Genomic DNA, 72089 nt, shown 5'->3' on the forward strand with positions numbered 1-72089 from the left:
TGTTCCACCTGTGTTCGCGACTGTTACCCCAGTTTCTATACGGCCTGTCCCGATTATTGTTCCGTTCGCGTCGCGACGACCAGTCACGCCGTTGATTAGTACGACTGCGATCGCGCTGCTGTGCCCCGTAATAACTTTGTGCCTGATTAGGCTGGCATTCTGCTGTATTATATTCCAACTCTTGGAGAAGTGTCTTAAATGTTTCCACGTCCTCTTTGCATCGTCCCGCAAGAATGACGTGGCGCAAGTGCATCGGCAATTTGGTGATCCATATCCTAATTAGTTCCGCAGGCCCGTATGGGTCTTATAGAAATTGACTTGCCTGCAGCATGTGATCGAATAGGCGTGCTGAACTGCCAAAACCAGACTGGTTCAAATTTGGCAGCATAATTATGCCATGTTTGACCCTATCTTGTGCCGCTTCCGACCAATAGGCGGACAGAAATGCTTGTCGAAACTCCCGAGTGGAGTTGCAGTGATGCGCTGCCGACCTCATGCGACTCGCCGGTTCGCCTTCCAAATAGCCACACATATATTCTATCTTATGTGAACTTGCCTAGTCGGGAGGAAGACAGAACTCAAATTGCTCGAGCCATGCTCGTGGATGTATTCCTTTTTGCGAATTTCGGAATATCTCAAACTTTCTCACCGTAAGGAAATGTTTGAAATCAAATCCCTGCATTTCCTCCTGGCGAGGCCCTTGTATGTTTCTATTCGTCTCATGTCTGCCCCTCAAAATACATTCTTCCCTGTCGTCAAAATCTCCCTCGTGGCCGGAGTCCCTCTCTGCACTGTTCATACGGCTATTTTTAGTGCTATTGGCGAGTTCGGAATCACACGCCATGCGGTTTTCCAGATGCGCCACGCGTTCTTTTAATTCGCCTGTTACAGCTTTGTTTTGCGTGTTCACTTCGAACTGTCCCTTCTGAAATTTAAGAAGCGAACGCACTTCTTCGGTCTCTTCGGCCGCTACCGGTGTAGTATTGTTCTCGCTTTCCGTCAGCTTCATCGTGCCTACAATGTCTGCTAATGCCGCAATCTTATCATCTACTTGTCTCTTGTCCTCCGCCCCAGTCTGCTTCAATTGTTCCATTTGCTGTTCCAACGCGTGGATCGCTAAACTGTTGTCCGCTATTGTGTTGCTAACGGACGTGGGACAATGCGTTTCCGCCTCTTGGACCCTCGAGAGTACCTGCTGGTGTTCCCTTTGGCATTCTTCTCTCAGCGCTTGGAAATTCCTAAGTAGCTGTTCTTCGCTCTCTTTAGCCTCGGCATCACCACTCCGCTGGCCCTGTTCTAGGGCTTGCAGACGGTCATCGATTTGTTCAAATGTACGGCCTAATTCTTTCATAATATCACTTTTTATTTCACTTGCCAGATTGTTTATTCTTTGTGAGATATCATCGGACACTCTCTGCATCGACTTGTCGACTTTATTTGTCTGCTGGATTAGTTTTTTGTCTATTTGTTCGCCTAGCTCGCGGATCGATTTTTCGGATGATTCTCTTTGTTCTCGGAACGATTTTTCTGATTTCTGCGTCATTTGTTCACCTAGCTCACGGATCGATTTTTCGGATGATTCTTTTTGTTCTCGGAACGATTTTTCTGATTTCTGTGTCATTTGTTCGCCTAGCTCGCGGATCGATTTTTCGGATGATTCTTTTTGTTCTCGGAACGATTTTTCTGATTTCTGCGTCATTTGTTCGCCTAGCTCGCGGATCGATTTTTCATATTTCTCTGCGTTTTCTTTATTTTGTTGCAATAAGGCTTTCATGAATTCTGCCAAATCAATTTGGTTAGTAGGAGGCAAACTAATTTCTGGCTCTGCTGTGAGCCCGTTCGTCCTGTTTTGCATTTCGTCTGAAGTATTCCCCATTGCATTTTCGGAACCGCCCGACGCGTTAATATTGGAAATCAAATTATCCCCTTGGTCCATGTTGCTTAAGTTGTCGGACCGCTTACTTTTAGCTTGGTTACGTGTCTGCATTAGTGCAATTTACACCCAGTACGCAACACACTAATCTCAATAAATGTGTCCCCCAAAAATTACGACAGTCACACGAAAGATACCCAACCTAGTACGCACTTTTTCACACGCAAAACAAATTTTTATCTTTGATTGAAACAGTGGAATTTACAAGCGAGAAAAAAAACACACATATAAAACACACACATATAGAACACACAAATATAGAAAACAAAACAAGACAAACAACACAACGCCGCTCAACAACGCCGTGAATCATTTGAAAGTCTGCTTAGAAACAACGCAGAAGTTGTTTGAGCGCTGTAGGGAAAAAAATTAAGATTATAACACGCTCGCAATCTAACGTTTCAGAGATTCCAGAGTCTAGCGGAATCACAGAACAGGGTCGCTATGTGTAACGTTTTCCCGTAATATATATATAAAAAGGAGAATTTAAATAAAAAGAAAGAAATCAGTTTATATTTGGAAATTTATTTTTAAGATTGGTCATTGAAATTTCAGCATATTAAATTCTATTCGTAACAAGCTGGTGCCTTATTTAGGATGGTGAAAATCTTACGGAACACATCAAATATGGAGCCAAGATTGGGAGTCTGCATACAACACTGCATTCATAAAACAACATACAAAAAACACTGAAACGCATGCAAGAGAAAGTTAACCACTACAAACAGATTCAAATTTTTTACCCAAAGAAATTACGTTCGTAGCACAATCCTGTCCGTCATGTAATTACCACACACTGGTATACTAAATTCATATTAACTCTTTGTGAAATCTTCGCGAAAAGAATAGCTGAGGGCTACTTTGATGATTACACCACATGCTTCACGTGGTCAACTTGGTTTACACAAAGCGTATAACTCCACAATAATTTTGATAATTAAAATAAATTAGATCGAAAAGCAAATTATAAAAGAAAAACCTCGAACTGGTTACTAACGTCTTACTGTTAACCTGACGGGTCAAACAGTTATATAAGCACGTGGTACTGGTCTCGCAAAGTATGCCCCACGTGTGTTGAACATAAAGAAAAGTTGCTATATTGCAATATATTGTCAAGACGAGACGTTATAATCACACAAGCATTTGCATTTAAGATTGATCTTAGTTAGAGTTACTGATCAACACGTCGTTCCACTTTACTCACAAAGTAGTAACAAAGCAACTCCCGGAAAATAATATGAACTTCACACGAGAATTATACTGCGCTGCAATTTAAGATAACCTTAGATATCTTAGAGCTAACCCGAAATAAAGGTGATTAAATTCTCAGTTAGGCTGAACTTAACAAATCCATTGTCCTACGGACTTAGCAGACACGCGCTTAGCTGGAGGAGATCTTACCATTTCAGACGCTCGCCACCGCCAGACTGCAACTGCCTACTGCCGAGCGTGCTTCCTGAGGGTGGCTCACAAAGACAAACGGAAGGGGCCAGAGGGGCAGCTTCCTATACCAACATGACAACGGACGGCCAAGACCATACTAAGAATAGAAACCTCTCTGCTTTAAGAAAGCGTAGCTACCTGTTCCGACGTTGGTCCTACTGTTCTCTAGCAGACAGCCTTGTCTGCTACCCTCAAGCATGCAACTACAAACACATTTGATCATTCATCCTCTCACACAGAAGGGAAGGGGGATGACAGTATCTTATCATATACAGTATATAAAAGAAAGCGGATGTATGTTCCGTATGAGACTGTGTGACATGAATTACATATAAACTGTGTTTTAAAGTGTAGTAGTGTGACAGATCGTTCTTGTTTACGTGTAAAAGTAACACGTTCCACTACTCAGTCTCCTCCCAGATAGTCAGAAACGCCACAGTAAATTTAGAAGAGGAATTTATTCCATAAATGACAACAGATTTAAGAAATCAAACATGAAAGGAATCCAACAGAGACCTTTCAAGCTACTATCCTGAACTAACGACAATTTCCAAACTCCTGCTTCTCGTCTTACACCTCCTGAGGATATATTCACCTCGGTATTAAGCAAGGTTTTGGAACATATCCTCTTCCGACACTTCTTCCAACACCCGAACCAACATCACCTTCTTCTTTCAAAACTGGCCTTCTTTTAAGATTTCTGAACTTCCAATGTAAGCTCACTGCATTCTTCCTCTCTAATCACCTATACAATACCAGTACCAATACCCACACCTTCCATCGCATTGCAGGCGTTCCCTAAGGCTCCGCCTTGTCTCCACCCGTTTGTTTCCTATACACTGCCAAAATTCTAAAATCACATCCACCATCCATCCTACTTTCGTTGTCCTCTACCCTACCCTCCAGAAACATCGACGATCACTCCAAATTCTGCTTAGTCGTTTACCTCCTGGCATAACCATCAAGATCAATCTCTCCTAAATCGCAGTTACACGAATAGTTATAGGGCGAACTACCTGTAGCTTCCGCCTCCATGATTTCTGTCTCACCATATACCACTGTCATACCAGCCATCTAATACACTAAAATATTTTGTACTAGCCTTCTAACGACACAAGAGATATTCCACAAAAGATTAAAACTATTGCAGCTACTAAAGTGTCATACACGGAGAATACATCCATCCACTATTCTCCACACCTGCAGAATCTTGATCTTGATCCGATCCATCATCTCCTCTGCAAATTTTCCGTGGGTATCTGTTCACTTATGATCTATTAGTCCCTCCATATCCTTCAATGTGATGTATTCCACCACACAGTTCACATTCCGTTTACCTTCCCGATATTGAACCTTTACCATCTCGTAATCTTTGGACCACCAACACCATCCATAAACTCGACTCCAATAATACTATTCTCTATACTTTAGCTACCTAACACGCTGCAGATCCTTTATCGACACATTCCACTACTCTGTATAAGCACACTCACCACATTTATTTATTTATTTTCTGCCAAATTATAGACCTTTCACCTGATGTTTTAAAATAGGTCGTACATCTAATTTTCGTTTTTCATGTTTTTGCAGTTATATTTTCTTTCGCTTTATCTACAACATTTACAAAGAATAATAATTTTCAAAATTACAGTAATTTAAGGTTGAAATATAAATAAAATTTTACTGTTTTTAAGAAGAATATAAGAAGATGATACGATAGAGGAGTGGTTGTTAGTACCATCAGCGAATGTGACTTACGGTGAATACCTCGGAATGGTATCTCCGAGCCGTTGACCGCCAGTCGCCCACATACACAAATGGTTATTAGTAGAGAAATAGTATTGCTTGTCGTATTTACTACTAATCCTAAGTATTAACTTCAGGTGCACATCCGTGTACAGCATTTTGTGATTTCTTGGCTAGATCGACAGCACCTTATGCTTATTTACTGCCACATCTCGCCTTCTTCCTCCTGTTCCTCCTCATTTTAACTGTTTTCGCTGTCACTGTAGGTATCGCTGTCCATCCTCTGGAGATTGCTGTTACGCTGCACATAGGCATGTCCGTTACGTCGTGTCCGCATTTACTCTTCATGTTTTGTTTTTGAAATATTGTTTGTCAGTATGTTTAATTGTGCCCTTTATTATTTGTCTCTTATTGTTGTGTATATATTTATGTCTGTTCCAGTGTAGTCTAAGTGTAGTGTTTACTGCTCGTGTATTTCCCGCAGAAAAAGACAATGTTCTGGTGAACCTTCTTCCCCGCATGCGCATGTAGGTGTCTGCCTCAGATTCACACGGTTGAAGAGCGTGGGATAAGGTCCGTGTCGGGTTAAGAAATGGACCATACCGCGGCTGGGATCGATATGTTTCATTCTCAACCGCTTCCTTATGTCAGGGATGAAGTCGTGCAGTCTACGTTCCTTATCACTTACATCCCACTCACCTTGCCATGTATCAAAACACCAACTTTTAAGGTCACACACCAATTATTATGTGTATCTTATCGAATCTCCTCATCTTTAATCAGTTCCTTGCAGCTCTGTGTTTGATCGTGATATCTATGGGGCATATTCCAAGCACCACATAAGTGCATCTGCTGAGGTGGTGCCTAAGGCTCCAGATAGCCTAAGTAGGACACTTCTCTTCCCTCGTCTGACCGATGTATTGTTGGTGACCAGTTTCAGTCTGTGTGATCACGTGCTAGCTGCAAAGCTGAGTACTGATTCGAAGAGCGCACAGTGGTATACCCGCATGACTGGTAGAGGTAATCTGTACTGTATTGAATTTAGCGTCACCAGTTTGTGTAGTATTTTTTCTGCTTTGTCTGTTGTTAGCCTTATGTGTTCGGGGAAATTCTATTTTTCATCTATGTGTACCCCAAGATAGCGCATAACGTGTGCTTGTTTGGTATTTGTGTCCCCAATTTTGACGTAAGGATTCCTTTGGAGTGATCCTTTCAGTAATGTTTTGTTTTCAGCTAACCTGAGTTTATTGTTGTGACACCATTGTGTAATTCTTTGTAGTGTTCCACTGGATTTCTCTTCTAACTCGGCTCTGTTGCTTGCAGTGACTAATAGGTCATCTGCCTAGGTGACAATTCCCTCTGACCTGTCATCCCCATACAGAAGTTGTAGGAGGGGTTCGATTGTTATGTCTCAGAGGATGGAGCCGCAAATCGAATGTTGAGGACAGCCTTTGGTAATTCTTTTAATTACTTTCCGGCTGTCCATTTGCCATTCGAGTATTCGGTCTTTACAGTAGTCTGGAAAACTGTTCTACATTGCGAGCCACCAGTGATTATCGAATGTTCCGGCAATGTCAATCATTATTGCCATGGCGTATTTCTGTCTTGTAGTATTAACTGTGTGTAGAGCCTGGTTGATTGCATCATCTATTTATCTGCCAGCTTTGAAGCCGAATTGGTGTTGGCTCATACCCCTGAGAGCTCTGTGTGATTGCAAGCGTTTACACAGTAACTTCTCCTGAATCTTTGCTAGGGTGTTTATTAGGCATATTGGCCTGTAAGTCTTTGGATCTGAAGGATCCTTATCCGCTGATTTCTTAATAACGACCTCTTTGGAGGTTTTCTATACTGTAGGTACCCTATCCAGCAGTAGGGCATCGTTCAGTAACGTTGTTAGGAACGGGGTGATCTGCAGCAGTGCTAGTTTTTTCAGTGTGTCCGGACAGAGCGAGGTGGCGCAGTGGTTAGACACTGGACTCGCATTCGGGAGGACGACGGTTCAATCCCGCGTCCTGCCATCCTGATTTAGGTTTTCCGTGATTTCCCTAATTTAGCTCCAGGCAAATGCCGGAATGGTTCCTATCAAAGGGCACGGACGACTTCCTTCCCCGTCCTTCCCTAATTCGATGAGACCGATGACCTCGCTGTCTGGTCTCCTTCCCCAAAACATCCAATCAGTGTGTCCGGGTGGATACCATCTGGTCCAGGTGCTTTCTTGTTGGCGCTTGTTGTTGGCGCAAACTCTTCTTGCGCAAAAGAACAGGTGACAAATGCAGTGTTGTATGGTGTGTGCAGGTTTTCTCCTAGTGTTGTATGATATTGTGTGTCTGTATCAATAACGTCGTCAGGGAGCAGTTTATACAGCAGAAAGTCCGCTGTATTTCTCCATCCCCTCGACATCGTGCCGTCATCCTGCCTTAGCGTTCCCAAAACTAGTGGGTTTTTTATCTTCTCTGTCAGTATTTTGTATGGTTCCCTCCCTACATTTTGCTCTGTTTGAGTTGTTATAAATAGCTCCCATTTTGGTCTACACGTGATGCAGGGGTCTGTCTCTGTAAGTCTTGTGAATGCCTATATGCTTCAAGTCTTATGCGTCTTTAAGTATCTGCTATAGCATTTTGGCCTTTTTAGTCTGGTCCCTTCAACGCCCACGAACCAACCAATCTATAGCATTTTGATATAATTTTCGTTTGTGTTAGGCATCACGCTTGAGTGTCGTGATGTCGTTGGTCCACGGTAATGGTGAGCGTTTTGTGTTCTTTGCTGTGGGTATTGTTGTGTTTTGTACATGTTGTATTACCTATGTTAACTTGTGTGTTCCATAATCGATACCTCCATTGATGTTTTCTAGATCATGCTGTTGGATACTTTCCGTTAATTTCTTCCAGTCAGCTTTGTGAAACAATAAGTGTCTGGTGTGTGATTTGATTGTCGTCTTCTGAGTTTGAGTTAGTGTGTATGTTATGACATTTCGATCACTACTGGTTATGTTGTAGTGTACAGTCCAGTTTGTTACGTGTGGCATCGCTGCATTATTTGCTAGCGAAAAGTCGATATTACTGCAGGTACCATCGAACCCTGCATATGTTGGTATAGGTCCCTCCGTGGTCATTACATGAAATTGTGTTTCTCGTATTAGGTCGGTGATTACGCGTCCTGTGTCATCTGTTCTGTCTGAATTTCAGAGGGTCGATCTCCAATTAATGTCAGCACTTATCACTTAATTTTTTGCCTCTGACATACATTACTAAGTCTCTAATGTAGTCTGCGCACGGCTGTATATGATGGCTGTATTGGGCGGACATGGATGCAATCACTCATGTAACGTTCCCATAAGTAATCTCTATTGTAATTAAGTGTTAATTGCATAACTGTGTTACCTTAATTATTTATAAGTCCTACTTCAAATTACTATTGCAGCCTTACAGTCATTGCTACCTGTTATTGTGGCAGCATTTTTGGTAGACATATTAGTTGTACATTTCTATTGTAAGGTACTTGTTAGCACATGATGTCTGTCTGCAAGTTTTGTGATATTTTAGGGATTTCCGCGCTGACTGTGGTACTGTTTTTTGTATCATGTTGTAAGATATTGATTTTTTGTCTATGTGTTCTGGGTGTTTTACGTGTACTAAACATTTACTGCCTGTCTGTGAGTAATCGAAATATATTCATCCGTGTGATCTTGCGTGATCTATATATACACTCCTGGAAATTGAAATAAGAACACCGTGAATTCATTGTCCCAGGATAGGGAAACTTTATTGACACATTCCTGGGGTCAGATACATCACATGATCACACTGACAGAACCACAGGCACATAGACACAGGCAACAGAGAATGCACTATGTCGGCACTAGTACAGTGTATATCCACCTTTCGCAGCAATGCAGGCTGCTATTCTCCCATGGAGACGATCGTAGAGATGCTGGATGTAGTCCTGTGGAACGGCTTGCCATGCCATTTCCACCTGGCGCCTCAGTTGGACCAGCGTTCGTGCTGGACGTGCAGACCGCGTGAGACGACGCTTCATCCAGTCCCAAACATGCTCAATGGGGGACAGATCCGGAGATCTTGCTGGCCAGGGTAGTTGACTTACACCTTCTAGAGCACGTTGGGTGGCACGGGATACATGCGGACGTGCATTGTCCTGTTGGAACAGCAAGTTCCCTTGCCGGTCTAGGAATGGTAGAACGATGGGTTCGATGACGGTTTGGATGTACCGTGCACTATTCAGTGTCCCCTCGACGATCACCAGTGGTGTACGGCCAGTGTAGGAGATCGCTCCCCACACCATGATGCCGGGTGTTGGCCCTGTGTGCCTCGGTCGTATGCAGTCCTGATTGTGGCGCTCACCTGCACGGCGCCAAACACGCATACGACCATCATTGGCACCAAGGCAGAAGCGACTCTCATCGCTGAAGACGACACGTCTCCATTCGTCCCTCCATTCACGCCTGTCGCGACACCACTGGAGGCGGGCTGCACGATGTTGGGGCGTGAGCGGAAGACGGCCTAACGGTGTGCGGGACCGTAGCCCAGCTTCATGGAGACGGTTGCGAATGGTCCTCGCCGATACCCCAGGAGCAACAGTGTCCCTAATTTGCTGGGAAGTGGCGGTGCGGTCCCCTACGGCACTGCGTAGGATCCTACGGTCTAGGCGTGCATCCGTGCGTCGCTGCAGTCCGGTCCCAGGTCGACGGGCACGTGCACCTTCCGCCGTCCACTGGCGACAACATCGATGTACTGTGGAGACCTCACGCCCCACGTGTTGAGCAATTCGGCGGTACGTCCACCCGGCCTCCCGCATGCCCACTATACGCCTTCGCTCAAAGTCCGTCAACTGCACATACGGTTCACGTCCACGCTGTCGCGGCATGCTACCAGTGTTAAAGACTGCGATGGAGCTCCGCATGCCACGGCAAACTGGCTGACACTGACGGCGGCGGTGCACAAATGCTGTGCAGCTAGCGCCATTCGACGGCCAACACCACGGGTCCTGGTGTGTCCGCTGTGCCGTGCGTGTGATCATTGCTTGTACAGCCCTCTCGCAGTGTCCGGAGCAAGTATGGTGGGTCTGACACACCGGTGTCAATGTGTTCTTTTTCCATTTCCAGGAGTGTATTTTCCAAGTAGAACGATTCTGACCTGCGCAGGCAGATCTAGCGCATGAGGTCGAGCAGCGGCTCTGCTGATGTAGGAATACTTTCTGTCCTTAGGATAATTCTGTCCGTCTACTCAGTTGCTGGAAAACCGAGAGAGTCTCGTCTCGGATGGCACAATCTAAGTAGCATCCTCTGTGCTGTCTGCAATATCTCTTTTTTCTCTAGCCAACTTAAAAGTAAGTTAAATTCCAAATTATCATAATTGGGTGGGTGTAGCTGGCTTTCTGTTGGTGCTGTTTTCTGTTGCGGTTTCTGGAGTGGTACTAGATGGATTTTGGCTTGGTGTTGGTCGCTGATTGGGGGACATTTTAAGATCTCTTTGGGATGTCACACGGCCATACTTCATTTTCTCACACGGTTCTTCAATGCTTTTTGCCTTCCTCCTTGTTTTACTGATGTTGGTGGTTCTTGCTGATGTCGTGTCAGCGATGATGAGGATTTGTGTCGGACTGATTATATGTGTTATGTTGCCTTTGTTGGTGTTTGGAGTGGTGGTTGTTTCTAGACGCACGTTGACGTAATTGCAAGTGTCACATGTGTCTCCCTCAGATTTGTCCTCATCTAATTGGTCCACTTTCATAAGTCTAAGTTCGGTAGTTCTGTTTTTGTATTGGTTTGTGGCCTGATTATTTCGGAGTGTATTGATTCAGACTCTGAGTATCTGTCTATTCCTTGTTCCTTTTGCCCGGCATGAAGAGTGCCTCCCGTGACAAATGTGACTGGTTTGATGTACTGTTCGCATTTACGTCTGTCGTAGGGTTTTCCATACGATGATTATTCCGGTTCGTGTTCATCTTGTTTATGTGTGATGTGATGAACTTCGGTTGGGAGAAATTGTGAATGAGTACATCGGTTTTGTTTGTACATTTTCTTGTGCGTAGAATATAAAAGCTCATCTTCCAACTCATCTATCCTCTGCGTTGATGTTATTCGGAATTTTATCCAGTGATGTAATTGTCTTTTAATTTGTCTTTCCAGCTGGTGGTGGATGGAACCACCGATTGTCATGTCATCTATATGTTCTGTCGTATTAATACAGCTATCGTGTAACGTCGTTGAGTGTGTTTGGGGCGGGATGAGTTCATTATCATCGTAATTCTTCGGCAGAAGATTCATTTGCCTTCTCCAGAAAATTTATCTTTCGTAGATTCTCTGTATCGTTGACGGTGATATGTATATATGTGTTTTACGTGATTGGCTTTGGGTGTTCCTGCTTCTTGTGTGTGTGTGTGTGTGTGTGTGTGTTGATTTTAGCTGCCGTAGTCTGTACTGTCCAGGAGCCGGTTATGCAATTCTTTTTAGGTCTGACAATCACCTCATTTTGATTTATTGCAAACACGGTCTCTGTATTTGCAGGGGATGCAGACGCGAACTTCGGACGTGCACTCAGTGCGCTTGTGTACTTGATTGCCGCACTTGGCGCACGTAACGTCGGCCTTTCTGCAGGTTTTAGTCATATGTCCTAGGTCTCAACACTTAAACTGGTTTACAACTGTATAGTCTTCCACAGAGAGTGTTTCGTGTAGACTCGCTGTCTTCGTGTAAGGACTCTGCACAGGTGTGGGCTGACCTCCAGTATCTGGTGACTAAAACGCCTTCCCTTAGGCCCCGCTTTAAACCTACGTTTGACTTCTCTCTCGAAGTTTTATTTCGTGGTGTCATCGCTTAGAGTCTGCTCGTAAAGGCTTTCTAGAAACTCGACGTCCGTAAGTGTATCTGGCACGTGATATACTGCCACGAGCGGCTTGCGTCTTCGCGGTCCTTCACAGACAATGGTGTGCAGGTCTTCAGTCTTTTCTATTATTTTTCGGCAGTCCAATGTTCAAATGTGTGTGAAATCCTATGGGACTTAACTGCTAAGGTTATCAGTCCCTGAGCTTACACACTACTTAACCTAAATTATCCTAAGGACAAACACACACACCCATGCCCGAGGGAGGACTCGAACCTCCGCCGGGACCAGCCCCACAGTCCCTGACTGCAGCGCCTGAGACCGCTCGGCTAATCCCGCGCGGCTTTCTACAATCCTCCTGTGTTTCCGTTTCTACTATAACTGCAGTCTGGGTGGTTCTGATAGATTTTATAAGTATATTCTCTTTCCTGGGAATTATGTTCTTGGTGATTGTCTGTCTATCAGCTTTGGCGTCTTGATTTGCTGTCGATTTGATATGTAGCGTTGTGGCCTGTTTTGTCTTGGCCTGTTCTGTTCTTTGGTTTTGGTCTCTATTGTTAAGGCGGCAGCACAAGTCAGTATTTGTGCTTGTGTTTGCGCTTGTTGTGTGACTTTATTAGTCAGTTCTCTTATTTGTTGTTGCAAGTCTTGGTTCGCTACACTCAAGTCCCTATTTTCGTCCTCTAATTTCTCAGCCGTCTCTTGCAAAGTTCGTATTTGTAAGTCTTTGACTGGATTCGAGGATCTCTGTAGTTCAAGTCTTAGTCGCCTGGTTTCATCGTTTAGGCAGGACAGTTTAGCTTCAAGGCTAGTTATTTGGAAAGCTAAGGGAAACACTTTGTCTCTAATGACGGTTAACAGAGCAGACGAAACATGCTTAGCTTTTAACTCTGCTCCTATTTCGCTCAGTATTTTGTCTATGGCTGCTATCTTTTGACAGTGTGACACAGGCACAAGTCCTTCCTCCGTGTGTTCCATTCTGGGTGTGGCGTTGATGGCTCGAGCTAGGGTCTTTCCCCATGCTTCTTCCGTCGGCGTCTGGCGTGGTGGTGTTGCAGCTTCGTAGGCTGAAATCCGGGGCCGAGCGGAGGCAGGCGGTTGTTTATCGAGAGCACGGGGCCCAGCCGGTGGCCTCTACTGCTGACGTGTACCGGTGAGCGTGTGGCAAGGGTGGTGGGGGGCCGGTGAGGGGGGGGTGGCAGATGGTGGCCGCTGCCTACTCGTCGGATTCCGCTGCGGCTTGGTGAGGTGTCACAGCGCGCGGCGCGGAGTGCTGACACGCGAGAACCGACGCGCTGACTGGCGAAACCGACACGCGCTCCGTCAGCGGGAGGGCGACGGCCTCTCCGCTGACGCGTTGCACACGACGAACACACTAGAAGTACTATAATCACTCTCTCTGTTTTATTTACAGTTCCTAATGAGTAAACGAGAACGGACTATGTGAGGTAACACTCCCGGTGCCCGAGAATTAAATATCACTGTCCACAATCAAATTTTTATCGAGAAAAACTGCATCTGAATGCTGGGCCACATCACACCGTCAACTACTACTCCTTTCCGTCTCCCCAACATCAACTCCTTCCCCTTACTAACAGGCGTCAATCGTCCACAATTTACCCACTCATTCCTGCTGTAGAGAACGCCTTTTTTCTTCTCCAGATTTGGTTTCGTTTTTTACGACAGCAATTTTCCACATCGAGTTTTAAGTTCTTTGAACGTATTGTACAGAAGTGAAGTTTGTTTTATGGAAGATTTTTATTAAATTAAATTCAACTATATTTCCAATCGCTTGTAAATATCTCATATTTAAAAACTGCCTTTGTTCTATCGCCGTCTTTGTGTGTACTACATACACATTGACGGCAGAGAGGGTAGATGGTACAGCTGAGAGAACCTTCACCCACCACCACCAACCCATCGCTCATATCTGTTAAGTGGTATTGAAAGGTGGCTACACTGAGCCACAGCGCCAGAGATTGCGCCGAAGAGTTTTATTCCACCGCCTCCACTGGCAGTTCCTGTCGAGAAGTCGTGGTGGAGAGTGCTTATCGAGATGTGTTAGAAGTGAGTCGGTGTTGAGATGTTGCAGTAGGGAGTGCTTGTTCCATGTTTTATGCAGTTGTTTGATCGGCTAGACAGCAGATGTTGTTCGAATGCAGATATTGTAATGATCAGAGTGCTTTTCGTCAATATATATAAAGGTAAAAAAATTCCATTTTCTTTTTATTATTTCAATGTCTTAAATAACGCGTCATTACAGGTTCAGTCAACAAAGCATCTGGCTCGTGTTCTTGTATTAGAGTGTAATTCTGGTTTCCTTACGCAATTACAGTACACTCCTGGAAATGGAAAAAAGAACACATTGACACCGGTGTGTCAGACCCACCATACTTGCTCCGGACACTGCGAGAGGGCTCTACAAGCAATGATCACACGCACGGCACAGCGGACACACCAGGAACCGCGGTGTTGGCCGTCGAATGGCGCTAGCTGCGCAGCATTTGTGCACCGCCGCCGTCAGTGTCAGCCAGTTTGCCATGGCATACGGAGCTCCATCGCAGTCTTTAACACTGGTAGCATGCCGCGACAGCGTGGACGTGAACCGTATGTGCAGTTGACGGACTTTGAGCGAGGGCGTATAGTGGGCATGCGGGAGGCCGGGTGGACGTACCGCCGAATTGCTCAACACTTGGGGCGTGAGGTCTCCACAGTACATCGATGTTGTCGCCAGTGGTCGGCGGAAGGTGCACGTGCCCGTCGACCTGGGACCGGACCGCAGCGACGCACGGATGCACGCCAAGACCGTAGGATCCTACGCAGTGCCGTAGGGGACCGCACCGCCACTTCCCAGCAAATTAGGGACACTTGCTCCTGGGGTATCGGCGAGGACCATTCGCAACCGTCTCCATGAAGCTGGGCTACGGTCCCGCACACCGTTAGGCCGTCTTCCGCTCACGCCCCAACATCGTGCAGCCCGCCTCCAGTGGTGTCGCGACAGGCGTGAATGGAGGGACGAATGGAGACGTGTCGTCTTCAGCGATGAGAGTCGCTTCTGCCTTGGTGCCAATGATGGTCGTATGCGTGTTTGGCGCCGTGCAGGTGAGCGCCACAATCAGGACTGCATACGACCGAGGCACACTGGGCCAACACCCGGCATCATGGTGTGGGGAGCGATCTCCTACACTGGCCGTACACCACTGGTGATCGTCGAGGGGACACTGAATAGTGCACGGTACATCCAAACCGTCATCGAACCCATCGTTCTACTATTCCTAGACCGGCAAGGGAACTTGCTGTTCCAACAGGACAATGCACGTCCGCATGTATCCCGTGCCACCCAACGTGCTCTAGAAGGTGTAAGTCAACTACCCTGGCCAGCAAGATCTCCGGATCTGTCCCCCATTGAGCATGTTTGGGACTGGATGAAGCGTCGTCTCACGCGGTCTGCACGTCCAGCACGAACGCTGGTCCAACTGAGGCGCCAGGTGGAAATGGCATGGCAAGCCGTTCCACAGGACTACATCCAGCATCTCTATGATCGTCTCCATGGGAGAATAGCAGCCTGCATTGCTGCGAAAGGTAGATATACACTGTACTAGTGCCGACATTGTGCATGCTCTGTTGCCAGTGTCTATGTGCCTGTGGTTCTGTCAGTGTGATCATGTGATGTATCTGACCCCAGGAATGTGTCAATAAACTTTCCCCTTCCTTCTGACAATGAATTCACGGTGTTCTTATTTCAATTTCCAGGAGTGTTTTTCTATTTTTTTTAATTACTTCAGTATAAATGGTATTTAAAATTTCTTGTCTTATTGAAGAAGAACCGTGCCAGATGTGTACGTTGAATCACACTTCCAAACACAGAACAGTTACACTTGTGTTTTGGTTTCGTAGGTTTTATAGTTGCTGGGGACTTAATTAATTAATTGTGTTAACGGAAATTTTCTTTCATTCTTTGTTGTTGTTCTATGCAGTCAGATTGCGTAATAATACTAGTCAGGGCCAACCGTTTACGAGACTGCGTAACCGGACAGACAGCTACTAAATCAAAAAATTAAAATTATTTGCATATTTATATAATTAAGTCCCCATGCACGTGGCGACCGCTGCTTCGGATCGTCCCTTGGAATTCTTCTGATTGTAAAGATAGTAGACAGTAGTATTGTTGTAGTAATTCGTAGTTTAGTAATTGTAGTCTATATTGCATGTGTAGATTTGGTAATTGTCATTCTTCCAATGGTATTTTTGCAAAAATTAATTTTTGATGTCTTGTATACGCGTGTGACAAATTTGTGCAATTATGAAGATTTCAATTGTTCGTTAATCGTGTTTGAGGGAAGCATTTCGTGTGAATAATATTGTTGGAGATAAAGTCTCATTGTGTGTAATTTTCGTATAGTGACGAGTTTTGTATGTTTTGTAAATGATTACGCGATCAATGAAAAAGGCGAAAATGATGGATAGTCAGAATGACGAAATTGTTAACATGGCGAACTCGCCAACACAGGAGAACAGTGTGATGAATAATGAAGTTGAAAACAATTTAATAAGTCGGGAAAATAGTCCGGAACCATTTCAAAATTTTTCACAATCAAAAAGTTTTCAGAATACGAGATTAATGACAGAAGATTCTGGAATAGTATCGAACACAGATAGCTTTACAGCTATGACGAAGGAAACTGGTTTTGCGGGAAATGTTAGGGGCGAAAAGAATTTCGAACTAGTCAATGTGGAGCAGTTGATGAGTGCAATATTAAATTTGGGATCTGAATTAAAAACAGAGATAGGAACAATTAAAACTGAGATGGGAACAATGGAAACACGGTTACTCTCACGAATAGGGACATGTTTCAAAAATATGAAAGATGAATTAAAGAAAGAAATCAGAGAAGAAGTACAACCGATTTTGAATTCTCACAATAATGGATTAATTGCAATAGAAATTAGACAAAAGGAACAGGATAGAGAACAGGAAGAAAGAGATCGCGTGATAGTACAAAAATTTTCAGAGTTAAATTTACAACATGCACACGATAAGGAAGAAATATTTGAGAGAATCGAGGAATCCGTACCAAATGACAGATTAAATAACCTAACACAACAGTATGAACAGTTAACTACTAAATGTGTTAATACTGAAACCCGAGTCGCGACACTTACGGAAGACGTAAATAAACAGAAAGAAAATATAGGTGACTTATCGGAAAGAGTGGAGGAGATTTCAGATAAGTTGACAAGTCTTAGCTTAAATGGGGACAGAGATTCGGATGATACAGCTCCATTACCATTTGCAGAAACTGAAGAGTATCAGAACATAAATAAACATGTTGAAAATCAGGGAAAATTTAATGAACGCGTTAAAAGGGAAGTTGAGGCACTACGAAAACAAGTCAAACAAATTGAAGGCGAAATCGTAGGAAAAGACAGCAGAAGAAATTTAGAATCACAGATAGCAGAGGGCTTTGAAGAAAATAATTTATTTCATTTACGGGATGCAATAAGAGAGCGCCAGGCGCGCGAACTTGACAATAATAGACATTCGGACTGGGACAGACGCGGTAGGTCTTTGTTGCCACGAGGGAAAACTTTGACTATAAACACTTTTTGACTGTTCGGAAATTTAAGATCTTTCTTAATTCTAAAAATGACATACATCCATGTTCATGGCTAGATCAGTTTATGTACGCACTTCCACCAAATTGGCCACTAAGTCACAAACTGGAATTTATGTGTGGATATTTAGAAAACGAACCGGCGACGCGCATGCGTGCACTTATTAGAGATTGTAATTGTGGTGTCACCGCCAGGCACCACACTTGCTAGGTGGTAGCTTAAATCGGCCGCGGTCCATTAGTACAATTCGGACCCGCGTGTCGCCACTGTCAGGATCGCAGACCGAGCGCCACCACAAGGCAGGTCTCGAGAGACTTACTAGCACTCGCCCCAGTTGTACGGACGACATTGCTAGAGACTACACGTACGAAGCCTTTCTCTCAATTGCCGAGAGACAGTTAGAATAGTCTTCAGCTAAGTCCATGGCTACGACCTAGCAAGGCGCCATTAACCATATCTGGAGAGAGTCTCACTTGTATTATCAAGAGATATGTACCACAAGGAAATTAAAGTTAAGTAAACCTAAGCTCCGTTCTTTTCTTTATTGCATTCATAAGTATCCTGTTTCAGACCTTACGCAAGACGGCGTGAGTTGACGCGTGCCCTTTCGGCTACTTCAGTGTGGCGTAGCTAGCTTGTTACGCCACAACAGTAATAATCTAAATGATTTTTATCATGCATTTCTATCGGCATATTGGTCCGAAAACACGCAAGACAGAGTCAAACATAGTCTGATTATGCAGCGTAATTTTAAACAGTCTTGAGTTCCGCACGCCGGCAGAATACTTTGAAGACATGATTCGAAAGAATCAGTTCCTGTCCAACCCTTATAGCCCGACTGAATTAATTCGCATTTGTTTAACTAAGCTGCCACAATCCATAAGACAAATTGCTTTAGCTGGAAGATGTAAAGACGACATTGAGACTTTTAAGACTTTGCTACAAGAACTTGAGTATGACAACGACGACGGGACTTCTTGTAATTTTTCCAGTAACGGTAATCACAGTAGATTTTCAGAGAGAAGGGATAATGATCGGAACGGACGTTATATGGGTAATTTTGAGAATGACAGACGAAACAGACAGGACAATAGATACCAGCCTTATGACAATAACAGACGTTCTAACAGAAATTACACAGACAGTTATAATAACGGAAACTCCTACCGGAATGATCAATCATACGGAAACAGTAATCGGTATCATCAAGACAGAAATTATTCATACGGTAATAGAAATTCTTACTACAGAAATAACCAGGGTAGTAGATACAACAATAATTTCAGAAGTGACAGTCGAAATTACACAAGAAGTAGTCATGCAGACAGACAGGAAAATAGAAATTTTAATAACAGACACAACCAAGAATTTGCATCTAACAGACAGGAAGGACCTAATTGGCATCCTGCACGTGACAGAACTTCAGAGAGACAAGTGCAAATCGTAGAAATTGATCCGCGAAATGACGCGAATAATCAAAGACGTGACGCAGGCATTCGACAATGACTTGTAGCTTCGGCTTCTGGCAGCAATATGGACGGTTGAGAAAGTAATGACACTACCACTTTACACTACGTACGCCTGGAAGACATGAGAGACATTTTGCTAGACGAAAAGGAAAATAATGTAGACGCATTTTTACATCCTCTTATTGAAGTATGTGTAGGTAAGAATAAGTTCACTGCAGTTTTAGATTCTGGGAGTCCATTGAATGTCATTAGTGAATCAGTTTTTCGTATATGTGTAAGAACTATTGCTTGTCCTGTGTTACCTGTTTCTAAAACTACAATTCGAGGTGCTATTTCTGGAAAAAGCGTGAAAGTCAAACAACAGACCAACTTAAATTTCATTTGTCAAGGATACGAATTTTCTGCTAATTTTATTATTGTTCCATTACTCAGTACACAAATTATATTAGGTATGGAGTTTCTTAACACACATAAGGCAATTTTGAACTTTAAAGAAGGAAGTGTGAATTTGACTGTTGCCGGAATGCCGAAATGTTTGAAATTTTTCGAGTGTTTAGCAAGATTTGAATCAGATACAAAATGCTTAAGGTTTCTTACTTCTGATGTTTTCGTTGAGCATTATGACGACAATGTGTTCATTCATGACAACGACAATAGATACAGAGACGCGATGGATGATATAATTAATAGCGAAGAATTAATTAATGAAAAGGTTAAGGCAGCTGAAGCGCCAGATGATGTTGCAAGAGAAGAACTGCACCAAATTTTGACTTCACATGCTACAGTATTTAGTCATCACACAGGAACTATACAAGGCTTACAATGTTTGTTTAAAGTAAAAGAACACACACCATTTCGGGGGAAAACGTACGCTGTTCCTTTGGCTTACAGAGACAAGGTTAAGAGTGAACTTCAATACATGTTAGATCAAGGCATTATTGAGCCAGCAGTCAGTCCTTATACCAGCCCATTACACGTCGTTCTTAAAAAGGACGGGTCAATTCGTTTGATTCTGGATTCCAGACAGATAAATAATATCATCATTCCTGAAACTGACCGTCCACAAAATTTAGATGAACTTCTTCAACATTTCCATGGAATTAAAGTTTTATCCACGTTTGATATGCGCGCAAGTTTTTGGCAAATAGAACTCCACCCTGATTGTAGAAAATACACTGCCTTTTTAGCCTTTGGTAACTATTACCAGTTTCGGAAATTACCGTTTGGACTTACTATATCTTAAGCAGCATTCATTCGTAGTTTAAACGAAATTTTACCTGTTTATCTTCGTGACAATATTACTTCATATGTTGACGATATTCTTATTGCTAAAAGTTCTTGGAATGAGCACAACAAAATTTTGGACTCATTATTACGTATTTTTGCACGAGTTGGCATTACAGTGAACTTGGAAAAATCTGAATTTGGTCGTTCTCAGGTGAAATTTCTTGGTCACATTATTTCTACAGAAGGTATTCTTCCTGATCCAGAGAAACTAGACGCTATTCGTAATTATGCTGTTCCTACCACAAAACGTGATGTTCGTAGTTTCCTTGGTGTCTGTAATTTTCTTAGACGCTTTGTTAGATTGGACGATTTGGCCACACCTCGTTTATGTGAACTATCTGGAAAGAATTGTAATTGGTGTTGGGATGAGGAAGCTCAGTCAGAATTTGAACAACTTCGTGATGCCTTAGTTGCTGCTCCATTTCTTTCACACCCGGATTTATCTAAAGATTTTTGTTTGGCGACGGACTCATCATACAAAGGCCTAGGTGCTCATTTATTTCAAGAGATAGAAGAAGACGGCGTTGTAGTACAGAAGACTATTGCATTTGGAAGTCGTGTTCTCTCTAAATCAGAAAAGAATTATTCGATTACGGTACTTGAAGCCTTGGCTGTTGTTTGGGCTTTCACAAAATTTCGCACATTTTTGTTTGGCAGACATACTAAGGTTTACACCGATCATCGAACTCTGGAATTTCTTATGTCAACAAAATTAACTCATGGTAGATTGTCACGATGGGCGCTGTACCTACAGGAATTTGATTTTAGTATTGTTTACATACAGGGATCTTCAAATATTGTTTCTGATGCTTTATCACGTGCACCTATGGGTTTGAAACAAAGAGCTGAAGAGGACTGCAAGGGAAACCATTATTCTTTGATGTATATTCAAGGTGTTGCGTTTGAGAATTTTATTTCGTCTTCGCTCCAGGACATCGCTAAGGAGCAAAATAAGGATCCAATCTGGAAGGACATTAAGGAGAAGTGGAGGAGAAAGGAAAGCGTAGTGATTAGACAGCATTATTTAGTTCGCAATGATATTTTTTTAAACGAAAATCGGTCAACAACTCTGTTTGGTTAGTTTGTAATCCTGATGAGTGGGTCAATAAATTGATTTGGTATACGCATTTCAGTTATGCACACTTTGGTCCCAGAAAATGCTTTCATAAATTACGAGAAAATTGCTACTTCAGTAATATGGAAAAACGTATTCGATCTGTTCTTGCCAAATGCAAATTATGTCAAAAGGCTAAGCCGCCAACGATTTCTCACAGAGCACCGTTGTTTCCTATCATTCCAGCGAAATTAAAGGAGATGGCTGCAGTCGATTTGTTCGGTCCAGTGGTTCGTTCTACTAATGGTTTTGCGTACATTTTCGTAGCAGTGGAATTGACATCAAAATATGTGTGTTTTACACCTTTACGCAAAGCAACAGCTCGTTCAGTATCTAATGCTTTCATCAAACATTTTCTTAAAGAAGTGGGTCATGTTGATAAGGTTATATCAGATAATGGATCACAGTTTCGCTCTAAAATTTGGCTTCGTACTCTACGGCGTCGTAAGATTAAACCAATTTTCATTTCACTTTTTCACCCTCAATCTAACGCTTCAGAGAGATGGATGAAGGAAATCAATAAATTGTGTCGACTTTATTGTCATCAGAATCACAGAACGTGGGATCAGTATCTTCATATTTTTCAAAACATTCTGAATGAACTCCCTAATGATTCAACTTCTTTACCGCCTATATTGATATTAAAAAATAAAGCACAGACTAATCGCATTTCTGAAATCGTTCCTTTTCCGCCTTCACGAAAACTGCGGCATTCTGAAGTTGTGAACCTGGCTCTACAAAATATTGCGTCTGCGGCTGCTAGAAGAGAGAAATCAGCGAAACGTCCTGGTCGTTTAAAAATCTTGTCAGTTGGTCAGAAGGTGTTAATTAAGTCTCATCGTTTGTCTCACAAAGGAAAGGGCTTGTGTCGCAAATTTTTTCTGCTTTATAACGGTCCATATAGAATTCGCAAAATTATTCATGATAACACTATTAAAGTAGAAACTCTTAAATCTCGGTGCTCTAAGGGAATATATCATATATCTAACGTTAAAATTTTTGTAGGATGACATACTTTTGAGACATCAACAGTTACATGTAAACACGCAGAGAATACAAAGATACCGCGCCGTGATCTGGCGGCGGCACGTACTCAAAGCAACAGTCAAGTCTGCGCGCCGCACAAGGCAGTCGTTGACCGCAAACAATTACTTCCTACGTCACGCGTACCTACAGCTGATCGAGCGCTCGGTGCGAATGCACTGACAGCCGTAAACAAATACACAGTCTAATTTCTCCGATTAAATTCAGTATAAAGCTATGGTGATTGATAAATTACGTTATTAACGTTCAGTATTTTTCAGGATACGGTTGCATAAAATATTTAAGAACTTCAGGTAAATTCTGTGTGTCCGACATTAAAAGGACTTGCTATCGAGAAAATTTCAGGAAGAATGTAATTTCGAAGAAGAAACTAATAGACTAAAAAGGTAACTATTAATTGAGTTTATTTTTTAGGAAACATATTTCCACTTAGGTACGTACTTTAGACGTAATTTGCTGCTCGCGATTACGTGATTCATACTTTGTGCTAAATTTCATGTTCTATGAATTTACTTGTGAAGCGACGTGCTTGCGCACATTAACTGATTTTGACAATGATTGATTAATGAACAGGGTTGTTACTTGTGTGTATTATGCATCGCTTGGCTGCACTGCTTTTTCACTGACGTCATTTTTTTTATTATGTGCCTGCTGTGTTTATTTATTTAAATTATAATTGTCACCTAATTAGTTGTGCTGATATGGTTATGTATGTAGGTTATACTTTGTGATGTATTTGCTTGCGCCTTCATGTTTACTTATTAAGATTACATATGAACATTTATTTGCTTATGCTGATATGATGATTATGACCTGTTTATTATGTAAGATACCTATTTGCTGCTTTTCGTATGGATTGCATATTAACACATTTCTGTTTTTTTTTTGTTATAACTACTCTTTAATTTGGTATATAGAAATGCTGATATACTGTGTACGAACATAGAGTTTAGTTTACACTGTGGTATTAATTATAGATTGTTCGCTTGGCAGAGCCTCGTTGTAGGAATTGTGCTGCATCCACTTGTTGCCATTCTGTTCTCTACTGGTATATTTACTCGCTGTTGCATGTTTTGCTTATGCTCAGTGCTTTATATTTTTACCGAGCGAGGTAGCGCAGTGGTTCGACACTGGACTCGCATTCGGGAGGACGACGGTTCAATCCCGCGTCCGGCCATCCTGATTTAGGTTTTCCGTGATTTCCCTAAATCGCTCCAGGCAAATGCCGGGATGGTTCCTTTGAAAGGGCACGGCCGATTTCCATCCCCGTCCTTCCCTAATCCAATGAGACCGATGACCTCGCTGTCTGGTCTCCTTCCCCAAAAACAACAACAACAACCTTATATTTTTAAGATAAGAAAATGAACTGCTATAATTCGACAAACGACATTAGTATAAGAAACTTCATAGAAGTCACATGAGCTGGAGGTTTTATGGAAGCTGTATAAATTTATGCTAATAGGAAGGAAGCTAACGACATGACACACCAACACTAGGTTTAGACCATTGACAGTTATTACACTGCATTCTTCGTGAGCAATTGAAATAGTAAGTGACACTTGACACAAGAAATACTCCAGATGTTTGCTTCTGTTTTGCCATGATTCTTGAAGTGCCGTACACCCTGTGAAATATTACGATCATTAACTCTCCGTACTCGTACTTACTTACTGAGAGTTATTCAAACTAAAGGCTGTTAGAGATCAAGTATGCATTTCTTTTATTTAATGATGGACAAGGTAACCAAAATGTACTTTATAATTCATAATGAGTAGAGGATTTGGCTCAGATGGATTACACAGAGGTTGTGTGTTGACGTTGTTTCTTCGGATTGTATGGGATGATGAAGTTTGCATTAGGATTTTATCTGTACTTGTTCGAGGAGACTGACTAGAGGAAAGAGTTGTTATTGAAGTGAAATGATATTGGTGATAAGGTTTATATGTGTCGATGTATTGAAGAGATATTATTGAGGTATTGAGATTATGTGAAGTTGATGATTATTGGAGTTTTGGTGGACAAGAGGTAAGGTAAATGATATTGATGATAAGGCTTATATGTATCGACGTAAGAGGTATTATTGAAGTATTAAGATTATGTGATGCTGATGGTTATTGGAGTTTTTATGGATAAGAGGCAAAGTAAGTGAGGAGCATATTTTTTTTTGTTGGTTTATATGGAACAAGGAGGATGAAGATGGCGGACTAGAACACTAAGTGGAAGGAAGATTGTCTACACACACTTTGTTAAATCAATAAGCAGTACATATATTTTTTTTTGGAGAGAGGAAGTATTTGCATATCTTGGCTCACTGACAGTTGTTCAGCAACCGTACATTTGATTTGCCTTGGCAAACATTGGTCTTGACATGATGACTATGACGTTGACTAACTATTATTGACTGTTATACATTGCTACCACTACTACTTGATACACATGATGAACATCAAATTTTGACAGAATTGCATTTACACAGTTAACACTATTCAATTACACAGTAGCACTAATGTGGACGAAAGATGAGTGAGTGTGTTTTGTGTGTTTTCCCTTCCTAATCCCAGATAATTGGTACCGACCTATCTCCTAAATATTATTTTACTTGTTTGTTGTGGCTTGCACTGATACCCATAAATATTATAGGTTTACTGATATTTGTGTATTTGTAATATTTAATATGACAATTATCTGATATCATTTGTGTGTTTATTATAATTTGTATGTTTAGTGTAAGAGCATTGAGAATAATTTTGTAAAAGCAATTGTGTGGGCATTCAAACTGTTGTTCATACCTGCACCTGTTCAACATTGATGTGTGACACTTAGAAATGTTTAATTTCTGCTGATGAACTGTGTGATTAGTGATAGTGAATATTATGGACTGTTACTTGCACCTTTTCTACATGATTGGTGCCACTAGGACATGTTTAATTTCTGCTGATAAACTCTGATGAACAGTGTGATTAGTGATAGTGAATATTATGGACTGCTGTCTGCACCTGCTCAACATTACTGGGTGCCACTAATGGAACTGCTTCTACTGAGATAATGTCACTTGTTGGTGTCTGCACCTGTTCAACATTACTGGGTGCCACTAATGGACTGCTTCTACTGAGATAATGTCACTTGTTGGTGTCTGCACCTGTTCAACAGTACTGGGTGCCGCTGATGGACTGCATCTATTGAAATAATGTCACTTGTTGGTGTCTGCACCTGTTCAACATTGCTGGGTGCCACTAATGGAACTGCTTCTGCTGAATAATGTCACTTGTTGGTGTCTGCACCTGTTCAACATTGCTGGGTGCCACTGATGGAACTGCTTCTACTGAAAAGATGTCACTTGTTGGTGTCTGCACCTGATCAACATTGCTGGGTGCCACTAATGGAACTGCTTCTACTGAAATGAAGTCACTTGTTGGTGTCTGCACCTGTTCAACATTGCTGGGTGCAACTGATGGAACTGATTCTACTGAAATGATGTCACTTCTTGCTGTCTGCACCTGCTCAACATTGCTGGGTGCCACTGATGGACTGCTTCTACTGAAATAATGTCACGTGTTGGTGTCTGCACCTGTTCAACATTGCTGGGTGCCACTGATGGAACTGCTTCTACTGAAATGATGTCACGTGTTGGTGTTTGCACCTGTTGACCATTGCTGGGTGCTACTGCTGGAATTGTCAGCTACTTGTTTCTTGAACTATGGAAAGCATTTATGTGAATATTTGTATAAACTGATTTTTTGTGTATTACTGTTTGTGAAATGTTATGAGACTCTTACCTGCACATATTCGTCATTGCTGACGCTATTGATTGAATTGTTTAACCACATAATACTTGTGTAAACAATTATGTAAAGTCACATGTATGAAAGAATTTGTATTGCTTACTGTATTTTATATATTAGGTTATTGAAAGGTCAGTGCAAAGCCAAAATTTTATCTAGTTATGTGATATTTACGTATTAATATTATCTTTTATTTTTGTCTGTATTTTTGTGGACGAATTTGGTGGTATTTTCACCACCAATGCTGGCAAAAATACCATGAAATTCTGGCCCATGGAGGAAGGGCATATGAAAGGTGGCTACACTGAGCCACAGCGCCAGAGATTGCGCCAAAGAGTTTAATTCCGCCGCCTCCACTGGCAGTTCTTGTCGAGAAGTCGTGGTGGAGAGTGCTTATCGAGATGTGGTAGAAGTGAGTCGGTGTTGAGATGTTGCAGTAGGGAGTGCTTGTTCCATGTTTTATGCAGTTGTTTGATGGGCTAGACAGCAGATGTTGTTCGAATGGAGATGTTGTAATGATCAGAGTGCTTTTCGTCAATATATATAAAGGTAAAAAAATTCCCTTTTCTTTTTATTATTTCAATGTCTTAAATAATGCGTCATTACAGGTTCAGTCAACAAAGCATCTGGCTCGTGTTCTTGTATTAGAGTGTAATTCTGGTTTCCTTACGCAATTATAGTATTTCTATTTTTTTTAATTACTTCAGTATAAATGGTATTTAAAATTTCTTGTCTTATTGAAGAAGAACCGTGCCAGATGTGTACGTTGAATCACACTTCCACACACAGAATAGTTACACTTGTGTTTTGGTTTCGTAGGTTTTGTAGTTGCTGGGGACTTAATTATTTAATTGTGTTAACGGAAATTTTCTTTAATTCTTTGTTGTTGTTCTATGCAGTCAGATTGCGTAATAATACTAGTCAGGGCCAACCGTTTACGAGACTGCGTAACCGGACAGACAGCTACTAAATCAAGAAATTAAAATTATTTGCATATTTATATAATCAAGCCCCCATGCAGTATGAAGTAACAAGTAAGGAAGAAAGTAATTAACATAGGACGTTAAGTACCTAAGTTGGTCCATATTTCTTAATACTGACTTTACTATATCACGATGTGTTTTGAGTGTACCTATTTATCTTTTTTATGAGTTAGTTCCTTATCTTATCATTTTTTCTTTAAAGATTTAGATTGTGCGTTAGTTGAATTTGGTTTCCCTTCCTTCTGATAGTCCAGAAAATGGGCACTATCAACCGAAATCGACAGCTTGGCGAAAATATTTTGTGATCACAGATTATAATTAAATATCAGATTCTGCGTAATTATTTAGTTATGAAATAGAACGAACACACCTCGTGGAAATCTGAAGAATTCACAACGTGTTCTCTTGAACGGAGACACGAAAAAAATTACTGTCCCAAATCCGTTTTTGTGATGTTGGGAGTAGCACAAGACGTGCACCAGCTGAAATCGCTGTGCCGCGCCACTGAGAGTCCCATGTTTGCGCCTGACCCCGCTGCTGTTCTAATTACCTGATTATGGCCGCGAGCTACGCGATATTTACTGCCACCAACGACCGACAACCATAAAATACACGCGCACTGCTTGTCACTGCGATAATTAAATGATATTTCCGCCAACTTTATTTGCTCCCCTGTGTTATTAAATGGTTCCGAGCCTCCGAAGGCACAGTAGGTCTTCGCTAATGTAATTAGGTTGCTGCACGTGTCCCACCGGTTGACTCAGGCTCTCATGGAACTTCAGAGTGAAGGCCACTACCCAGGCTAATACATGTTAAAGGCGACGTTGCAAGATCTCTAAGAGAGATACGTTGTTGCACTGACTAACATTTTGGCCAAATACATTATAATTAATGACTTGTCGCCAAAACAAAAAAAATGTACATAGATATGTACCGGATAATGTAGCTCGCCAGTTATGGGACATAAACTAACCTTTTATTCTTTCTATTCAACTAGGAGGCTAATGCTTTACATAAAACATCATACACAGTGTTAGGATGTTGCAGAAACAATGAGACACGGCGCCACTTAAACTGTCTTCAGTCAGTGAGCGAACAGGCCTAGCTACGAACTAAACTATTAATTATTGCTGCTACAGTAACTCCGTACACTTTAAAGAAGAAAGTCTTGTTGTATAGCAACACTCACAAGGTAATAAAAACATTATAACGAAAGTAATGAGCTCATAATTAAGTTTTCCCACAGTGACAAAACTGACAGAAAGATGTAATATACAGAGGGGTCCAAAAAAATGCATCCACTGTTTAAAAGTCCATAAATTGCAAACTAATTGACGGAGTTGTCTCATTTTTGGTGGAAGTGTACCTTAAAGTCCAACTCAAAGATATCACTGTGGGTGTTCGAAATGGTCACCATTAGCAACCACACACAAACGATGCCGCCGAACTGCAGCACGAACTACTAACTGCAACGTGTTCAGTTGGATATTTGCACATGATTGTACGATGGATTCTCGAAGTTCATCCAATGTGCCTGCCTTTTGTCGATAAACGACGTCCTTTAGTATTCCCCACAGGTTAAAGTCCAGAGGAGTTAGGTCTGGGGAAGGTGGTTGATACTCCACAGCACCTCTACGGCCTATTCATCTTCCTGGTTGATTTTCGTCGAGATACGCCCTAACACGGTTTTGGCTGGGGCACCATCTTGTTGAAAGTAAACTCTTCCGTCTCCATACAAGTCTCGGATGGCAGGTAAAATTGATGCCTGAAGCTTCTGAAGGTACACCTCACCGGTAACTGTGCCGTCAAGGAAGAATGGCCCAATCAAGACCCAGTAAGACAACCCACACCACACTTTTACTCCTGTCAAATTCACGGCTTTGTCTACATGGACGTTCGGATTTTTGGTGGCCCAGTAGATGCAATTGTGGAGAATTACTGTACCATTGAGTTTGAACTGTGCCTCATCAGACCACACAATCATCTCTGCAAACTCTTCATCGTTGCGCACCATGTTAGTAAACCACTCGCAGTACTCCATTCTACGATCTCGGTCGTCCTGGTTCATTACGTATAGCAATCGTAGGATGTAGCACTTCCACTTTGCTGTCTTCAAAATTCACCGAACACTTCAGCGACTCACTCCCGTTTCACGAGCACACTGTCTCACAGACTTCTGTGGTGAGCGAGTGAATTGTTGTAACACACGACGGGAGTTAGCTGGACTTGTTGCTGTTACAGGTCGTCCAGATCATTGTTTGTGTACATCTTTAACACAGCCTTCGGCTTCAAATTTGTCTCAAATGCGACGAATCGTTAAACATGTCGGTGGCTCTGTTTGATATTCATTTCGCCATTGCAGTTGAACCTCATTAATGTTTTCGTACTTAAATTACCACTTCAAAACAGACTTCCTTTCATCGAATGTAAGCCTTGCGCAAGCCGTGTTTACTCGAGTAACTAGGTGCAACTAAGAACAAAACACTGACTAACTGGCGACTGTCATCTGACAAAACAAAACAACGCAATATAACGCTTGCGTGGCGATTGCCGGAACTACAAACCATTCCACTACCAAAGATGAGACAAGTTCGTTAATTAGTCTGCCAGTTATGGGCTTTTAAACAGTGGATACATTTTTAGGACCCCTCTGAATAAAACACTGAAAAAAATTTGGACGTCAGTCAGTTATTTTTTCAATGTTTGAGATAGGTACGAGGATAAAATAGAACAGAAATTTCTGTATTAGTGTCACAAATCGTTCCAGAACAAACTTCATCTAGAGCACTGAAAATGAAAATTATGGGAAACTAAAAAGAGTTTTACATATACACTACAAATACGCGCACAATATTTGTCATCGGTAAGTACACTCTACATGACAATCATGCACATGTTCAGCAACCGAGTTGAAAAAATGGTTCGTTGGTAGCTCATGGCAAAAGACCAAGACGATGAACGTGACCCCATAGTACAAAGTGCCGGAAACTGAGTTCTTCATCACAGATAGAGAACTTCATGAAAGCCTGCACGAAGCAGCTTTCCGAGTCACGTTGTGATTGAACATAAGAAATGGTTCAGGCGATGTCTGAAAACTCTCTGGTCTAAAGTCATCATATCCAGCTACAGTATAAGAGGACCGAACAAAGCCTGCAAAGACTGGAGAACAAAACCCATTGTGTAGAACACACATCAGCAACGAAATTGAATTCCTCGACGATGATGTGAACTGATAATCGTTGAGGACATTGAGATCTTGAGTTCGCTTCAGCAGCGCCTTAAGCAGTAGGAAGAATAGCACATCAAGTGACCCTGAAGAGATGGTCTTGTCTGTATGCACCATGTTTGCTGTCGGGTATCATACCGAATGAATGAACCATAACAAGATACTTCTTCGCTGCACATGGAAAGTGGATATCTTGAAAGAAACGAATCAAGATTTGTTTCGTGATTAGACCGGACTTCGAGTCAATTTAATAAGCTTTTTTGGTTTCAGCGTGTGTTGCACTACTCGCACCCCAAACTGATCACTAGATTTCTCGTAAATTACCAGCATCTTCGGAAACACGTGTCCAATTGCCAACATAACAGGCTGTATAGTGTAAGAATGAGTAGTTGCATGATCACTTCGCACCGAACTTCTTACTGACCTCACCCTTCAGAGTTCGAGATGAGTGAAGATCTTTCCGTATACCACTTTGATTGGTATCATAGATCTGTATACTTTCCATGGTGTTCATTATGGACATAACCTCCTTGTGAATCTCGTCAAATGTTCCATTCGTCACTATCTGTATTCCAGGCTTTAGTGGTTACACATTTTGTTACTGTCTGTGAGTCCTACTTCTCACACCTTTCCCAAACCCCAAGCACGAATAACCCTCTCGTGATCATAAGTTCCTACAACAGCTCTCGCCAACCTGATTTTATCAGCTAAATAAGACTAGAGCACATTTAAGAGTAGAGCACATGAAGTCTTGAGCGCTGGCGTTCCTCCCATTTCTCTACCGAGTTTGGCAAATAACGTAGATGATGTATGTCTTGCACCATGCGATATCGTTTCTGTAGTGTACTGAAGCTTAGTCTTTTAGTTTTCCCACAAACCTGGAATGCAGTTGTACTATCCCACCACCTATGCCTTTAGGCATTTAAGCTGTATCAGTATGCCGTTGCCCAGTGAAGACTGTAGAGTATTATTTGTTATGAAAGGATATATTATTAACACTAAAATATAGCCCTATAGCCCAGAAAAGGGTAGGCGAGTAGTGACAATGTATTTTAATTTAGTCACCAGGTGAGATATATATGTAATGAAAGTCGAAGTTACCAAGTTCTATTCTTACTATAGATTCTCACACAAATCGAGTGCAGTAGTTGCAATGAAGTATAACACGAACGTGTGTAGTAACATCCTATTGACTCATAAATTAGTACCCGAAAGTGAAACAGTTACAAGTAATTAAAACTGGCGGAGATGCAAGACAAGGAACCTATAGGTAGTTTACTACATTACTAACACAATAATCCATATTTGCGATTGCAAAAATTTTACGTTCATTCAGTTATGCATGTTATAAGGACATCTTCCTCCTACTCATGAACATTTCAATGTTTGCTAATTGCACTGAGACCTATACGTGCCGATTGCAGATCTTACAAATTTTTAACAACATCGTCGTTTTGTCGGCCAGTGTTGTCGTCGGCCGGCACTGAGTCGAACGATGCCTGTGAATCCCGAAAAGCCACGTAACGCAAACTTTACATCATGCTCCAGTTGGAGCTGCAAAGTGAAATGACTACTTCTCATTTCGAATTTTGTCAGCAGAATTCGGAGTGATTCTCTCACTAGCAGCGGACGAAGTCCCCAGTTCCTTCTCTTTTCCCTCATAACGTTCGCCCCTTCTTCTACAGCAATTCCTAACTATTTACTAGCAGTCATCCAATGGCAAGTGTCATTTCTCTTGAAGAGTCCTCCCACTTTTTCACTACTACGACGGGCCATGCTGACCAATGAAATTTCCGCATTTTCGCTCCTAGAGGCTCACAGCTAAAGAAAGGAAAGTATTTTGGCTTTGCCTGTCGGTGCCTCAACGAAGTGCCTTAACAGTGGTTTACTACGACCCTCCAAAGATACCTACCTGATTAATATATTTGAGGGATTAGCTACAGGTATTTTTGGGACAAGAAAGTCACAGTTTCACGGTTACAGAGCCCTCACATTTCGCCTGCTGTGTTCTGCTGAGAGCATAGAGACGTGTAGCTTTCACAGAACCTGTGTAGTTTCCATGGGTGTGTTGCTCTCCTATGGGCAGACGGGCGTCTTCTTCTCTACATTCCCCACCCATAGCTCGTTGTTGCCCACCTACCAGGACCATTACTATAATTTACAACGCCCTCACAGCAGAAAAACGCTTTAGCAATGTTGGACAGGCGGTCTTCTCATGCAAAATTCCAACGACATCTCTGCGGCCGTCCGGATGGCCGCGGGTTACCTGCTGTCCACATTGTACCGCTCGCGACCGGCGTCCCTTCGTCCTGTCCAGTACACAAAACAGCCTTCGGCGGACGCTGTAGTACATGGCGCCGGCGTCACCTTTTACAGCCTACATTCAGTTACTGGTACCCTTCGGACTACCTTGATGTGCAGTCTGTCTGTGAAATTTCCAGCACAGAGAAACGTAATTCTCAAGAGATAAAACGCCTACAAGTACTAAATGTACTAACAATCCTATAGGATAAGCTCTAAGGGGAGTCGTACCGCCCTATCTCGACAATGTTAAGTGGGCTATATAAATTCCCCGATTTCTCAGGAACTGTTGACTATATAAATATGGTGTTTTTATCACATGTTATCCCATGTTTTGTGATTGTATTGCTCTACAATCACTTTAAAATAACAACTGGAAGAAAAAGTTATGATTTTTTCCCTTAACATATAATTTTTTGGTGTAAATTTTCAAAATTTTAATTTCTCAAATTTTAACTATTACAGTAAATACTACTAAAGAAGAGCTACAACATCATTGTACTATCTATGTTATGTGGTAAATAATTAATTGATGTAGATTCAGAAGTTTCTGAGGTAAATGGGCTTTTATACTGAAAAATGTCATGTTGAGTAAATTGTGTTTTAAGAAAAAATTTTAATATACTGCTAATTTATACATAAAAAATATGTTAGTATCCTCCTGGATGGTAGTCCTCATCTCGTCCTTCATCTTCCTCACCCAGTGCTGCCCTCCTTCTTTTGGATCTGGCTTCTTTTCACATATTGTTTGTTGCAATCTCTGCCTTCATGATTCGTAGTTGGTCCAAGTCCATCACACTTTTAGTGGTGTTGTAACGTCTATGAATGCCAAGATATTCCTAAACCTGTAGTCTTTCAGATAAACAATCATTAAAAGTAAGAACAGCATCCAAAACACCAAGTTCAAAGACTGACCTTCCAACAAACACATTGTTTGGTATCCTTGACCATACAACATTGTTAATTGATTCATTCGCATTTTGTGGATTGCCCTTGAGACATTTTTTCAACAGCTCTGGTTGAGCGAGATCCTGTAACACGGGTTTCATGGCAAACATAACAGCATTTGGTATAGTAATTTTGTGCGAGAGAGTGTCTACTTTACCCTCCTCTTTTGCCTGGAAACCTCTTTTTTTGCCAGGATCCGTCGAATGATATTTGCTGTGTCAGAACTACCATTTTCTGCCACAGCCTGCTCTGATGTTGTAGTCACTGACTCCATAGCACACGCCTTGACACTACTTCTTACTCTGGAGTTGTATTCGATAGATTTTGTAGGGGGACTAGGGAGGTTCAGCAAGCCACAAAGAACCTTACCAGCGTAATGCTCTTTTCCTATGCATCTAAGTCCATAGAAGTATCTTAGATTAGTGGCAAAAAAGTCCATTCTTTACACTTACTTCTGAAGTCTTGAAAGTCTTTTCGCTTTTACAGTTCAAACACATTATTTGTAAAGTGCACACCAAACCACTGCGTTGAGATAGCTTTTTAGAAGTTTCAATTTCCCCTCCACATATACGACAACACACTGCTTCACACAAAGCTGAAATAAGTATATGGAGATTAATAATGATACTGCAGTTTGTTTCACTGTCTGAAGCTGCGTTGTATTTTACAACATTACCCGCAGTTTTTTCTTGGAAGCACTCGGAGGAGAGCAAAGACTGTCACTATTTACAACCAAATTATCACTCCCTTCGGTGCTAATCACTCTTTTTACTGCTGCTATATTTGTTCTGTAGTATCTGTTTCCTTTGTTTCGTATTTTTTGAAACACTCCTTTTGGTTTAGTCATGACGAAAACTATCATAGGAAACACAGAAACTAAAACGCGGCTAGGGGATAACAGTTGTTGTCAAACACAAACAAATGTACAGTTCAAAGAGTTTACTGCGAAGTACCGCCAGTGTAGGCAACTTATGAAACGGACAGTTCTCTACAAAACAAAAGAAACCACAGCCTCCTAGACTATGTAGTTACAGAGAAAAATGCCAATATGCGAAATGATCGAAAACAAGAATCTCGGAAATGTCGTTGCATGATTATTTTCAAATATTTATTTAAAATAGTAAATAATTGGATATTTCAATAAAATCAGCACCTAATTAAGCATAAACATCCATATTTTAATAATTTGCATAAAAGTAAAAACGTCAAATTTTGTCATTTTGGGCGGTACAAGTCCCCTTAATAAAGATAAAGGAGTACGGTACATATCTATAACGTAATGTCGATGAAATCTTCTGTTTTACGTCCTTCAGAGTTACCACCTTTGCCGTTTCAAGAGAACTATCATCTCACTTCTTCCTCTTTGGCTGATAAGCAGACTACTGGCTTTCATCGCTCCGTAACAACTGTTCATCATTATTAGGTTCTGGATCATCCACAAGTTTTTCACAAGCAGACGTGTCTTCTTCTGAGTGTTCGTATTCTTCAATATAGTCTGTTGTATATCAGTAGCTGCCACTGCTTGATCTCTCACACTGATTATGAATGCAGCTGAATTTCTCTTCTTTACAGTACTGTCTGTAAATCTTCCCTTGTGTTTGTAATGGCTAACAGTCAAAACTTTATTTTCAGGATTCATTACCATGTTGACACTGAGAATAACATGACTTGCTACGAAATCGGTAGCACCACAACACTGGTTTCCCTGCGCTTATGCACAATGTTTGTCTCGTTGCCCTACATGTCGCCTCGGAAACTTCGTCAGGTGACCTTCGGAACTGCGTGGCGTCTGTCGACCATAGCATTCACTGCGAACAACTACAGTACCTAGAGTAACACTATTTACGATGACTATAGTTACTAAAGTTATGACGTTTTGTTAGGTATGGTCCAGTGTAAGCGGAATATCGAATTTTCAAGCTTACAGTGTAACTGGCGATGAATCTTAGTTTATACATTTATGTAATTAGCACTTCAAACATACTCATACAAATTACAATTAAATCTCATTGTCGATCGTAATTTGCACTAACTTCCCTGTGAGACACCTGATTTTCGTTTCTTCTTTTATCTGGTTCCCCTTAGTTCTAGTTTCTTTCATCATCTGAAGAGTAAACGTATTTACACTGGTAATATCCTTCCTGTCACAATAATAAGTGCAGTGAACATCTAGTCTCCAACTTCCATCTGTAGATACTCAATAATTTTATTCCCGTTCGCTGCAGCGCACTGAAACGTGTTACAAAGTCCGATACTGGAATTTTCAAGGTACTTAATCATACAAAATTATATTTTGATACCCGTTTCTAGATTATATGACTGCAACCTTGATTCGGGTCTGATGTATGACCATGAAGACGTTTTACTACATGAAGCATGTTACTTAAATCAGGAAACATAGGTTAAAAGTTGTCATCGCTATTTACAGATCTAAGATTTATCTTTGAATTAAAGTAAGCAAATCAGTGAAAAATAATCTCCGCTCATCCGCCTTTCTCTGTATTGCGAAACTGAAGCAATATTGGAACAAATACACTGAGTTGACTAAAGTTATGTTTGCCGATATGCACGTACACAGATGGCGGTACTATCGCGTAAAAAAGATATAAAAGGGCGGTGCATTGGCGGAACTGTCATTTGTACCTCGGTGATTCCATGTGAAAAGCTTTCCGACGTCACTATGGCCGCACGACGGCAATCAACAGACTTTAAACGCGGAATGGTAGTTGCAGACAGATTCATGGGACGTTCCATTTCGGAAATCCTTAGGGAATACAATATCCCGAGGCCTCTAGTGTGAAGTGAGTAGCGATAATACCACATTTCAGGCAGTAGCTCTCACCTCAGAGAACGCAGTGGCCAATGGGCTTCACTTTACGACCGACGGCAGCGGCGTTTGCGAAGAGTTGTCAGTGTTAACAGAGAAGAAACACTGTGTGAAATACCTGACGAAAACAAAGTGGGATTTATGAAAAACGTATCTGTGAGTTCAGTGCGGCGAAATTCGGCTATATTAGGCTATAGCGTCAGCACGACGTCGCCTGCAACGCCTCTCTTGTGCTCGAGACCATTCCAATTGGACCCTAGACGACTGGAAAACAGTGGCCTTTTCACCTGAGTCCCGATTTCAGTTTGTAGGAGCCGATGACAGCGTTCGAGTGTGGCGCAGACCCAATGAAGCCATGGACCCAATTGGTCTACGAGGGTTCGTGCTAGCCGGTAGTGCCTCCGTAATGGTGCGGACTGTGTTTAAATGGAATTGACTGGGTCCTCTGGTGAAACTGGAAGTGGTTATGTTCGGCTAGTTCGAGACATTCATTGACTTCGTGTTCCCAAACAACGATAGTATTTTTATGGACGATAATGTGCCATTTCACCAGGCCGCAATTCTTAGCGAATGGTTTGAAAGACATTCTGGCCAGTTCGAACGAATGATTGAGCCACCCATATCTCTCGACATGAATAATTCCTTTGCAAAAATCAGGCCCTCGAAATTGCTGATGGCTAAAGTAGAATGATTAACATACACTGAGGTGACAAAAGTCATGGGTGTCGGAAAACTTTTCCCTGTGTAGCGATGGAGTTAGCAAGTCGTAGGAAGTACCTTGCAGAAATATTGAGCGATGTTGCCTCTAGAGCCGTCCATAACTGCGAAAGGGCTAGCTGGGCAGGATTTTGTGCACGAACTGACCTCTAGACTGTGTCCAATAAATGTCCGATGGGAATACAGAACCATACTTATATTTCGTAAACAGAGCAGCAGTGCAGTTTCCATGATACCAGATGAGAGGAGACACCGATGCCAACTAATTTACATAAAAGCGAGAAGTGAACTGTTTTATAATCTACGAATAATACATATCAAAACAAAACTGTATCACCTTCTGTCTTTATAAAATCAAAATTAGATAGAATAGAGATATTTGGGATATACCACTTTGAGGGCCATTTGCGTTTTTTTCTTCTATTTTTTCATCAGTCTCCTGACTGGTTTGATCCAGCCCTCCACGAATTTCTCTTCTGTACCATCCTCTTCATGTCAGACTAACACTTGCAACTCACGTACTCAATTATTTGTTGAATGTATTCCAATCTATTTCTTTCTCTACAGTTGTTACCCTCTACAGCTCCCTTTAGGACCACGGAAGTTATTCCGTGAACTTTTAACACGTGTCCTGTCATCCTGATCTTCTTCTTGTCATCATTTTCCATGTATTCCTTTCCTCTCCGATTCTGTGTAGAACTCCTCATTCCATACCTTATCATAAACCTAATTTTTAACATTCTTCTGTAGCAACACATCTCAAATGCTTAGATTCTCCCCTGTTACGGTTTTTCCATAGTCCATGTTTCACCACCATACAATTCTGTGCTCCAAACGTACATTCTCAGATATTTCTTTCTCGTATTAAGGCCTACGTTTGATATTGGTAGACTTCTCATGGCCAGGGATGTCCTTTATGCTAGTGGTAGTCTGCTTTTGATGTTCTCCTTGCTCCGACCGTCATGGGTTATTTTGCTGCCTAGCTGGTAGAATTCCTTAATTTATCTACTTCGTGACCATCAATCTGATAGTAAGTTCCTCCTCATTTCTTCTGCTTTTCATTACTTTCACCTTTCTTCGATTTACTAACAGCCCTTATTCTGTATTCATTAGACTGTTTACTCCATTCAGCATATGCTGTAATTCTTCTCGGCTTTAGTGAGGATAGCTGTGTCATCATAAAATCTTATGTTTGATATCCTTTCACCTTGACTATTAATTCCACTCTTGTACCTTTCTTTTTATTTCCGTCACTCCTCCTTCGATGTATAGATTGAACAGTAGGAGCGAAAGTCTACATCCAGGTCTTACACCCTTTGTAATCCGAGTACTTCGTTCTAGATCTGCCAGTCTTCTTTTCCATCTAGACACTTGTACATATTCTGTTTTACCTGTCTCTCCCTACATTTTGGCCCTATTTTCCTCAGAATTCAAAACATCTTGCACCATTTGACATTGTCAAACGCTTTGTCCAGGTCGACAAATGCTTGTCTTGATCTTTCTTTAGTCTTTATTCCATGATCATTGCAAACGTCAGAACTGCCCGTCCAGTGCCCTCACTTTTCATAAAGCCAAAGTGATCGTCATCTAACACATCCTCCATTTTCGATTCTTCTGTATATTATTCTTGTAAACAACTTGGATGCATTAGCTATTAAGCTGATTCTGCGATGATTCTAACACTTATCAAACCTAGCAGTCTTCGGAAATGTGTGAATGATATTTTTCCAAACTTCAGGTGGTATATCACACGCATACATCGTACACACCAATGTAAACAGTCGTTTTGCTGCCGCTTCGCAACATGATTTCAGAAATGTGAAAGAATTTATCTCTCGCTTCTGTCTTATTTACTCTCAAATCTTCCTATCTCTTTTAAATTATATTTCTACATCGTTTCCTGTTTATTCGTCATCACTTCAGAAATAAAGGCTTTCAGTGCACTCTATCTGCTCTCTCCTCTCCTTGCAAATGTGGAATTCCCACTGCAAATTTAATATTACCATCTTTGCTTTTAATTTTACCGAACGTTGTTTTGACTTTTCTGCACGCTGACTGAGTCCTTCCGACAATCATTTCTTTTTCGATTTCTTCACATTTTTCATGCAGCCATTTTGGCATAGTGTCCCTGCTCTTCCTATTTATTTCATTCCTAAGCGACTTGTACTTCTGTATCCCTGAATTTACCTCATCATTCTTGTACTTACTTCTTACATTTATCAACTGAAGTATTTCTTGCCTTTCCCATGGTTTCTTCGCAGTTACCTTCTTTATACCTATGTTTCTCTTTCCATCTCCTGCTACTGACCTTTTTAGAGATGTCCCATTCAATTGAACTGTCTATTGAGCTGTTTCTTATCGCTGTCGCAATAGCGTTGGAGAACTTTAGGGGTATCTCTTAATTCCATAGTACTTCTGTATCCAACTTCATTTAGCACTGATTCTTCCTGACTAGCCCCTAAACTTGAGCCAACTCTTCATCACAACTAAATTGTGTTCTGAGTTTGTATCTGCTCCTGATATGCCCTTACGATCCAGTATCTGATTTTGGAACCTCTGCCGGACCATGATGTTGTAAGTAGGCTGTTTAGGTTTTTTTATTGGTAACCCCACCTCAGTATGAAAATCAGCGGCTGTGCCGTGTGCAGTCTGTGGCTGCTTTGCATTGTTGTAATACTCAACCATTGTAGTGTTAGGCAGCTGGCTGTGAACAGCGCGTAGCGCTGGGCAGTTGGAGGTGAGCCGCCAGCAGTGGTGGATGTGGGGAGAGAGATGGCGGAATTTTGTAATTTGTCATGAACTGCTCTATATATGATATTAAGGTAAATACATTGTTTGTTCTCTATTAATATCTTTCATTTGCTAACTATCCCTATCAGTAGTTAGTGCGTTCCATAGTTTGAATCTTTTATTTAGCTGGCAGTAGTGGCGCTCGCTGTATTGCAGTAGCTTGAGCAGCGAAGATTTTTGGTGAGGTAAGTGATTTGTGAGACGTATAGGTTAATGTTAGTCAGGGCCATTCTCTTGTAGAGAATTTTGAAAGTCAGATCGCGTTGCGCTAAAAAATATTGTGCGTCAGTTTAAGCACAGTCGTGTAGAATTATTAAAAGGGGAAGTTTCATATGTCGACACTTAGCCGAGGATACCTCACTGGAATCTTCTGATTTTTTCTTGTAGTTTGTGTAATTAGTGTAGATTTTGTTTATTGCTAGCGCGTAATTGTAGAGAGAATCTCCTTTGTAGTTGCAATCTTTCATTGTTGTACAGTAAAATAGCTGTGGCATGCATGTAGATTTGCACCAAGTATTTCGCAGCTGCAATTAACTAGATATTATTTTCAGTGTTATGTTAATGTGTTCTCTTATTTTTGCTCTTCAAATTGTGTTTTTCTGTGTTGTCGTGTGAAATACTGTGACAATAATGGCGTGTGAAAAACGTAACACTAGGCTCCAAAGTAAATTGAGAAATGACAGCGAAGACGAAAGCAGTATGTTAGCGCCGCAGAGTAATGAATTAACTAATGTTAAAAGTAGTAATTTGGTAACTGTGCATAGGGAAATGGAGCGGGCGGCAAACAATGGTGTAGACAGCGAAACGATTAGAGAACAGGGAAGCATTATCGATCGGTCGGTCGGCAACAGCTCGCCTCAGGAATCCGAAATGACAGGACACGATCTCGCAAATACTGTAGATTCAGGATTTGGGTCCTCACCGTTTTCTCAAATAAGTCAAGACACATTTTCTGCTTGTCAAAATGTGAATGTTGCCGGTGCAAATGCACTGCCGAAAAGCGTAGAGAAACAGATTCCAGACACTAACACATTATTATTGCAATTAATGCAGCAAATGAAACAAAATCAGAGTCAAACACAGCAACAGTTAGACACAATGGAACAACACCATAGACAAACACAGCAACAGTTAGATGCAATGGAACAAAATCTTCACACCACGCTTGAACAAACACGTGAAGATTTAACTAATGAGTTACATCACATTGAATCGAAATGTCAAAAAGTCTGTAATGACGTAAAAACACAAATTTGTGAGCATTTCCAACCTATTTTTTCGCGGCATGAAAATGCACTACAGAATCACGAAGCAGCCATAAAAGAACTGCAAACTACTGTTCACGAAAATCATGAGACCTTGCAAGCTAAATTTGACTCAGTTGCATCTACCGATTCGGTTACGCAACTTGCAAAAACTCAGGAAAACTTAAAGGACACAGTAGATACTCTGAAACTTGGTTCAGAAAAACACACTGAGGAAATAAGTACACTATCGGAGAAAGTAGCCGAACTTTCGGATCAGTTCACTAATTTATCTACGAAGGTAGATGATAATCTGAATGACACAAAACCGGTAGTCTTTAATGACACAGAAGAGAGCGAACAAATTAGGAAACTGAAACAAAATCTGAATCAACACCAAAGAGAAATCCGGGAAGTACAAGATCAGCTGACACAGGTAATACAAGAATTACGTATTTCAGAGGACACTCGCGCCCCAACACGGGAAGAGGGACATAGAAATACGGAACAACCACAAAATAATAACACAGGACACTTCGGAAATTATGAAAGAAATTGGCAAGGCACACCGAATTTTGAGATGGAACCGCCGACACGACGTAACAATGACCGATATGCGACTCGCCGACATGATGACTTTGACTATAAGCTGTTCATTACTACACGTAAATTCAAAACGTTTAAAAATTCTGCCAACGACATTCATCCACAAGCGTGGCTCCATCAATTCTCTCATTGTTTTCCCCCCAACTGGTCATTAGAACACAGATTAGAATTTATGTGTGGCTATTTAGAGAATGAACCAGCTGTAAGAATGCGTTCGGTCATTCATGATTGTCATAGTGAAGGAGAATTTTACCATGCCTTCCTCTCAGCATATTGGTCTCAAGCCACACAAGACCGAGTAAAACATGGCATCATAATGATGAAACATTTCGAACAATCTGAATTCTCCAGTCTTGTGAAATATTTTGAAGACATGTTGCACAAGAATCAGTACCTGTCAAACCCATACAGCCCCTCAGAACTCATCCGCATTTGCTTAATCAAACTGCCTGAACATTTGCGACATATTATTTTGGCAGGACGTTGCAAAGACGACATTGAAGCATTTCAAGGACTCTTACAAGAACTGGAAATTGACACTGACAATCGCGGAACGCACGAGCACAACAATTACAGATCACATCCGTCGCAATTCCGCGATGAAAGACATAATAACTGGACGCGACAAGGCTATTCTCACAACACGAATCGTGACCGAAACAGACACCACCCGTATAACAACCGTTGGCAGAGTAGTAATAATTACAGGGAAAGATCACCTCTCCGCGGTAATGACTATCACAGAGACAATCAGAGAAACAGACAATATGGGAACCAAAACAATTATTATTACGAGGGACAGAATAACTTTAGACGCAATGGTCCAGCGCGCAGTTACGATTCAGGGAGAAATTCTCCACCACTTAACCGACAAGAAAGAAACCACAGAAACTACCGACATGACGACAGACGATGTGATCGTAACGACAGACCTGAATTGCATCAGAACTGGCGGGATTTAAATAGGGCAGGGCCCTCTCGCCACGGTGAATTTGTAGAAGTAAGGGCTCCAAATCCCAATAACGACGCGCGACAACAAAGAGACAATAGGCAATGACTCACACCGCTGGCAGCCACAAAACGTTCTTATGACACTAACGACGCAGCTGCCGTAGCTAGTAATTACGTAAAAATGGAAGACATTAGGGACATCTTACTCCAAGAACACGACGTAAAACATAACAACATTGCATATCCTGTGATTCACATTTCAGTAAATGATGTAAAATTTACGGCAGTACTTGACTCTGGCAGTCCCATTTCAGTAATTAGTGAAACAGCTTTTAGCAAATGCAACAAATCGAACGATTGCCCCACACTTCCGTTACGTAAGATTAAATTACAAGGTGCAATCTTTGGAAAAAGTGTAGATGTACGCCAACAAACCAACTTAGAATTCTTTTGTCAAAGCCACAGCTTCTCTATGAACTTTCTTATTGTTCCATTATTGTCGACGGAAATTATACTGGGAGTAGACTTTTTGAATGAATACAAAGCAATCTTAAGCTTTCACGATGCTGAAATAAGTTTAGAAAAAGAAGGTAAGTTAGTAGCTTTGAAATTTGAAGATTGGCTCTCAAACCATGACGAAGAAATTAATCGGCTTTACCTCCTGTTAGACAACAGTTCGGAATTTTCGACGGAACTTGACACTAACAATTACTCTGCAAGTACTGACAGGGGTGATATCGACGGCGCATTTGATACTAATGAGTTAATTCAGAATAAAATTCAAACAATTGAGAATTGTAATGACACTGATAGGCAGGACCTTTTTGAGATTTTACAAGCACATTCCACAGTTTTTACTCATAAAACAGGAACAATCAAGGGATTTCAATACCAATTTCGTGTTCGTGAGCATACTAAATTTTGTGTTAGACCATACGTAATTCCGGCGCATTATAGGGACCGTGTTAGAACAGAAATACAATCTATGCTTGACGAGGGCATTATTGAGCCTGCAGTAAGCTCATACAACAATCCATTACATGTTGTTGAGAAGAAAAATGGATCAATCAGGCTTGTCTTAGATTCGAGACAAATTAATACTATCATTATTCCTGAAACAGACAGGCCGCAAACGTTGGAAGAACTTCTTCAAAATTTCAATGGTGTAAACGTGTTGTCTTCCATTGATCTCAGATCCAGCTTTTATCAGATCGAACTTCATCCAGAATGTAGAAAATACACAGCTTTCCTTTGTTTCGGCGTTTGTTATCAGTTTCGGAAACTTCCTTTTGGTTTGAACATTTCTTCAGCAGCATTCATTCGCGGGCTAAATTCCATATTACCTGAGTTCTTAAAACGTCACATTACCTTATATGTGGACGATATTCTAATAGCAGAAGCTTCATGGGAACAACATAATCGCATCCTCAACAGTTTGTTACGTATTTTTGCAGAATCTGGAATTACAGTTAACTTGGAAAAGTCTGAATTCGGTAAGTCAAAGGTGAGGTTTTTGGGACATATTATTTCTTCTGAAGGCATTCAGCCGGATCCTGAAAAGTTAGAAGCAATCAGAGCCATTCCAGTTCCATCCACAAAAAGACAAGTCCGCAGTTTTCTAGGTCTCGTAAATTTTTACCGTCGTTTTCTGAATATGCAAATCCTTGTTACACCAAAACTTTGTTCTCTCACTGGAAAAAATACTATTTGGAACTGGGACGAACAAGCACAGTTGGAATTCAATTCTTTGAAAGAATCGCTACTTAACGCGCCAATTCTAGCTCATCCAGATCTGTCACAAGATTTCTGCCTTAGCACGGATTCTTCTAAAGTCGGTCTTGGTGCCCATTTATTTCACGAAGCCACAGAAAATGACACTACTGTTCAGAAAACCATTGCTTTTGCTAGCCGAGTGCTAACAAAATCTGAAAAAAATTATTCCGTTACTGAATTAGAAGCTTTAGCTATCGTTTGGGCATTTAACAAATTCCGTTTCTTTCTTTCTGGTAAGCACGTAAAAGTATACAGTGATCATCGTGCATTACAATTTCTTATGTCCTCAAAATTAAATCATGACAGGTTAAAACGTTGGGCATTGTTTCTGCAAGAATTCCGCTTCACAATAGTCTACATTCCCGGCAAGGAGAACATTGTTGCGGACGCACTGTCTCGCGCACCGGCTGGGCTTGAGAAAAGTAACACAGAAGGCAACCTCGAGAAAAATTTCAGTATTCTTTACATTCAGAAAGTCGCCTTTGAAAACTTCATCACCACATCTTTAAAGGACATTGCACATGAACAAGATAAAGATCCGATTTGGAAAGACATCAAAAGCAAATGGCATGAAAAGACACACACACAGATTCGGCATTATTATCTGGTTAGAAACAACATACTGTTCAAACGCTGCACTGTTGATGACAAGCTATGGGTACTTTGCATTCCTGACGATTTTGTTAATAAGCTCATTTGGTACATTCATTTCAGCTACGCACATTTTGGTCCACGAAAATGTTATCATATTCTTCGAACGACTTGTTATTTTAACAATATGGAAAAGAGAATTCGAAGAGTCTTGTCTATTTGTAAACTTTGTCAAAAGGCGAAACCATCTACTGTCTCACATTGTGCTCCGTTGTTTCCTATTGTTCCTTCTAAATTAAAAGAATTTGCTGCAGTTGATCTATTGGGACCCCTTGTCAGAACATCGAATGGATTTTCGTACGTTCTAGTCGCTGTTGAACTTACTTCCAAATTTGTTTCTTTCACTCCGTTACGTAAAGCCACTGGACGATCTGTATCCAACGCCTTTGTTAAAAATTTCTTACGTGAAGTTGGCCACGTTGCTAAAGTCATTTCAGATAACGGACCGCAATTCAGATCTGCTGTTTGGTCTCGCATGCTTCGCAACCATAAAATCAAACCTGTTTTTATCTCTTTGTACTCACCACATTGTAACCCCTCCGAACGGATTATGAAAGAAATCAATAAGCTTTGCAGACTTTATTGTCACAGAAAGCATCAGCATTGGGACAGATATTTACACTTATTTCAAAACGTGCTGAATGAAATGCCTCATGACTCCACTGCTTTACCACCTACTCTTGTGCTGAAGAATGAAAAACCACCGAACAGAATCAGAGAACTTGTACCTTTCCCGAATACACGTAAACTTCGACACAAAGACATAATTGATTTGGCTCTAAAAAATATAAAATCTGCAGCAGACAAAAGGAGAAAACTACACGGAAAAGCAAATGCAAAGAAATTGTATATGGGTCAGAAAGTTCTCATTAAAGCTCATTCATTGTCACATAAGAAGAAACACTTGAGCCACAAATTCTTTCTAGTTTACGATGGACCTTACAGAATCCGACGTATACCACATGATAATTGCGTTGAAGTTGAAACTCTGCGTACTAGGAAGAGTAAAGGTTTACACCACATTTCACATGTAAAACCGTTTATTGAAAGATAATCTGCCTTTTTTTAATGCAACATTTTGGTTTACTTGCAAATACATTATGGATTCAAGGTGGTTTCTGAGAGATACCAGATGATACAGTGGTTAGTTTATGTGACAGCTACACGATGTTATCACGACGCTACTAATGAGTGACAGTTTACAATGTTGCTTTTGAGGTGTATCTGTTTTATATTTGCACAGTTTTCTGAATTCTTCTGGAAAGTAAAACATGTTTTAGTAGTAACTTTTGTGGTATAGCAACAATGAGGCAGCCTTTTCCGTAGCACAACAATACGTTACAGCACAGTACTTTCTTCATCACAACAATAAGCGTGATAACTAAGATATCTATACGCAAAGCATTTCACTTTTGTGTATCATCAGGTAAGTACATTGACTTCTGCAGAACTTAGCTTTCGGAGGACGATAACTACGAGACTTCCACAGACATTATCTTACAACATGACGCACAGTTTAGCGCTACAGGACACGTATTTGAGTGATTAATTTTGTACTTAAAACATTTATTTTTAAAGATTTTTGAATTACAAAGAAAGTTTTCCGAGATACATTTCATTCCATTGATGTAATTTGTAACACCTGAGGGTATAATTACATTTATCCTCAGGGGGGTACACGCTTACTTTGTGTACCATGTGTTTGGCGAGCACAAGGAGCCCTAGCTAATATGGTATTTGCTTATACAACTTTACACATCGGTACCATATTTCTCTAACACACAAATTACACAGCTATCTGATTATTTGACAGAGAAACAAACATTCTTTTTACTACATCAGTGACAGATGTTTACGTAATTACACAGTTGGATACCTTCACACTTACGAAATTGTATTTTGTCTATACTTTGTGAACTGTTCATATTTTTTTGGACCCATTGTGATACTATGAGAGCTTTGAATGATATATTTGGTAAGGGAGCATGATTTTAAAGTACGTTTGAGGCAGATGACACTTTTGACATGAGCAGAGAATTTTTTTAGGTTTTGAAACTATTGGAGGAAGCTACGACGATTTTGAGATTTGACTGAAGTGTTATGATGTTATTTTTACGACGACGATGTGTATTATGTTGTTGAGGTATGTTTATGATTAATAAGCTAATGTTATATGAAGAATTTGATTATGCTATGTATCTAATGATGAAGTATTGAAGAAGCGTCGACGAATTTATATATGTGTAATAAGGTAAGGAGTAATGAATAGTGATTAGGGCACTCTGATTTGTGGAAAAGGTTGTTGGAAACCAAGATCGTACTTTAAGAGTTATGAAATGTGTGTAAATGCGTGAATGTATCACAATGCCGACGAAAATTTTTTTGGACACTGTTATATCAATAAGATTTTGTTTCTACAGATTGGTAACGCAAATTCTCACCCTGTGAATTTTTGTAATATAAGACTGCCATTGTAGTGAAAACTGCTGTCGTAAATATTTCCGTACGAAAGTTAAGTGACCACCTGCACGTAATGCGTCGCGGGCACACAGCTGAGTCAGACGCCTGAAAAAAAAAAAAAGGGGCCATTATTGCGAGCCCCTTTTTCAGCGGCACAGGTAAAAAAAAAAAGGGAGGCCATTACCCTTCCTTTGTAGAGAGCATCGCAAAAACGACAGGGTCGAACTTGAAAACGATGAGAAACATTTCACGGCTATTGTCGTGCTAATTGAGAGAAATGCCATATGGCTAGTGAATGACGTTTCACGCCTTGCTTTGCCCATTTTGTTTAATATCTAGTTTCTAGCTGCACTGCAGCATTGGTAAAAATAAAATTTTATAGGTGTATTAATGTAAATATTTTCTGTCTGCAGATCTATTAAATAATAATTTTGTAATCCACATTCTTCGAAAAAGGAGCTCTTGGAATGGAAAGAACAATAAGAAGGGACTAATACCAGGAACTGCATACATAATTTTCTTTTCAACTACTGAGTAATTTTTTGTAGAATTAGTTTTTGTGGTGCACCACTTTAATTACTTAGACATTAAGATGTGATTATACATTTCCCTTATCTGCATTGTTATCTTTAGTCTACTATTTTTTCTGCTTGAGCGTTGTCATGTTTAGGTATAAGTTGCTGCTGTTTGCCAGGCATAATGTTACTGAATTTGACTTTGTATTACGCTGTTAAGCCAGTTTTACTAATGATTATTTTATTGTTTGCTGCGCATTGCCTCATATTAGTTGTAATGTTGAATTGCTTGGTAATTTAGATTTACTGTAGCTTGCTTTGCCAGTTTGAAATTTTTGTCATTGATGTTGATTGTTTTATGTGATGCTGCATTGCCTCGTCCCTTGGTATATATATCTGAGCTCAGTAAATTTAAGTTAGCTTAAGAGGGGGTAGACTATATAAGAAACTAACTATGATGAATTGGAAGCAATGCATTGACAAGGTATATAAAAAAAAAGATTTGGGCCTAAATGAGTATTGTACAATGAGCCATATTTATTTTGAAAGACTTATGGTTGGAATACAGAAAAGAGGTACAGATAGGACTTTTTGGGAATAATGATGAACACAGGGAGATCTCCAAGAACAAAAAAGGTTTTGTTCGCACAATACTGCAGTACCAAAAGTTACACTGAAAACGAACCCTATCCATTCCTTTTGTGTCAGCCCTCTATGTGTTTGTGTACCCTTGTGTATTTGTGTTTTTCCTGTCTTTATGTGTTTAGCTGATTAGAGCTATGTTGTAGAATTTTTCTAATACTATGTTATTTACTTGGTAAATTCTGTTTTGTTGCTCATATGTGGAGGTGATGTTTCAAAAGTTATTCTGATCTTTATGTAAGTACTTATGTCATTATTTTTGTAACACTGATGTATATGTTTATTTCTATTCTTTTGTAAAGCCCCTATTACTACGAATGTTATCTCTACTATTATGTTTTTAATGATGTTTTCTGTACCCTTGTAATTGTATTCTTATGTTATAAAATTGTAATTGACACCAGGTCATCAAATTAAGTAACTTGTAAGTTACATTTCACTGCACACGTTTCTGTTGGTCATAGTATATGGACAATATGTGAGAAGTAGGGAGTGATAGTGTTTGCATGTGATTTAATGATTCAGCAAGGGACTGGATAACAGCATTGCTGGTTCTGAGGACAATTCCAAAAACTTTGTGAGTGCACAAGTGGTGGTTATGGACTTGCTACATTATCCGCAAGACTCTTCGATGGTGATTGTGCACCTGCACAGTCACAACAGATGGTTGCTGGCCATCTCTACAAGGACTACAGTGGGTCTGCACCTCTGGTGGCCCACCAGTACCGTCATTTCTACAAGGACTACAGTGGGTCTACCTCTTTGATGATCCATCAATACCATTATTTCTACAAGGACTGCAGTGGGTCTGCGCCTCTGGTGGCCCACCAATACCGTAATCTCTACCAGGACTACAGTGGGTCTGCTCTGTGATGACCTACCAAACGATTGACTCCGCTGTGGGTTTGCTCTGTTGTGGCCCATTACCTGTCAGCATGTCAAGAGTCAGCACTGTCTTTCCGTTGGAAGGGCAACACTACTTCTTCAAGACTGCATGGAATTCCACTACTTCCGTGTGCATTTTCTTTTACTGCTCAGACTTTGAGAAAAACACTGCAATGTGATGAATGATCAAGACTGTCTTTATGGACTGTGAGAAAATTTTAGCTTTTGACCAACATTGTATCAATAAGTGTGTGCATTTGATTTCTTAGTTATTGTAATTATGAAAATTTTTTTTCAAATCTGTATTGGGCACTGCCCAACCCAATTTGTAAAATTTTTTGTGGGGAGCATGGGGGCTATGTAAGTAGGCTGTTTAGGTTTTTTTATTGGTAACGCCACCTCAGTATGAAAATCAGCGGCTGTGCCGTGTGCAGTCTGTGGCTGCTTTGCATTGTTGTAATACTCAACCATTGTAGTGTTAGGCAGCTGGCTGTGAACAGCGCGTAGCGCTGGGCAGTTGGAGGTGAGCCGCCAGCAGTGGTGGATGTGGGGAGAGAGATGGCGGAATTTTGTAATTTGTCATGAACTGCTCTATATATGATATTAAGGTATATACATTGTTTGTTCTCTATTAATATCTTTCATTTGCTAACTATCCCTATCAGTAGTTAGTGCGTTCCATAGTTTGAATCTTTTATTTAGCTGGCAGTAGTGGCGCTCGCTGTATTGCAGTAGCTTGAGCAGTGAAGATTTTTGGTGAGGTAAGTGATTTGTGAGACGTATAGGTTAATGTTAGTCAGGGCCATTCTCTTGTAGAGAATTTTGAAAGTCAGATCGCGTTGCGCTAAAAAATATTGTGCGTCAGTTTAAGCACAGTCGTGTAGAATTATTAAAAGGGGAAGTATCAATGTAATCTGGCTGAAATCTTCCCGTATCTCCGGCTTTTTCCCATTATAGTTCATTCTCTTGTGATTCTTGTACAGAATATTGGCTATTACTAGCCGCAATTTATTAGAGAACTCAGTCTTTCTGCTCTTTTGTTTCTAGTACTAAGTCTTTATTCTGTCATAACGCTTTCTTCTACTTTACCCCCTACAATCGCATTCCAGCCCCCTATGACTATAAGATTTTCACCTCCGTTTACGTACTGAATTACCCGTTCAATATCTTCATATACTTTCTCTGTCTCTTCATCTTCAGCCTGCGACGTCGACATGTATACCTGAACTATCGTTGTCGGTGTTCGTTTGCTGTTGATTCTGATGAGAACAAGCCCATCAATGAACTGTTCACAGTGATTCACTCTCTGCCGACCTTCCTATTCGTATCGAATCCTACTCCCGTTACACAATTCTCTGCTGCTTTTGATATTACCCTGTGATCATCCGACCAGAAATTCTTGTCTTTTTTTCATTTCACTTCACGGACTCTCATTGTATCCAGGTGAGCGTTTGTGTTTCCCTTTTCATATTTTATAGCTTCCTACCAGGTTCAAACTTTTGACATTCCGTTCCCCGACTCGTAGAACGTTGGTTTTTGAATTTTTTTCTCATCTTCGCCTCCCCCTTGGCAGTCCGATCCCGAAGATCTGAAGGAGGAACTATTCTTGAATCTTTTGCCAATGGAGAGATCATCATGACTCTTTTTCAGTTACAGGCCACAAGACCTATGGGTACCCATTACGTGCCATTAATACCATTTACGGAAGTGTCCATAAAGTATGAAAATACTGTAGGCGAAGGAAAAGTGAAGGCGTTCTGAGAAGATTCGAAATGACTGTGAATTTATACTGTAGATGCAGCAGTTATCTTACGGGTGGAGAGTTATAATGAGAGATGTGAACCTGAAAGAACTAAAAGTGAATGAAGAAAAAGTGAAAGAAGGGAAACAGACAGAAACAATAGTGTTTTAAGATGGAGAAATTTGAAAGTTAAAAAGTATTGTATATCTGCACAAAAATGTTGAATGAATTTTCCAAAACCCCTAGACAAACGTAAAGGGCAAAAAATTGGTTGACTGTAAACCATTAACAAATTTTCACGAGTAACTGTACAGAACACAGCGAGAGTCTACAATGGTAACCAGGGCCTCACCACTGCAAACAGTCGTAATCAGTGACCTGCCTGCTCAGAAACCCCAGCAACAGCAAGAAACGGCACCTATATTCCAAACTTCTGTGAGACAACGGCCATTTCTGGAACACTGGCCACACATATCGAAATTTCTTTGGTTCGTTCCGCTGCCGTGTGGTAACGCTCGACCGTGGACACTTACCCCTGTTCGAGACGCTTCTGCATGAGGTTGAAATGAGGCATCTTCGGGTTGGTCAGCGACCGACAGCAATTTTTAAACCGTGTCGGACGCAGGCATGAAGCCTACATCCTACTTACGATGCAGCCACCGCCAACGCCGTAGGATTCTGCACCGCTGATTGATGCTTGGCTGACCAGACTCTCTTGCCTATATGAGTCATTGCCATCGAGCAATTGGATTGGGATTAGACCCCAGGCAATGCAACCACCGACCAATGAATTGAATATTGGCACATTCCAACCACCATTCTTGAACAGAGGCGTTGCCCCGCAACACAGTTCCGAGGCCGAACGATGCGCAGTAAACAAGGTCACTGCCGAGCCGTATTGACAAGAACTCCAACATCGGCACAGCTTCACCTATTCGTCTCAGGCTGGGTTCGTTGACTGCTGCAACCACCAGCCGCTTGGAGATGCAGAATCTACACCTGTCTAACTTAGGAGCCAATAAATTATTTGTCACACTGGCTGCTTTCATGTTCTGCACCTACTCTCCACCTCCATCAGAGAATCACTCGACACACACAGTATAAAAGCTTTACGTCTGCTGAAAACTGGAATGATAATAATAACAATGGCAGTGCACTCTGTGATAACGGGAAGGTAAGCGCCAACTTTGTCTGTTTTTATTTGGCCTGTACGATTCTTTCCTGCCTTTCATTTTCTTCTTTTCTGGGGTGTACTGTACGCCTCTGGTAGTAATAGTAATCGAAATTGCGTCAACTACTGAGAGCAATATGGAATCACCTTGAGCAGCAACCCAGCCGTTGCTTAATGTTGCTCAAAATTGAGTAAATAACACTGAGTCACATGAGAAAGTGACGAAGTTACGGGAGATGATGTTAAGTTACGTAAGGAGCTTCATAGTCTAAGGCTTTTTTCTTTTTTTACAGATTATAACAATTGTTAAATGAAGTTAATGACCTAAAGTATTGTCAATTAAATCATAAGTAATGTCATTTTGTTTTTGAAATGGCTGTTACAGATACCTAAAATGTGAACTACACTCATCAGCATAAAAAAAAAAAAAACGAAAAAATGCAGGAGCGTAGGGAACAGTCAAATCCCACCCCTTCCGGATGCAAGCACCATCCCAATAATGACTCAGTTTTCTTTTTTAATTGTTTCTTTTTCTTTTAATGTATACAAAGCTGCAAAATTAAACACTTGCAATAACGAGCAACTGTAACCATGGCTCGATTGAAATTAGCAATTGACGCAAAAGTATAGGTGATGTGAGTAGTGTGGGTTCGTATTACTGGGCACGTAGTTCCAGTTTCAGCTGCTAGAGGACACCACTGTCGCGGAGTTGCAATCGCTTATGTCGAGAAGTTCTAAAATCCATGATGACTATCGGCTCGAAATTTAAATAACCGGCATTAAATTCAAAACACTCCAGTTTTCCTGTAAATAATATAGCAGTACATTTTTTTCCTCTCCTCCAATCAGAACCATTATTTCTATTACACATTAGCTCCATTTGGACTGTGGGAAAAAATATCTGAAATATTTATCAAAACATACATCAAAGTATCTGAATTGCCTACACTTCCTAAAATGTTGTCGGCTATATTTTCATTACTGACTTTCCAAAAAATTGTTGGAGACTGGGCCAATGGTCACATTGATAAATTTCGTTCGAAGCTATGTCTCATTCGCTGTGCAATACTGGAACGAGTATATGACATATTCTCTATAAATAATTGTAAACGAACATTTGCTTATAGTATACGAGCAGTGTGTTCCGAATAACACCGACAACGTTAAGTATGTTATGCAGGAAGGCACACTGATCGGTTTTCATGAAGGAACCGATATCCGTACACGCACTGCTTGGACACTAGTGAGTGACGGAGTCTGAGATGGGTGTACATTTCACGCTTCCTGAATAAACCGAGCATCAATAACACATCGCGCTGCCTGCATTACAAACGGGCTTCAAACTGCGAACCTGACTCGTCAATGAAGAGCTTAGATCAGCGCTGCTGAACTTCAACCACGTTAGCCAATACCTGTAGTCTTTGAAGTATTCCAATCGCTCCGTTGACTTGAGCAATCAGGTCCTCTCCTGACGTTACAAGTGTGTGCCTTACATGTGCGTGCCATACGCCATACTCTTCATACTGCCCACAGAAAATAGTGGAAAGGAGTGAGATCTAACGACTGTGCTGGCTATGGAATTGATCCAACTCTACCAATCCATCGATTGGGGTATGTGACGTTGAAGTGAACCCATACATCAACATCAAAATTTGCTGGAGCTGCGTCGTCTTGCAGCCACATGTCCATCCGGCACTTCATCTAACAGGGTAACCAAAAAAATGGTTCAAATGGCTCTGAGCACTATGGGACTTAACATCTATGGTCATCAGTCCCCTAGTACCTAGAACTACTTAAACATAACTAACCTAAGGACTGCACACAACACCCAGTCATCACGAGGCAGAGAAAATCCCTGACCTCGCCGGGAATCGAACCCGGGAACCCTAATAGGGTAACATAACGTCTCTAATTAACGTGAGCTAGATCGGTCTTGTTAGTCTGTTTGAAAGTAGATACGGCCCAGTGGCACGGTCATCACCCATCTTGGTCCAGATGTCAATACCGACGCTGTGTTGGTGCTTTTGAATCACTTTCACACGCGGGTGTTCGTCCACCCAAACATGCACGTTGTGAACATTTAATATGACGTGTCTAGCAAACGTGCATTCGTCCGTGAATAGCACCAACCTTGTGAACTGTAGTTGGGGTATGTATTGTTGTAAATACTACTGACCAAACTGTGCTTGTCGTAGGCAGTCCCTCCATAATGCCTGGACTTTCTGCAAATGGTGTGCATGGAGCAAATGTCCATAGACTACACGCCACGCAGCACTTTTACCCATCTGCAGTGCCTGTGGCACCTGCCGAGTTACGGTGGCTGTGTGTCGATAGAGTATCAACGAATACACCGATTTTGTCCGTGATGTGTGCTGTCGTCTAGTAGAAGATGCGTAAACGGTACTTAAAATTAACACCAGAAATACGGAGTATAGAAAAACCGTATCTGTGAGGTGCGGATGCGAAGATTTGTGGTAGATAGGTTGGTAAGGCATCAAATCGTCGTATTACAGGTACCGAGTTCGAAACCTACAAATAACGATTCTGTTAACAGTTTAAGCATGAAGTTTTTATATGGGAGAACATTTTTATGACATGTAAAAGACGTTTCGGAGTCTGTAGCAACGTTCTTTTGGTAGTACGCTTTCGCTTCGTTAGTTGAAAGTAGCAAACCTATAGAGCACATTTGTATGTACAGGCGTGTTGTCGTCTATACAAATGTACGCTATAGGTCTGCTATTTTCAACTAACGAAGCGAAAGCAGACTGCCAAAACAAAAAAAAATGTTCAAATGTGTGTGAAATCTTATGGAACTTAACTGCTAAGGTCATCAGTCCCTAACTTTACACAATACTTAACCTAAATTATCCTAAGGACAAACACACACACCCATGCCCGAGGGAGGACTCGAACCTCGGCCGGGACCAGCCGCATAGTCCATGACTGCAGCGCCTGAGACCGCTCGGCTAATCCCGCGCGGCCCTGCCAAAACTACATTGTTGCAAAATCTGAAACGTCTTTTTACGTGTCAGAAAAATGTTCTCCCATTCAACAATTTCACAAGTAAACTGTAAAAAATCCCGTGGGTTTCGAACTCGGAACGTTTAGTACGGCAAGGTAATGTTCTACAACCTCAGTTGCCACGTACCGTCACATTCGCAACTCACAGAAACGATTTCCCTGTAGTCCGTCGTTCTGATATTACTTTTAATTACGTTTACGCACCTTCTACAGGACGACAGCACACAGCACGAACTAAATCAGTGTTTTGGTTGATACTCTATCGATACACAAAGTTTGGTACTGATCTGTCACCTGGAGATTTGGGTGTAAGCAGAAAGTGCTACAGATTTACCATACAAAGGACACATCTCAGTCAGAAAATACCTTCGTGTAACATTCCGGTTTGGAAAACGTTCCGCATATGAACTTGCAGCTGCTCTTCCATTGCAATCCGCTTCGCCGTATGCAAGCATCATGTCGGCCATTTCCACAGCTGTGTACTGGTACATGTTACACTGATGTCAACAACGTACACGCAGTGCGCAGTACGATGCGTACAGGGCCAGTGTAGAGAAATGTAGTGCATGTCCACCAATGTTATTACGGTCAGGCTCCACAGTACACAGATAGCTAAAGGATTGCAAACCTTTCGTAGTCAGACACCAAAACGATTCAGAACAAACGGTCACAACCGTTCTCCAACTTCGACGCTCTAGAGCGGGTGGTTTTGGATGCAGTTTCCTTCTTTATAACGGTTCAGTTTGCCTCTCCGTACAACATACTAAGTGCTGTTGGTGTTTCTTGGGACACCCTGTATAGATAACGAATTAATATATAGTTGTCAGACATGAGTTATATTTCTAATATATTCCGTAAAACCTGCAAACGCGTAATAAAACCAACAGCTGTCTTACATGCATCGTGCTTATTGTTACCAACAGGTGGGTACCCTTAAAAAGCGTCACATGTTCAATCTCTGTACCGCGAGCTGCTCCCACTGTCATCAACAAGTGTATGCACTGGTAAATACTGTCACCACAACACTTGGACCACACTTGGTTCGAGACACAACAGAGCCTTACATTAATTATTTTCCTCAGCTATCATAATTTTCAAATGCCACAATGTTCTAAAATGTCTGCAAAATACATCGGCAAGGCAGAGAGTGTGATGTTTATGTCGATTAGCACAATATTTGCATGATGTTATTGTCCACACGTATCAGTCTATCTAACATGATTGTCAACTCTGAAGTATATGTCACGGAACGGGAGAGCGAATATTGTGTATCGCTACAAAAATGTATTCGATAGTAATTACTGGAGATGTTTGGGACGTAGTCCAGGTAATTTACAAAACGTAGTAGGGCTCAAATTAATTATTTTACCTCATCTGTGATATTTGTCAGATGCCACAATATTCTAAACTGCGTCGCTAACTGAGAAAATTGTTTGCAACAGCTTATAAATCCGTAAAGAGTATTCCCTGTATATATAATATGTTGGATTCATCCCTTCGTTGTGCTGTTCAACGCATGACGTGGGAGACATCTTCAACCAGAGTGGAGATATGCCCCCTTTCATATCCTGGACGTACATCATTGTGCAGTTCAATGCCTGATGTTCGAAACATACAGTTAGTTCATCCTAAGTACAAGGCATATAAGGGGAGACTACATTCCTCCTAAGAATAAACCTCATGTAAACATTACATCGTGTGTTCTACCGCGTTTTCTGGAGTCTCACTCTAGTTCGTTTCACTTGAAGCGGTTACCCAAGCTGTTTTGAGTGCAGTCATGTACGATAATAAGGAAACGTTTTATGCTGTGCTTTACGCGCACATCGGTACACCGATAATACGGGATAACAGCTTTACTGGCGCATTTAGTTCGACAGGATTGGCCAGCCACCTGGTCCAAATGGTGTGCTGTGACGGAAACAGCTGCAGTTAAGATGTGAAGAGAGAAGTTCCGCATTCCAGTGGCACGGTAGCAACTACAAAAATGCAGCATTTTAAAGGTGTGCTTATTGCCGACAAAAATTATAATTTCTCGTGATTCTACGTGTGAGACCAAGTCTTTATGACAAAACAGTGGGTATAGTCCAAATAAAAAGTTTTTCATTTTTCATTCTTGTGGTAAAAATGTAATTTGTGGCGTTTTCTGAATGTAAATAATCTTCATGAACAATCTTTAAGGAAATATCGAAAATTAAGAATTTTTATTTGCAATTAAAACTGGAATTTTGCATGCGAACTGTAATTAAAAGCAAGAATACATACATTTACATAAAAATTATAAATATATTTGTTAATTAGCTCACATTTGAAGAATTTAATATTTAATTGATGTACGTTTCGAACTAAACGAAAAAGAATCGAAAATAAAACACACGGAGATTCGAACCTGCTATTCACATTACGCTACCGAATACACAACGCGTCTCAATAGGAACAACACGTTAACACAGTAAACTACTTTGCTTGGAAAGCTTGAAAGCCGATTTTCTCTGTAAACTTGTGGAAAACATTACGAACGACCTTTTTTAACGGTGTCCTACGCGCTTGTCACAACGGAGCAGGAAGCAGCGTCATCTACTTTAACAGTAAGCGACAATAACAAAGTAACAAGATATGTAATACACAAGTAGGGCCTACTTTCAAGAGCGGACAACACCAGTGTACGAGTGCTACAACTGCTGACTAATCATTGCGTTTGTGTTTGTTTGCATCAGGATTATTCTTACGATGAACGAAATATAGAATCCTTCAACGATTGGTCATTAGCTACAGAGTAGTATCCAGACAAACTCTGTGAAGGTGGATACCTGTACAACATGTGTTTCAGTGTGCTGTGGGCTTGAAACATTGAGAAGAATCGTCCATCCACAATTTAAATGTGCTCTATGGTTTCCTAAGTGTATGTTTCCGATTTTTGCGGAGGGTAAACGTTTTGTATATACTACATGTCAGAACAAGGACGTCTTAATTGCAGTGAACGATGAATGGTCCAAATGGCTCTGAGCACTATGGGACTTAACTTCTGAGGTCATCAGTCCCCTAGAACTTAGAACTACTTAAACCTAACTAACCTAAGGACATCACACACATCCATGCCCGAGGCAGGATTCGAACCTGCGACCGTAGCGGTCGCGCGGTTCCAGACTGTAGCGACTAGAACCGCTCGGCCACACCGGCCGGCGAGCCTACTCTTCATCTCAACTAAATTGTGTTCTGAGTTTGTATCTGCTCCTTATATGCCTTACGATACAGTATCTGATTTTGGAATCTCTGCCGGACCATGATGTAATCTGGCTGAAATCTTCCCGTATCTCCGGCCTTTTCCCAGTATAGTTCATTCTCTTGTGATTGTTTTACAGAATATTGGCTATTACTAGCCGCAATTTATTAGAGAACTCAGTTAGTCTTTCTGCTCTTTTGTTTCTGGTACTAAGCCTTTATTCTGTCATAACCCTTTCTTCTACTTTACCCCCTACAATCGCATTCCAGCCCCCCATGACTATAAGATTTTCACCTCCGTTTACGTATTGAATTACCCGTTCAATATCTTCATATACTTTCTCTGTCTCTTCATCTTCAGCCTGCGACGTCGACATGTATACCTGGACTATCGTTGTCGGTGTTCGTTTGCTGTCGATTCTGATGAGAACAAGCCCATCAATGAACTGTTCACAGTGATTCACTCTCTGCCGACCTTCCTACTCGTATCGAATCCTACTCCCGTTACACAATTCTCTGCTGCTGTTGATATTACCCTGTAATCATCTGACCAGAAATTCTTGTCTTTTTTTCATTTCACTTCACGGACTCTCATTGTATCCAGGTGAGCGTTTGTGTTCCCCTTTTCAGATTTTATAGCTTCCTACCAGGTTCAAACTTTTGACATTCCGTGCCCCGACTCGTAGAACGTTGGTTTTTGAATTTTTTTCTCATCATCACCTCCCCCTTGGCAGTCCGATCCCGAAGATCTGAAGGGGGAACTATTCTTGAATCTTTTGCCAATGGAGAGATCATCATGACTCTTTTTCAGTTACAGGCCACAAGTCCTTTGGGTACCCATTACGTGCCATTAATACCATTTACGGAAGTGTCCATAAAGTATGAAAATACTGTAGGCGAAGGAAAAGTGAAGGCGTTCTGAGAATATTCGGAATGACTGTGAATTTATACTGTAGATGCAGCAGGTATCTTGCGGGAGGAGAGTTACAGTGAGAGATGTGAACGCGAAAGAACTAAAAGTGAATGAAGAAAAAGTGAAAGAAGCGAAACAGACAGAAACAATAGTGTTTTAAGGTGGAGAAATCTTAAAGTTAAAAAGTTTTGTATATCTGCACAAAAATGTTGAATGAATTTTCCAAAAGCCCTAGACAAACGTAAAGGGCAAAAAATTGGTTGACTGTACACCATTAACAGATTTTCACGAGTAACTGCAAAGAACACAGCGAGAGTCTACAATGGTAACCAGGGCCTCACCACTGCAAACAGTCGTAGTCAGTGACCTGCCTGCTCAGAAACCCCAGCAACAGCAAGAAACGGCACCTATATTCCAAACTTCTGTGAGACAACGGCCATTTCTGGAACACTGGCCACACATATCGAAATTTCTTTGGTTCGTTCCGCTGCCGTGTGGTAACGCTCGACCGTGGACACTTACCCCTGTTCGAGACGCTTCTGCAAGAGGTTCAAATGAGGCATCTTCGGGTTGGTCAGCGACCGACAGCAATTTTTAAACCGTGTCGGACGCAGGCATGAAGCCTACATCCTACTTATGATGCAGCCACCGCCAACGCCGTAGGATTCTGCAGCGCTGATTGATGCTTGGCTGACCAGACTCTCTTGCCTGTATGAGTCATTGCCATCGAGCAACTGGATTGGGATTAGACCCCAGGCAATGCAACCACCGACCAATGAATTGAATATTGGCACATTCCAACCACCATTCTTGAACAGAGGCGTTGCCCCGCAACACAGTTACGAGGCTGAACGATGCGCAGTAAACAAGGTCACTGCCGAGCCGTATTGACAAGAACTCCAACATCGGCACAGCGTCACCTGTTCGTCTCAGGCTGGGTTCGTTGACTGCTGTAACCACCAGCTTCTTGGAGATGCAGAATCTACACCTGTCTAACTTAGGAGACAATAAATTGTCACACTGGCTGCTTTCATGTTCCGCACCTACTCTCCACCTCCATCAGAGAATCACTCGACACACACAGTATAAAAGCTTTACGTCTGCTGAAAACTGGGATGATAATAATAACAATGGCAGTGCACTCTGTGATAACGGGGAGGTAAGCGCCAACTTTGTCTGTTTTTATTTGGCCTGTACGATTCTTTCCTGCCTTTCAATTTCTTCTTTTCTGGGGCGTACTGTACGCCTCTGGTAGTAATAGTAATCAAAATTGCGTCAACTACTGAGAGCAATATGGAATCACCTTGAGCAGCAACCCAGCCGTTGCTTAATGTTGCTCAAAATTGAGTAAATAACACTGAGTCACATGAGAAAGTGACGAAGTTACGGGAGATGATGTTAAGTTACGTAAGGAGCTTCATAGTCTAAGGCTTTTTTCTTTTTTTACAGATTATAACAATTGTTAAATGAAGTTAATGACCTAAAGTATTGTCAATTAAATCATAATTTTTTAATTTTGTTTTTGAAATGGCTGTTACAGATACCTAAAATGTGAACTACACTCATCAGCATAAAAAGAAAAACGAAAAAATGCAGGAGCGTAGAGAATAGCCAAATCCAACCTCTTCCGGATGCAAGCACCATCCCAATAATGGCTCAGTTTTATTTTTTTTTGTTTCTTTTTCTTTTAATGTATACAAAGCTGCAAAATTAGACACTTGCAATAACGAGCAACTGTAACCATGGCTCGACTGAAATTAGCAATTGACGCAAATGTATAGGTGATGTGAGTAGTGTGGGTTTGTATTACTGGGCACGTAGTTCCAGTTTCAGCTGCTAGAGGACACCACTGTCGCGGAGTTGCAATCGCTTATGTCGAGAAGTTCTAAAATCCATGATGACTCTCGGCTCGAAATTTAAATAACCGGCATTAAATTCAAAACACTCCAGTTTTCCTGTAAATAATATAGCAGTACATTTTTTTCCTCTCCTCCAATCAGAACCATTATTTCTATTACACATTAGCTCCATTTGGACTGTGGGAAAAAATATCTGAAATATTTATCAAAACATACATCAAAGTATCTGAATTGCCTACACTTCCTAAAATGTTGTCGGCTATATTTTCATTACTGACTTTCCAAAAAATTGTTGGAGACTGGGCCAATGGTCACATTGATAAATTTCGTTCGAAGCTATGTCTCATTCGCTGTGCAATACTGGAACGAGTATATGACATATTCTCTATAAATAATTGTAAACGAACATTTGCTTATAGTATACGAGCAGTGTGTTCCGAATAACACCGACAACGTTAAGTATGTTATGCAGGAAGGCACACTGATCGGTTTTCATGAAGGAACCGATATCCGTACACGCACTGCTTGGACACTAGTGAGTGACGGAGTCTGAGATGGGTGTACATTTCACGCTTCCTGAATAAACCGAGCATCAATAACACATCGCGCTGCCTGCATTACAAACGGGCTTCAAACTGCGAACCTGACTCGTCAATGAAGAGCTTAGATCAGCGCTGCTGAACTTCAACCACGTTAGCCAATACCTGTAGTTGTCTTTGAAGTATTCCAATCGCTCCGTTGACTTGAGCAATCAGGTCCTCTCCTGACGTTACAAGTGTGTGCCTTACATGTGCGTGCCATACGCCATACTCTTCATACTACCCACAGAAAATAGTGGAAAGGAGTGAGATCTAACCACTGTGCTGGCTATGGAATTGATCCAACTCTACCAATCCATCGATTGGGGTATGTGACGTTGAAGTGAATCCATACATCAACATCAAAATTTGCTGGGGCTGCGTCGTCTTGCAGCCACATGTCCATCCGGCACTTCATCTAACAGGGTAACCAAAAAAATGGTTCAAATGGCTCTGAGCACTATGGGACTTAACATCTATGGTCATCAGTCCCCTAGTACTTAGAACTACTTAAACATAACTAACCTAAGGACAGCACACAACACCCAGTCATCACGAGGCAGAGAAAATCCCTGACCTCGCCGGGAATCGAACCCGGGAACCCTAACAGGGTAACATAACGTCTCTAATTAATATGAGCTAGATCGGTCTTGTTAGTCTGTTTGAAAGTAGATACGGCACAGTGACACGGTCATCACCCATCTTGGTCCAGATGTCAATACCGACGCTGTAAACATGCACGTTGTGAAAATTTAATATGACGTGTCTAGCAAACGTGCATTCGTCCGTGAATAGCACCAACCTCGTGAACTGCAGTTGGGGTATGTATTGTTGTAAATACTACTGCCCAAACTGTGCATGTCGTAGGCAGTCCCTCCATAATGCCTGGACTTTCTGGAAATGGTGTGCATGGAGCCAATGTCCATAGACTACACGCCACGCAGCACTTTTACCCATCTGCAGTGCCTGTGACACCTGCCGAGTTACGGTGGCTGTGTGTCGATAGAGTATCAACGAATACACCGATTTTGTCCGTGATATGTGCTGTCGTCTAGTAGAAGATGCGTAAACGGTACTTAAAATTAACGCCAGAAATACGGAGTATAGAAAAACCGTATCTGTGAGGTGCGGATGCGAAGATTTGTGGTAGATAGGTTGGTAAGGCATCAAATCGTCGTATTACAGGTACCGAGTTCGAAAGCTACAAATAACGATTCTGATAACAGTTTAAGCGTGAAGTTTTTATATGGGAGAACATTTTTATGACATGTAAAAGACGTTTCGGAGTTTGTAGCAACGTTCTTTTGGTAGTATGCTTTCGCTTCGTTAGTTGAAAGTAGCAAATCTATAGAGCACATTTGTATATACAGGCGTGTTGTCGTCTATACAAATGTACGCTATAGGTCTGCTATTTTCAACTAACGAAGCGAAAGCAGACTGCCAAAACAAAAAACAAAAAATTCAAATGTGTGTGAAATCTTATGGAACTTAACTGCTAAGGTCATCAGTCCCTAACTTTACACAATACTTAACCTAAATTATCCTAAGGACAAACACACACACCCATGCCCGAGGGAGGCCTCGAACCTCGGCCGGGACCAGCCGCTCGGCTAATCCCGCGCGGCTCTGCCAAAACAACATTGTTGCAAAATCTGAAACGTCTTTTCACATGTCAGAAAAATGTTCTCCCATTCAACAATTTCACAAGTAAACTGTAAAAAAAAAAATCCCGTGGGTTTCGAACTCGGAACGTTTAGTACGGCAAGGTAATGTTCTACAACCTCAATTGCCACGCACCGTCACATTCGCAACTCCCAGAAACGATTTCCCTGTAGTCCGTCGTTCTGATATTACTTTTAATTACGTTTACGCACCTTCTACAGGACGACAGCACACAGCACGAACTAAATCAGTGTTTTGGTTGATACTCTATCGATACACAAAGTTTGGTACTGATCTGAGTGTCACCTGGAGATTTGGGTGTAAGCAGAAAGTGCTACAGATTTACCGTACAAAGGACACATCTCAGTCAGAAAATACCTTCGTGTAACATTCCGGTTTGGAAAACGTTCCGCATATGAACTTGCAGCTGCTCTCCCATTGCAATCCGCTTTGCCGTATGCAAGCATCATGTCGGCCATTTCCACAGCTGTGTACTGGTACATGTTACACTGATGTCAACAACGGACACGCAGTGCGCAGTACGATGCGTACAGGGCCAGTGTAGAGCAATGTAGTGCATGTCCACCAATGTTATTACGGTCAGGCTCCACAGTACACAGATAGCTAAAGGATTGCAAACCTTTCGTAGTCAGACACCGAAACGAATCAGAACAAACGGTCACAACCGTTCTCAAACTTCGACGCTCTAGAGCGGGTGGTTTTGGATGCAGTTTCCTTCTTTATAACGGTTCAGTTTGCCTCTCCGTACAACATACTAAGTGTTGTTGGTGTTTCTTGGGACACCCTGTATAGATAACGAATTAATATATAGTTGTCAGACATGGGTTATATTTCTAATATATTCCGTAAAACCTGCAAACGCGTAATAAAACCAACAGCTGTCTTACATGCATCGTGCTTATTGTCACCATAGGTGGGTCCACCATTAAAAAGCGTCACATGTTCACTCTCTGTACCGCGAGCTGCTCCCACTGTCATCAACAAGTGTATACACTGGTAAATACTGTCACCACAACACTTGGACCACACTTGGTTCGAGACACAAAAGAGCCTTACATTAATTATTTTCCTCAGCTATCATAATTTTCAAATGCCACAATGTTCTAAAATGTCTGCAAAATACATCGGCAAGGCAGAGAGTGTGATGTTTATGTCGATTAGCACAATATTTGCATGATGTTATTGTCCACACGTATCAGTCTATCTAACATGATTGTCAACTCTGAAGTATATGTCACGGAAGGGGAGAGTGAAGATTGTGTATCGCTACAAAAATGTAGTCGATAGCAATTACTGGAGATGTTTGGGACGTAGTCCAGGTAATTTACAAAACGTAGTAGGGCTCAAATTAATTATTTTACCTCATCTATGATATTTGTCAGATGCCACAATATTCTAAACTGCGTCGCTAACTGAGAAAATTGTTATGTTTACTTTGCAACAGCTTATAAATCCGTAAAGAGTATTCACTGTATATAAAAATGTTGGATTCATCCCTTCGTTGTGCTGTTCAACGCATGACGTGGGATACATCTTCAACCAGAGTGGAGATATGCCCACTTTCATATCCTGAACGTACACCATTGTGCAGTTCAATGCCTGATGTTCGAAACATACAGTTAGTTCATCATAAGTACAAGGCATATAAGGGGAGACTACATTCCTCCTAAGAATAAACCTCATGTAAACATTACATCGTGTGTTCTACCGCGTTTTCTGGAGTCTCACTCTAGTTCGTTTCACTTGAAGCGATTAGCCAAGCTGTTTTGAGTGCAGTCATGTGCGATAATAAGGATACGTTTTATGCTGTGCTTTACGCGCACATCGGCACATCGATAATACGGGATAACAGCTTTACTGGCGCATTTAGTTCGACAGCATTGGCCACCCACCTGGTACAAATGGTGTGCTGTAACGGAAACAGCTGCAGTTAAGATGTGAAGAGAGAAGTTCCGGATTCCAGTGGCACGGTAGCAACTACAAAAATTCAGCATTTTAAAGGTGTGCTCATTGCCGAAAAAATTATAATCTCGTGTTTCTACGATGCTTATCTCTCTAGTTCGTGTGAGACCACGTCTTTATGACAAAACAGTGGGTATCGTCCAAATAAAAAGTATTTGATTTTTCATTCTTGTGGTAAAAATGTAATTTGTGGCGTTTTCTGAATGTAAATAATCTTCATGAACAATCTTTAAGGAAATATCGAAAATTAAGAATTTTTATTTGCAATTAAAACTGGAATTTTGCATGCGAACTGTAATTAAAAGCAAGAATACATACATTTGCATAAAAATTATAAATATATTTGTTAATTAGCTCACATTTGAAGAATTTAATATTTAATTGATGTACGTTTCGAACTAAACGAAAAAGAATCGAAAATAAAACACACGGAGATTCGAACCTGCTATTCACATTACGCTACCGAATACACAACGCGTCTCAATAGGAACAACACGTTAACACAGTAAACTACTTTGCTTGGAAAACTTCAAAGCCGATTTTCTCTGTAAACTTGTGGAAAACATTACGAACGACCTTTTTTAACGTTGTCCTACGCGCTTGTCACAACGAAGCAGGAAGCAGCGTCAGCTACTTTAACAGTAAGCGACAATAACAAAGTAACAAGATATGTAATACACAAGTAGGGCCTACTTTCAAGAGCGGACAACACCAGTGTACGAGTGCTACAACTGCTGACTAATCATTGCGTTTGTGTTTGTTTGCATCAGGATTATTCTTACGATGAACGAAATATAGAATCCTTCAACGATTGGTCATTAGCTACAGAGCAGTATCCAGCAAACTCTGTGAAGGTGGATACCTGTACAACATGTGTTTCAATGTGCTGTGGACTTGAAACATTGAGAAGAATCGTCCATCCACAATTTAAATGTGCTCTATGGTTTCCTAAGTGTATGTTTCCGACTTTTGCGGAGGGTAAACATTTTGTATATACTACATGTCAGAACAAGGACGTGTTAATTGCAGTGAACGATGAATGGTTCAAATGGCTCTGAGCACTATGGGACTTAACTTCTCAGGTCATAAGTCCCCTAGAACTTAGAACTACTTAATCCTAACTAACCTAAGGACATCACACACATCCATGCCCGAGGCAGGATTCGAACCTGCGACCGTAGCGGTCACGCGGTTCCAGACTGGAGCGCCTAGAACCGCTCGGCCACCACGGCCGGCTTGAACGATGAAGATAATATTAAATTCCTTCAAATCATCAGGAAACTGTAACGATTGTTAGCCAAAAGCAACAAAACTTCGCCAACTCGTCAACAAAAGACAGCGAGGGCTCTTGACGGTACTCGCCTCTGTGAAGTTTGCTTTCAAGGGAAATGGGAGTCCTATTCCTTCCGAGCAGACCCATCGCTGTTTGCATTAAAAGTGCACCATCCCTTTCCTCGTGTACTGTCAGTGAGAATTCTGCTTTAGCTTTAGCAATAGCACTTTTGTCATTATAAACTTATTGTCAACGAACAGTTTCGACATAGAAAATGGATAATCAATACAAATTTTTGTACTTTGTTAACTGTGAAAAATAATTCATTGTTGTTAAAAGAATGTCATTCGTTTTCTATACTACCAAATTTAGATATAACACACTGTTGTAGCTCTTACAAATGTTACTTAATGTAACGTTCGTGGCAACCTCCTGAGAGCATTGGACATGTTACAAAGGGTGGATTTTATTAACACTCATCTAGTCTCGAGATTACCCCATTTAGCAAAGATTTTACCGATGCCAAAGGCAAAGGCAAATAGACTTCAAGCGGAGTTCGGCTACTTTGTAAGCGCGGGTCTTATCCTCAGAGTCCGCTACGACACGCTGACACTTCCTTCTCGAGATGGCGGCCTCGGTCTTGTCAATGTCCAAGCAATAGGAGCTGCCTTTATGTAAGTGCGATGGTTAAATCGTGGACCCGCCGCCGAACTGGATTATCCAGAAGCCTGATTGATAAACTGGCTCCTCCCTTTCGAGTGGCATCTGTTGCAGTAACCCATATTTCTTCCTCTCTCTCACATGTCAGGACCTCTTTCATCGAATACAGTATGTCCATGCCGACTTGCCTAGTACCAGAAGCCCTATGGCACGCGATGTTTACCGCCTAATGATGAGAAATCATACTCAGAATGTTGTGGAAAGCCTATATCCTACGATCGCATGGCCCGTGGTTTGGCATTCTGTGCACCATATACTCCTCGACAGAAGCGCTCGGGCGATCTGGTGCCTGGTCGTTAATGGAATATACATGACACAACTTCGTCTACATACAATAAAAATGACAGATTCGCCGCTGTGTCCTCTTTGCCACACGCTTGATACGGACGAACATCGACTGATGTGTGGATCTTCTGCAGAGGCGTGGCAGCTGATTCAGAAGATGCTTGCCTTTCTTCTACGTACGGCTCCCCATGCCATTACATCGAAATCTCTTCTGTTCCCAAATGAGACATATTTCCCACGTACGAAGACCAACGCTGTGATCTGGATAAAAGGCCTCTCGATCTCTTATTTGTCCCATGAGGGTGATAAGAGTGTTCCTGATTTTTGGACGTTCCTGCATGATCGCTTTACTTTTCTCGCGCCCCAACCGCGATACCGCCAGTACTAAGCCAACGTTTTCTGTAGTGCCTTCTTCGATCCCCCCTGCAGCCAGGTATGAGAAGGTGATTTCAGTGAGATCATGTAATACCAGGACTCAGTCCAATGTACCGGCAAATCCAATATTCTTCGTGAAGACGTGCCTGGAACATAACTGACTCCATTGAGTTTCAGGGTGCGTCTACCCACAAGTTGGTGGGACGCGGAGCCATTATGTCTGCTCTGCCTAGAGGGCGGTTTCTTTAATTTATATAATTCTCTTTTTCCTTTGTTTGATATTGATGGTAATAACACATAATTGTTTTTTGCCTAGAGGGCGTCCTAAGTGATCTCAACAAATATATAAAATAAATAAATTAGAATGTTACATGATCTGAAAATAAACCTGATATTGAGAAAGTATACTTATTTACATTTTCATGAAATCCGTCATTTATTTTGGAACACCAGAGATTTTTATTTGCTTTGTCATTATCTAACACAGAGAAAAAGTCGGCGAGCCATGTTCAAAACTCCTTCGTACCGTACCATTTACTTTTTTTTCGCAACGTTATCAACAACCCGTTCGGTTAAAATACTAAAAAAAAAAAGATGGTAGAGCCGTTGCGTTAATAAATAGCTGTCAGGCGACCAATAGAGGTCGCCGTGGCTGCCTTGGTCGGACAGCTGCAAGAAGGAGAGAGCTAGCCGAAAACTTACTATATGGCAAGGCTGGGCGCAGTTTGTGTTAGGGCTGGCTAGTTGGTCTTTTCCACAAGCAGAACCTGAAGACAGGGAATTTACCTGTGTCAGTGTCTTGTAAGACGGGGATGTTCTCTACTGGTTGGATATCAGCTGATGCTATAATAAGACAGTTTGTCGGCTGTTCCATGTAGTAAGTACAATTCAGCCACACAAGAACATTTTATTTTTAAAGCATTCGCGGTCTGAGTTGCGTCCGCGTGTCTGAACTGCCCAGATACAATAATCAAGTTTTTCAGTTGCCGAGTCGTTTGTTCCCCTTTCAGTTTGGTGTGGTTATGGCTTTCACTCATGTTTTCTGTCACCCACTCGCTCTAAACTGCCGGGTTTCAGCTGAATTTTCTAGCTCACCGGCTGTGATGATAAACGTTCTGACGTCTTGCACATTTTCCCCTGGTTTCCATTCGGTCCTGGGTGGGCAGGTATTGTTTATCTAGGTTATTGTGTATTTCCCATTATTATGCCCTTCATTTCAAAACTTTAAATAGAATTTGCTCCTTGCACAGTTGTTTCCGTATCTGCTGTGAATTACTGACACATCTGCGAACGCGTTATTACGGAATATTTTACCGTTTCGTGTTCGGTTATACTTGTTTTGTTGTGTTGGAACACGTTTGTAAATTCCTCACGCACACAGATTTATCTTCCCACCCCATTAAATTGAAGTTAAATTATTATAACTGGATAATATCTAGTTACTTTAATGGAAACTTTTGGGCGAGAGAAGTCGCTTTCTCAATGTTCTTACACAATTAACTCTCACACTTACGGACAAAAATTTTGTTACCGTTTTGAATTCTCAAGTGTATAAAACAAAATGATTAGAAGTTACAGTTCATAATCATAATCTGTGGTTCTGCACAATTCCGGCGATCGTCGACTCTGAAAATTCTTCAATTAATCAGAGGCGTAATCGTAAGACGTAGGGAAGCCGTCTTGGGTGTTACAGCGTACTCACTCTGCACCATGGGAATCAAAGTTCAAGTCGTGTTTCAGTTTCAATAAAGTCCAGAATTTAATCTCTTAAAGTAGAGCATAAACGGCCGTAGTTCAGGGTACAAAGTTCCCTATGAGCTACGTCACACCAAATATAGTTCCTATCCACAGACAAGGGAGAAGTTAAAATAACCGAAGAATTGAAGGTATCTATTCCATTCATGAAATTGTATTTTTCCATAAATGATCTTCCTAGCTACATTTCAATGTACATCATACTACTGTTTGATATGAGATTTTATCATAATTCATCAAATTGCATTCGGTATTCATAATGGAAACTTACAACAATACCGATAATTGCAATTCCACTGTCATCCTACTCTCCCCAGTTCTCAATCACAGGTCAGTAACTTCCTTGCACACGTAATGTTTCACATTACCCCCACGGTGTTGTATATCGCGAGTCAGAGATAATCTTCCTGTCGCAGTCGAAAGAGTCTTTGAGCCGTATAAATAACTAGCTCGGCCATTCGTGTTGCATGATTTACGTTTGTGGTGATTAAAAGGGGATATTTATCATCATCTCCAATATACTACGTTCGTTGCATGTCCTTTGTCTCTCTATTTTAAGCGATCCATTGTTTCCTTTCTTAACAGAACACAGCGTATCATTCTCCATGGAGAGAAGTCATCCGAAGTAAGAGTGATTTCAGGTGTGACGTAGAGGAGTGTCATAGGACCGTTGCTACTCACGATATATATAAAGAACCCTGTGGATAACAAACCAGTCCGCGAGAAGCAGCCGAGTCTGTTGCAATCCAACAACTCGCGTCGTCCATCCGACTGCTACAGGCACAGATGACCCAGCTAGTAGGTATTCTAGCAACACTGACCCAGCTCCCCGCCGACGTCAGATCGGCAGCACAGCAGTCGCCTGTAGCAGCGACAGCCTCAGGAAAAACTGTCCCCCACCATGGATAGGAGACCTAATATACAAGGTCTCAAAATATGCGCGTTTAACGCAGACAACCTTACTCGCCAACCCATGGAGTTTACAGAATTCATGCAGGAAGAAAACGTTGACATATACCTAGTGGGAGAAACATTCCTCAAACCAGGACTAAGAGTTTCTGTACCAAACTGCATTTGTTACAGAAACGACCGACCCACTCACGGAAGCGGGGTCGCGGTGTATGTCAAAAAAGGAATCAAACACCACCAAATATACCCCCCCAATACAGCAGAAATATTGGCCGGCCGCGGTGGTCTCGCGGTTCTAGGCGCTCAGTCCGGAACCGCGCGACTGCTACGGTCGCAGGTTCGAATCCTGCCTCGGGCATGGATGTGTGTGATGTCCTTAGGTTAGTTAGGTTTAAGTAGTTCTAAGTTCTAGGGGACTGATGACCTCAGAAGTTAAGTCCCATAGTGCTCAGAGCCATTTGAACCATTTTTTTACAGCGGAAATAGAAACGGCGGCAATCGAAGTGGCCACAGTAACTGGCCCCCTAACAGTCGTTGCAGTGTATCGCCCCCCTTCCCAAAGACTAGAACAGGACGACATAGCTGCACTAAGCCGTATTAGAGGCAAACTACTAATAACAGGGGACCTAAACGCCAAGCACGCGGACTGGAACTCGAGACACCGAAATCAAGCTGGTCAACAACTGCAACGACTCGGCGCGCACACACCAGTTACAAATATGGGGCCCAGAGGAACCGACACACTTCCCAAAGAACGGAGGAAGACCGTACGTCCTCGACATAGCCATCACAAATAATCTGGTGCGCTTTGTATCCGCGACATCGGTAAACAG

Source organism: Schistocerca nitens, chromosome 6 (assembly GCF_023898315.1).
Source record: "Schistocerca nitens isolate TAMUIC-IGC-003100 chromosome 6, iqSchNite1.1, whole genome shotgun sequence".
In the NCBI taxonomy this organism is placed as follows: domain Eukaryota; kingdom Metazoa; phylum Arthropoda; class Insecta; order Orthoptera; family Acrididae; genus Schistocerca; species Schistocerca nitens.